Consider the following 72089-nt stretch of genomic DNA (forward strand, 5'->3'; position numbering starts at 1 on the left):
AACACACATAGGATACGTGTCTCATGTTACGTATGCACATTCCACAGTATACCTACTACCATATATGGTAAGGAAGAAGCCGAGAATGTTGTTTATTACATGCTGTAAACTGCGTTTGGTGTAACCCACGTGATCTTATTGTTAAAGTCCGAATAAAAACACTGCGCAGGAAGCCGTCCCTTAGGACTGATCACTTCCGCTCAGCCGAGAGCTGAGTTTCAGGAACAGGTATCCTCCTTGCGCAAGTAAAGAAAAGAGTTGTGTGTTTGTTCTCTGAGTTTATTAAAATGATCTGAACCTATCAGTGTCTGTCTCCTGAATCCAAATTGGGAGCTGGTTCCACAGAAGAGGGGCCTGAAAGCTGAAGGCTCTGCCTCCCATTTTACTCTTAAGTATCCTAGGAACCACAAGTAAGCCAGCAGTCTGAGAGCGAAGTGCTCTATTGGGGCGATACTATGAGGTCTTTAAGATAAGATGGGGCCTGATTATTCAGGACCTTGTATGTGAGGAGAAGGATTTTAAATTCTATTCTAGGTTTAACAGGGAGCCAATGAAAAGAAGGCAATATGGGAGAAATATGCTCTCTCTTTCTAGTTCCCCTCAGTACTCTTGCTGCAGCATTTTGGATCAGCTGAAGGCTTTTCAGAGAGCTTTTAGGACAGCCTGATAATAATGAATTACAATAATCCAGCCTCGAAGTAATAAATGCATGAATTAGCTTTTCAGCATCACTCTGAGACAGGATGTTTCTAATTTTAGAAATATTACGCAAAAGCAAAAAAGCGGTCCTACATATTTGTTTAATATTTGCATTAAAGGACATATCCTGGTAAAAATGACTCCAAGATTTCTCAGTGTTACTGTAGGCCAAGGTAATATCATCCAGAATAAGTATCTGGTTAGACACTATGTTTCTAAGATTTGTGGGGATAAGTGCAAGAACTTCAATTTTATCTGAATTTATAAGCAGGAAATTAGAGGTCATCCAGGCCTTAATATCTTTTATCTTTTATATCGTTTTATTCCTGCAGTTTAACTAATTGATGTGTGTAATCTGGCTTCATGGATAGATAAAGCTGTATTTCAGTATGATACACATTGTAAAGCTATTTCATGTCCATAACATTGAGGAGGGTGGGACAAGTATCAATGCATGCCATATCCAATCTAGAGGGCATAGGGTTTTTAGGAAATATGTGATATAAGAAACACACTGAGGATGGTGACACAGGCTAACATGTATTTTTTTCAGAGAGATATAGTAACATGATAAATACCATATCTACCCAGCTAGTGATAGCAAACATAATTTGGAGTTGGTTACCAACTAAACATTTTGTAATTGCTCATGGAAACATACCTTTGGCTTTTTTCTTCCTCTAATCTTCTCTTTTTCCTCCTCTCTGCCCCAGAGGGACAGGTCCTTTCTGTGACATTTCTGTTTTGTAGCTTCATCCACAAATGACCATAACTGACTGACCATCAGGTCACAACTGCTGATGCAGATGCCTGCCCAAACTACCTGAATGCAGGCTGATGCAGGAAGTCAGTATAGCCTACTCATATGCGGCTACATAGGGGGCCCTATGTAGTCGCGTATGTTGCCTGTTCCTCGGGCTGACTCTGACCAACACTGTGGTATAACAACAAGGTGCAGACATTTTTGTGTTTGGTGGCTGATGACAGAATACAGAGGGAATAGACAGAGCGAACATCTGTGTTTGTGTTGCATACAAATGATGTCAAGCAACCTTGCTATAATGACCCCCACCCACACTGAGGTGGTACTCAACTGTAATGAAAAATTACCAAAACCAAGTAGAGTGTAGTAGAGTTGAGTCAAGCAGGTATTAGTGGAAAGGAGACGTATGTTATCCATAGATAACTATATGTTATCTATATGTGAGATTATAATCATCATCAATGAGCTCCCAAAGACCCCCAAAATGAGAACACCCCTCAGCTTTAAATTTGACACTGCGTTAGCTTAGATTCCCACCAACACACTGATCATGTCTGGAATACATTTGATTATCCCTTCTCAAGAAACAGGAAGCACAGGCAGATATACACATACACAGAAATTCATTTATTCAATATTGCTGAAGTGGACAGATAATGAATTTTAGTAATATCTACCTTTGGTGATGCTCATTTAGCTGTCACACTGGATATGCACTAGGATTTTCAACACACCAATGTTTATGCTAAAAAAAAGGGAAAGGAAACCAGTGTCTTTTGCCTGTATTTAAAAAACAAAACAAAAAAAATGATGCGATTCTGTTTGCAGGTATTTAGTTTGCACTCATCTTTTTACAGTCTAACATAGGATGGATAATAAGAGGATATCTCACGCTGCCTCCCTGGAAGATTTATTGAAAACAATGAGTAGCATATTTCTGTAGGGTGTTGGGCAGGATCCAAGTCTTGGTTTTAGGATATCAATAGAAAATGAGGGTCAGGCCTACGCCATTCTTGCCTCAAGTCTCAGTGAGATTGCCGGCAGATGAAAGCTGATTAATAGAAAACTACTGCCAACAACCATGATTCAGATCACCCAGCTTCTGTGCTGTTTCTTGGTTTAATTGTCTTGCATTGCAGATGCCCAGTAGCAACCCTCCCTCTGAATTCGAATGAAACTGAAATAATTCAGAATGCTATCGTATGCCAACTCTGTTCTGAGATTACGTAATTCTAAAATGAAATCAGAGCGTGTCATGAATGATACAGAATAGGCAGCGCATGTAAAATATCTCATTAACATTTGTCTTTTTTCCTGGTTATTTTAACACAAAATGCCACTTTTTTTTTTTTTTTGTTCAGGCAGGTGGAAGGGATACTCAGACTTCAAATATTTAAAGCTTTTCATGCATGTCCTTGATTTATTTATGCTATCTCAATGCTGAAATATGTACCTATTTTGTAGGTTTGTCTATTGAGGATATTGCAGTGGTGTCAAACTCAAAGCTCTGCTGTTGAAATGAAACACTGTGGTGCTTAGAGGAATGAGAGGGTAAAACAATGTAAAGCATCTAATCGCTGTCGTTTTCAGAGACTCTTGTGTAAACTACCTAAGGCAGGGGCTAAGCATGGTTAGCCTTTAGAATAAATAATCCTCCACCCCGACAGTCCTTTTGCATTAGCACTTAAAAACCAGATTAGATATTCACACTGTTTATCACACTAAGGAGCTTTTTTTCACAGCACCAATTTACATCTCATAAATCAAACAGGAAAGCATGCTTTTTATTTTTATTTATTTTTATACTGTGGCATTCATATCTGCCATTACCCCTAATGACTGATGCAATGACACACAGAGGTTGCCAAGTAACGACACTCACCACCACCATTATTCCTATCACTGTCTCCACACTTTAGTGCCTATGTGTGAATGATATGTCTATGATAATAATAAAAGGGTAGATACCCCTGCAATTCCAAAACACATTTTACAGACATGCGGCCCTAAAAGCATCTCGTGGGCATCCATGGTAAACACACCCAGCAATAAACAAGCCATGCATAAATTGCTTAGCCTTTGGGCCATTTTCATCACTGCTTTGTGTGAAGCATTTGGTTTACTACTAGTTCAATGCAGCTTGAACCGACACATGTAAATCCAAGGTTTACTCTGTTTTTGCACTGTTTACTGTAGCTTGAGAAAGGGTGCCTTGCATACTATAACTGGATAAAAGGTTTTGCTTAGAAGCACGTCTGTGGGGACCATGTGTTGCAAGTATTACAGAAAAAACTGCCTGAGTTTGAGGAAACCAATGGGGAGTATTGGCACTGTCACTGCACTGGCCATACACAACAATATACTGCACATCCTGTGTCATGGTGGTTTTATATTGCTACTTAATGTGAATATTTTTGTGGTAGCATTTGTTTAAATACTACTGCTGGGGTCTGTGATTGTACCTGAGTATGTTAGTTGAGCTGTTTTCTGTGTATTTATGTAGAGCACAGTTACAATAGTTGATTCAATTTTAAATGAACCAACTGTGCAAAAATATTTTACCAGTCTCTTTATGCAAAAGGATGTTTATGCACATTTGTTATCTGTACTGTTTGCGTGTCTGTGTTTGTGTGTTCATGCATGTATGAAGATATATGTATATGGAGCAACAACACAGTTCTGAGGAAAAAACTGTCCATCAATGGACAGTGCCATTCGGTTATTGTGACTACTAATTCAGTGTTTGCTGGCTCAGGCATATACTTTTGTTGGCTCTTAGTGTTGCAAAACAGCAGTGTCCAGTAAGGCTGTTCTGATATTTCTGTGACTTAAATGACTCTAATCTTTTGGTCACTGTCCTGATTCTAAATTCTAATTCTGTATTCTTTGAGAACTTGTGTTTTATCAATATTGTATAATTGAATTGAATTCGGTAGCACAGTGGTGTGGTGGTTAGCACTGTTGCCTCACAGCATGAAGGTCTTAGGTTCAAATCCACCGAGGACAGGACCTTTGAGTTTGCATGTTCTCCCCATGTTTGCATGGAGTTTCTCCGGGTACTCCGGTTTCCTCCCACAGTCCAAAGACATGCAGTTACTGGGGTTATGTTAATTGGTGATTCTAAATTGCCCATAGGTGTGAATATGAGTGTGCATGGTTGTCTGTCTCTCTGTGTTAGCCCTGCGACACCCTGGCGACCTGTCCAGGGTGTACCCTGCCTTTCGCTCTATGCCAGCTGGGATGGGCTCCAGCCCCACCCACCCACCTGCGACCCTGAGCAGGATAAGTGGAAGAGGACAGATGGATTGTTATTAGAGCAATCGTACAAGGTAGAGACTAGAAAGATATTGGTTTAGTTAAAGAGTTGTTGGGAAATTCTTTGTCCTCAACTTGATTAAATAACATTTCATTCCAGCTTTTTGACACCTCCACACACTGTGAGTGTGAGGAGGAAAAAGACGAAAGAAACTACTGACTGTAACTGACAGCAGTTTGACGCAGCTGTTCCTCAGAAAATAATTCATGAACCAGAGTGGTACTATATACTCTGAAGTAGGACTGCAACTATCGATTATTTTAGTAATCGAGTATTCTATCAATTATTCATCGATTAATCAGATAAGAAATACGTTTGTCTTCCATAGATTTACTGCAGTTTTTCGCTGTGTGAAACAAACAGCGGTGGATATTTTTTTCCGAGACACCTTTCATAGCAAGACTTTCTGACTGCGGGATGTCCCAGACAGCAGCTCTGTTGCATGACTTTAATTCAACAAGTTGAAATAAGAAGCTGCAGAATTCACCTTTGTAGGGAATTCTGATTTAGGTAAAAAGGTACTATATGTGTTTGACACTCAGTAGCAATACTTCAAGGATTTTTTGTGAGTCTCCTGTAAAATATGAATCCTTTTCATTTTGTTAGAGGTAGTTTTCACTATGTAGCAAGGGTACTTGGTAGCATAATGATGGAATACCAATAACCCCCCCCCCCCCCCCCCCCCCACCCAAAAAAAAAAAAAAATCCCGTCTCTGTCTGATTTTATTCATTTTATTTAAAAAATAAACTGTTTAAAGATGCAGTGCTAAAAACCTGATAAGGTGCCAGGACCCTGATTATATTATATATCCTTGCTTTGCAAAGAAATTTGACGTCACAATACCAGACATTTAGCAGTTGGTACAAGTACCTGCACAGTTACACATTCTCAATAACACGAAGCTAAGTTCACAGCATCAACTGTAGTTGTCTCAAAAAAATGTTAACTTGTATTTCAGGATAACACTGCAAACTACTTCCTACCTGCCTTTGTTATGGAGTACAGTGCAGAGGTACTGGGGCAGCTGCACTTGATGCTGCTTTCTGCGAGTGCTGCTGCTGCTGCTCTTGCTTCAGTAAATAAGGATAGACAAAACAATTACAGGTGTATGCTGCCCTGTCAGTTTCAGAGGAATTGCAGCCTCAGTATATACGCTGCTTACAGTACGTACAGCACCCAAAAAACATTTGCGCTTTCAGATTTTCAGTAGCTAAAGGTCTCATAACTATCAGTTCTGGTGGCATCCCTAGGCTCCTGTACTGTATGCCAACATCAGCAAAGGAAGATTACAGTAACTGTTTGTTATTAAGAACACACATTTACAGATATTTCTTCATTTTGGTAGTTAAAGTAGTTAAATCTCATATGTCATTATGTTCTATTAAACTCGTTAAAAAATTTGAATTTTCTCACATTGCATTTTAAGCCATCATTACCTCTGATCATCTTTATTAGTGTTGCTATGCAACAGTGGCACAGTCAATTCTCATTCTGTGACATAATTTGCCACATTTATCATTGTTTCTGATTGCCTAGAAACAAGCAGAAGAAATTTAGCATCCAAGTTTGAAGTAAATCACATGAAGAGGTGTCGAGCTGGGCAAAGACCAGATGGGCTTATGTGGATTCATTCATTCAAATATTATATTATATTATATTATATTATATTATATTATATTATATTATATTATATTATATTATATTATATTATATTATATTATAATAAAACTGTCACTTAAATATAGCAAGGCAGTAGTGTGTTATCATTTATCAATTGAAACACCAGCGAGAGCATGCATTGTAATAAATTACTGGTAATGCACTAGATGGTAAACAGTGATTTAGAGTATCAGGTGTATAGGTACACATGTAGCTCAGCTACTGCAGAAAGACATGAGGTACTAAGTAAGGCAACTTGTTTTATTTCAGCCACATCTACTTACTGGGAAAGTTTCTTCACCAGGGCTGTGGTGGTTGAACTGCAGTGCAATCTATGTAAGATGCAGAGGAAATTATTTTTAGTGGTGTTTCTGATGCTCTGTGGCGTTAATGGTGGGCCTGCCTGGCTATTGAACCTACCCTTTACTACAAGACGCTCACAGCGCCTTGTGAGTGAATCTAGATAACAGCTGAGTGCTACGTGATTCGCAATGCACAACGCTTACACGTACTTGGAGAGCTGTAAAAGTGGGTCACTCAGCCCACTGAGAGTCAGCCTGTACCATTCACTGATGTGGAAATAAGTCTTCTCCACTGGGCCCAGCAAGGCTGCACTACCAAACACTGCCACAGTCAGCACCCAGCTTTGAAAGCTACTGCACAAATGTCCACAAAGAATGGCTTATTTTCATGTCTTTGTTTTTATGGCAGGACTACAGTCATTGTTGAGCTAATCTTTAACACATACTAAGGGGATAATGTGTTTTGGTGGGAAGTAGCAGAAATGAATGCTACTCCAAACTGTGTAGAGCTAAATGTGTGCTGTTTGTGATTCTCCTTAGCTCAGTGCTGCACATGTTAAAAACCAGCTACAATATGTAATTGTAGTTTTAATACAGAATCTGAATCAAAATATGTGCATCAGAATGTGACTTTTCTAATGTGATTATTTAGGAATGAAGTTTTTTATTACAAGATGCACATCTTGCGCATAAATTGCATTTTTCTTTCAAATCTAACAGCTTTGTGACTTTTGTCTTTGCTCTTTCAACAAACTTTTTTTACTTTTACTTGTAGATTTGCATTTAAGTCACATTCTTTTCACAGAGTCGACATGAAATTGGCTTTCACTGTTGTTGGAAAGAAGACGGTAGACATGCATTACGTTTTATTGTTAGCAATCAAAAACATTGTAAGAATGAGTCTCTCAAATTTAAGAAATATGTATTTTTATATAACCCCACCAGACCTGGTGTAATCTATGCAGAGATTTGAACTCCAGCAGCTTTGACATCAGGTCAGAGTTGGATATAATGTAAGGGCGAGTAAAATCCTTGTCAGATTACTGATGGCCAGAAGCCAGCGCTGCTCTCAGCAAACTCTCACTGGCAGGCAGCAGGCTTTAATCCACATGCACCGCCCAAAGCTGGAAGTTCTCCTCGCAATGTTTGGCTCTCACCTATAGCTTGGCCATTGTAAATCCAGTGTGACAGGCTTACGTAAGGAATTTTCTTACAAGGCTGTGGAAGTGCATGGTTTGGATGGAAAAGTAAGCATAAGGCCGGTGAAAGAAAAAATAATCAAATATCAAAAATAACTGAACCATAAATCCGTACTGTCACTTTCTACTGTCTCATTTTGACAGAATGTCTTATCACTTGTCTTAGAAGGGAGCCGAGGATGTGCCATTTCCAAACTTGAAACGAGAGTATAACATCTTACCTCTGCTTGTAGTGTAGAAAATTGTTATACACTGCTTTTTAAAGCTGCTCCACCTCTGGGTTCCAACTGTGGCCAGCCAACAGTGGAGAGTGGCACACAAAACCCAAGTGAGAGAAGAACCTGGGGTCAACAGTCTATTCTTATTACTGATAGCTTACCTGGTCTTCTTTGGCTTAAAATACCCAGTGAACTTGCCTTTTACAGCTACTTTATAGGGTCTATTAACGCTTACTGCAAAGCATACAGGACTGAATATAATTTCAGATATATGTAGTCAAAATAAACCACATAACTTTCCCTACCTTCCTCTCCTCCTCTCAAATCTCCTCTAAAATTCGCCCCTCCCTGATGCATTCATTAATCTTCCACTTCATCCTCCTTCATTCTCTTTCTCCTCAGCCTCTGTTTAGTTTAAGGAATATTTGATTGACAGGTGATAACCTGCAGGGGGGCTGACATTGAGAAAATGTCCTATCTGTAAGTACTTTTAATTCTTACGTGCAGTTTCAGAGCATAGCTACATGGATGCAGGGAAAGAATAGAAACAAATTGATCATGATCAGTGTTTGGTGATTACGCGAATGTGTTACTGCAATCAAAAAGAAAAAAACACCAAACATGTCTTTTTCCCCCCCTGCACACTTGGTGCTGCAATCACTTATTTCAGTTTGCGTGCAGGGAGGAGGGCAATGGTTTGAGGACTGAAGATGTGGAATTGTATTTTTATTGGATAAGACAGAAACGGGTATTCGCTGGTGCTAACACAACATTGGCTATTTGCAAGAACTTGCACAGAGAGCATGCTAACTTATGAAAATCTCAAAGTGGTGTTAAAATTGAGTGCATGCAAACCTTGTCAAAGCAGCCAGAGCCTGATCTTCAGCAGTTATCAAAAGTAGTGATGAGCAGTCACTATAGCGTTTTAACCTCCATTTCTATCTGTACCTGTTTCTACAGTGGAATCATTGTGGGCTGGTTTACAGTTTTTCTGTCGGCTTTGTGTTTATGCTTAAACACTAGAAGAAACCTCTTGTGTGTGACCTCATTATATGAGGAATTGGTGTCTTTGTGTGGGACTGTAATCTAAGGTTAGTATAGTTATGCATCGCAGACCATATTATGGAATAACACAATACCTTTTTTCTTATAAAAAAGTATTTTGTATTATGGTCAAAGTGCCTGAAGCTGTTTTATTTTGTATTTCCTGTGGCCAACCATTGAGTCTCAGCTTCTGCAAACAAAAGGATTACTTTGCAAATGCTTGCCAACCCAGGATGCCTTCTGTTGTACACTTTGAACTGACAGAGCCCACACAATTTAGAGGTGAACTGAGCAGGACTGGTGCTGAAATATACTGTAGTAGTCTTAGATCTCGTAGTAGTACAGTAGCAGGGGCAGGAGGAGGCAGAATGAATGAGCTGATTCAAGAACTTCACACAGTTATTTCCCCACAAGCAGTGAGCTTTACCTCGTTAGTAAAGCCCTCACCTGACTCTCTGCTCTCCACTTGCCTGACTCGCTGATGAAATATGAGGCATGATGAAGTAGCCCAGAGACCACGCCACTGCTGGAGGACAGAAACACAATATACACACTAACAATACACATTACGTATTTAGCCAGCCGTGTTGATAAGTACAGCAAAGACAATGCATCTCTGCATGTTTATAGGCTTGGCAGTGTGAGCTATTGTGTGTTCATATGTGGGTTTATGTTTATTTGAACCCTCCCAGACCTCTGCAGAGGAGCCTCGCCCTCTGATTAACAGTGATGAGTGCATGAAGATACTGTAGTGAGACCAGACCCTCTGTCGCTAAGTGAAGGCTTTTAACTAACTCTTCAGGGGATTCTGCCATGTGATGTTTCCTGTCTTAAATCTCATGCCCTCCTCTCACACTATTTTCTCTATCACCTCCATCGTTGCCTTTTTATCTTTGAGCTCTCCTGTGCACACACGTACTCTAAGTATTATCCATTCACACGGATAGAATTTCCTCTTCTATTTCTCTCCTTCTCTATGAGTATGGGTAAAATCAAACTGCAGGAACACATAATAATGTATACATTAGCATACATAAATAGCCAAACCAGGTATGAGGTCACAGCAGCATATGGGCTCAGGCAGCAGGCTCTGGTGATGGGAGTGGCACGTGCTTTACAGTTTTTCAGGAACTACCGGGAATGACCACACTGCCCCCCAGTGGCTAAAACTTGCAGTTTCAAGTCAGAATAATACAAATTCATGAGGCTCTGGTTCTGTGAAAAGCTTATCAAACTTCTGATTTATAGACCCCAAAACAGTTCAGATTACACATTGTGCATTTGATACTAAGCTAAAGCCAAAAGATGGCTTGATAGGTTGGCATGAAGACAAATAATGGGTGGGCAAGCAAGTCTGTCAATCCACAGGTAAATATAAAATTTAAATAGGAGCTATGTCCTATCAGCTAAGCAAATTAGCTCCTAGCAATAGCTTCAAAAGTACTGCTTTTGGATATCTTTTGCTGTTATACATATAGTACCTTGTATAAAAAGGCAGATATGTATTTTGACTAACATAAAGACTCTGTTTTTTAAAAAAATATATTTTTAAATGCTTATTATTAACTCTGAACTGTTTAAACAGATACTGTAATACTGTTAGTTAGCTACTCATAATCATCTGCTGAGCTCATTTTTACATCTCTTAAATATTAGAAGATAGGATTAATTTAAACCTCGGAGTGTAAACTGGAGCAGCACATACCCTGCATACCCTGTGATAACACGAAGGTCAGAATGTGAAAAGAAAAAAAAAAAAAGACCCGCACAGCGAGCTCCCTGATAGCTTAAAAGTCATTTTGGAGAATGTAAATGTCAGAAATAGAAATCACACAGAGTGAACTTGACTGATAAATCTTGGGGAGACAAAAGTTACAGAAAATAAAATTCTAATGGAAACAATGTTTGGCTTTGACACAGAATCACACTGAGCTTTGTTTCTATCTTTTTTTATATGTTTATTTACAGAAAAGAAGTGTTCACAGTTGCTGCGAGATTCAACATTTTCATACATGGTAACACAGCGGAAATATTTCTACAAACCACAAGTAATACCTATCCTGTGACTGATCCCTTCAAAACAGCAATGCGTCTATCACAAATCATGGCCAGTGTCACCATGACTAACACTGAGTAATCCACCTGTTGTTTTACACACTATGAAAATTGCACTTCTAGAAATGTAAAGATGACAGACCAGAGTTGCTCATGGCCAAAGACAAAGTGCTAATCTATTAAGTGCTCCTACAGTTTGCTTCTACTTAAGCATATGTGATTAATGAAGTTTTGCTCGGCACACAATGATTCCAAAGGTGTCTGAGTAGATGCAGAGCATTGCTGGTGGCACATGACTATAGCCTGTGCATACACATTCTAAGAGGCAGAACTGAGCAGGTATACACAAAACTAGAGAAAAATGTACCACAAAAAAAAGAAAAAGTACAACAGTGTGACATCACTGGACAAAGCAGCTCACCACAAAGCACCAGAATGTACAAAGAAAAGCCAGAGATAGAAATGCACTGAGCAATTTGTACAAAACAAGATATCATCTGTGCATAAGAGTTTCCTTGATTTAATTTCCAAAAGGACAAAATGAGGCATCGTTTGACAGCACGACATGTATCTGAGATGGATATGCAGGCATGATCCTTTTATGCAAAGATGGTGCACCTGAGTAGAGAAGAGACTATTATTTCTATAGAAGCATGTCTGCACTGAGAGGTACAACCTGCCTTGGGAGAGAATCTCTTTAGCCCTTCTCCCTAAAGAAAAAAGAAAAGAATAAACAGTTACTTCTAGGTTACAATTTAACAAAACTGGACATTTTTTTTTCTCCCATGATTTTTCTTTAAATATTTATGAACGCTTGGTAATTTGAATGGTTTAATCCCTCCTCTAATTCGTTTACCTCTTCAGTGCTAGACTAGACCATCCAAGTCACTGTAATGAGTAAAAACTCACACTGAGGTAACATGAAACATCAGTCCCATCCTCTGTGGAAAAACGTGGCTCACAAAACAACAGGATTCTTATCTTTATATGTTCTACTTCTTACAAAATGTGCAGTATCAAGAGACTGATCAGAATCAAATGAAGTTACAAACATGAGGTATAGTGTTTTAATAAAACCTTACAAAAGAGGATGAAATCAACATAATCAAAGTAATTATCTTCTCTACAAAAATGAGAGAATGAGCAGTTTTCCTCTAAAAATGTGATTGTTCTAGCCAACAAAAAGGTGTACAATAGGAAGTTATATGTATTTAAAAGAGTAGTTAAGTGTTAATAGAGATCTGAAAAGGAGAGCATACATCCTTTATGATGGAGGCAGGTTTTATGCTAATCCCCATTTCATATCATCTGTCAGCTCCACACACCATAATAATCCACTACTGCATCAAGACTTAACACATGAGTGTAACAACCTGATTGAAGTGAAATAGTTGTGAGGAAAAAAAAAAAAGCATGAAACTATGTCCGACTAAGAGTTTACATTCGATTTTGGCAGCTACACATGAAACTGAATTCCTTCATCATGGATGTGATAGTGTCTTTCTTTGACCAACTCCCAGGCGCAAACTAACTCATTTTCAATTGTTTTAAATGTCCATGGTGCAGTGGTGCAGAGAATTTACTGTTACTATGATCTTACTTTATATGCAGTGACAATAGCCTGCTGCTATGTTCAAAGCAGAAAATGTTAGGTGTGAGACGTCATTAAATCTACACTCCAAAGATTTGAAAAGATTTTTATTCTTTTTTGTCACTGTAACTGTCCATTGTGACTTTCTAACACTATCCTGATTCACTGATTTCCATACAAACACATGTCCAGATGAAGCCTATCCGAACAGCACATAACACATTTAGCACTTCTTTTCTTAAGGTAGCATGGCTAATCATGGCCGACCTGGACTGAGAGAGGTATGTTAAAGATATCAAACTGGAATGCTTTTGAGAATGTTTCTTTCAGTACTCAGGACATACATGCCTTTTAAGGATGAGGAGAAACAGTAGGCTATAAGTATGTAGAGAACAGTAAAGACCCTTTTTTTTTTTTTTAAATTGGTGCTTTGCTTTAACTTTTATAAATGGCAAATGAACCTTAAATCACAAGTCAGAAAGCTATGGCTGCAATGTTCACTAAACATTTAAATTATTATACCATAGCAGGTGTTACTTTATTAGCAAAAGGAAACCTGCTTTGAAATCACTAATTGCCATTTTGGATTGATGAGCACAGTAGTGCAGCAGCAGTTTTTTGTTTTTAACCCATGTGAGCATGCAGTTGATTTGCCCTTTATGGACCACTTAAACTCAAACTTTATGATGGCATTTTGAAGGTGTAAAATAATAATTACTGAAACTGGCAGTAGATTGTATCTGAATATCTGAATCCAGATGCAACAAACCTTAATCTCTTAAATCAGTGTTTCACACAGGTTTCCACACATTCATTTCTGTCTGTAAATGACTGCTAATGCAGTAAGGGGGGAAAAAATGCCAGTCTTATTTTGATGTTGAGTAGATAGAAGCAAGGCAAAAAAACAAAACAAAAATGCTCTGTGGTAGTAATCATGAATTTTGTTCTGAAATTGGGGGAAAGCTTTTTAGCGGGAACAGTTACGTTGGTATTGAACACACTGAGCATTTTTCATTAATTCACAAACAACCTTTTGCATTTCTGCTGCTAAAGTTTGTGATATTTTTGCAGCTGCTTGGACATAGGTAGAAACATGGGCAGGATAGAGACGGGGTTTGTCCATTTGCTCCATTTTCACTGCTAGAAAACAACCTGAGAGAAGATGAGACATCATAAACAGGGCTCGACTCAATGCTATGATTATATTTTGACATATCTGTCATTATTACTTATCACAAGCTCTGTAAAGCTGTTATTGAATTGAACCTACTGAAAAATACACACACACAAAAAAAATAATCAGTGCTCAGCCTTTTTTTCCCCATAACATGCGAATTGACAAATTATAGTGTTGTCGGCTTTAAAAAAAAAAAAAAAAAAAAAAAATTGTCTTTTTGATGTGAAGCACCTGATAGAACCAGTTTGAGTTGAGTTACAAAAGACATGCAAAGACTTGCGCCACCTGTAGTTAATGAGTGTCACATGTTCTTGTCTTCATGCAGGCCAGAACATTATGACCTGAAGCTGGCAAGCAAAATAAATAACTCGATAACCTGCTTCAAGTGTCTTCACAGTTTACCTTACTTAAAGACTTTTTTGGGGGTTTATTTAATAGAAAAAGAAAAGTTGTACTCATATATACATTGATTAGTGTGTAATTACATCTTCCAACAAAATTATGCATTCTCTTAAACTTAGAATTAATCTCTTAAAACTACACAAGCATGGGTGCCAATTTGTGGAAGCCACTATGTTGCCCTGCCATGTTGAGTGCATTGGCCGAAATGGACATTGCTGTTCCACCTAATGGCATTTTATGTATGTGGATGGAGACTGGCAACATACTGTACATTGAACACCAAAGGCGAGAACAGAACTTGTAGGTGTTTGCGTGCCGAAGATAAAATGTCATCCTCTTCCTCCTCATCTCCTGAACCGGAGTCTAACGCATGAAAATGTGCATAAACATACTTATTACCAATATTGTTACAATTATTTAGACGTGTGGCCCTCCCGTCTCCGTACAATTGACAGTGAGCCGGATAAACAACAACAGCCGGTTATAAGCTGAAGTTATGTGATCTAATGTTAGGCTCGAGTGCTCTAAAATTCAAACTTTCCCTCAGATAAACAGTTTGATTACATTCTCACATCTTATGAGAGTTTACATGCTAAGTGTCATAAGTCCAACAATGTTTGATCCACTTTAAAGAAAGCTTCACTAACACCAGCTAACAGCAGCTGTTAACAGACGCAAACAGCAGCACTTAGCAAAAGAATTGTTCAGGATATCCTCAACAACTGACCTCAGTATCACTTCTTTCAAAGTTTTACAGCTGAGACACCAGCTGAGGTAAACTGTGGACAGCCTACATTCACTACATTCATCTGTAGTGAGGATTATGCACTTGAATTGGGAGGGGTACGAAAACTCAGCTTGACTGCAATCTACAATTTACAGACACACAGCGGTGATATTTTACGCAGTGTAACTTTAAGGTGAATGAAATCAAAAGAATTGTGTTCCAACATTTTGTCTATCAGAACCCAACAAAAACTGTAGTTGCCTGCAAGTGGCACGATAAGGATAAGTACATTACAGAAGCTGTTAGAACTTACAGTTGGTCCTACTTTGACTGGAATTATAACTCTGAAACTGAGCGTCACCGGGTGGACTAGTTTCAGGTGCATCACATCAAAGCCACAGGCATGTTTTGTTTTTTTTCTCCAATAGAGCGATGTTGCAGGAAAGAGTAATGCTGCACTGACAATCTATTAGAAATCTGAGAGGAAGCTGCAACGCGCTAAAGAGACCATTTCCAGTTTGACATAATACAAGAACGTACAGTCACTGCAGGACAATTATTCCTCCAAAAACTAAATGCTGTAAAATCAGACAAGTTAAGAATAAGATCTTAAAAGGTGCTAGTTACATAAAACTAATAAAATCACACTGGAAACTGTCCTGAAAATAAATGAGGTAGTGCTGTTGATAAAAAGTAGGGATGCACCAGTCTCTCTACACCACTTGAATCGATGCTGAATCACTGCTTGTCATATGAAAGTTGTAATTATCAAAAACTCTTTGACTGAATATGTAAGTAATGGATTCAGCAGTTTGGAGGCACTAGTTAAAAAAAATAATAAAAAACTAACAAAAAAACTGGATCACATACAGTACTTAACAGATTTATTAGACCACATATAATGAAAAACAAGAAAATACAAGTATTTTAGAAATCTGTCAAGTATGTGTTTTAACAGTAAAAATTATTAGTTATTTATTAGCCAAATAAACTGAATTCACGTTTTTTCTACCCAAATTTGATCCGGCACACTGCACCTCACTCAGAAGTCAAAAATTAATCAAGCATAACATTCAACCACTAAAACTAATTTTTCTATTCAGGAATGCAAGTAAATAACTGTAATTTGGCATCTTAATGAAATAATAATGTGATTTACTATTTTTCTCACCTAATTTGAAAATTCATGGATAACATTCATTATATTTTAGTATTAAAAATATCATTTCAATTAAAGACCTTGCACATGCTGGTGGATTAACTATTACAGAAACATAAAAGATGATTTTGGTAATTACCGATACTGTTAATTTAGGGCACCTGTGCAACAAACTATACTATTGGTGGTGGTCTAATAAATTTGTTAAGCACTGTATATTTTTTTCCTTCTTCTAGCTGATCTTGTTGAATTCTGTCATTGCTCTGGTAGCAGAGTGAAGAATTTTGGAATTTTTTTTTATAACTAGGCAGAATCAAGTGAAATATACTTTGAATTATTACAAGTATCATATTAAAAATAAGTTTACTGAGGGGGAAAAAAAAAAAAATTGGCTCCAACCAATGGCACAGCATCTTGACAATAGTAGTGACAATGGTGCATCCCTATTTAGGAGCCAAAAAAGGAGAGTGGTCTACAGATGAACAGTTGTAACTTCTCCTCTCGTTCTCCCATCAACACAAACCAATACCAAAATAAACATTTAAGTACTATAATTTCATAAATGAGATATCTACCATTATTAAAACAGAAAGGAAACTTGTTTGACTTTTCAATTGTCCCTGGATTACAAAATCATACCACTGGGATATATGGCATTTTGGAAAAGAATACTTCACATGTTCCACATCTGTATACTCCATGTTTTTACATTTTTCCATTCCAGTTGACTTTTTTTTTTGTACTTGGACTGAATACAATATTTAGAAATATACAGAGGTTATAAATGCACCTAGAATAATTAGGCACCTGAGACCCCCACACTCCAGTCAGTAAATGTGTGTTTATACATGCCGGTTTGAATTTTATGTGTGGTATCAAGGAATTAGCTAGGTTTTTAGCTTTCTCTGTTGGTGTGTGTATATGTGTATGTGTGTGTGTGTGTGTGTGTGTGTGTATGTATGTGTCTGTGGACCCTGAGACAGCAGGAGGCTGGAGAGAGGCACAGGTGTTCTGCACTTGCAGAGTGTGAAGATACTCTTTAAGGCTTATTCCTAAGTGCCACACTGAAGTAGCATCCACGCAACCAAACCCAGGGAGACCCTGCACTTCCAATCTACCCATCGATGATGATAACCTGTCCAAGCGCTCACTCACTCATGAGACAGAATGCATACCCATATACAGTACTCTACCACTAAAAATATACTGTATATGCTTACTCTGTATACACAAGTATGAAACAGTGGATTCAAAGTACCTAAAAAACTTTGCGAGGAAGAGAAAGAAATCTAATAATGAGGTGCATAAAAATAATCCTTGGGTTTTTTTCCTGGGTACATAAAAGAAAATCCATCTGATGTCCTGTGTGGCTGATGCCCTGCATGCAGAGGCTATGGGCACAGATAACTGTGTGCTGCTGAGGTAGAGTGGACCAGTCCGGTGCTGACAAAGGGGGAAGGGGACAGGCCAGGAGAGATGGCCTTCCCAGGTGCAGATGAACAGTGTCTTGAGTCCCCATTTTCCAGATGCTCTGACCTCAGCACAATCTTAGGAGAATGGAAGCCATTGGTTAGCCCCATTTCCTGATGTGGTGCTGGGTCTGCAGTCAGCTGGTGTTCTGTATCTTCCATCTCCCCATTGTAAGTAGCCACCAACTTTACTGAGGGAAGACTCGAGGGGCTTTGGGCTAGTGACAGTTTCTCCAGAGGTTGCTCCTCTCCTGGCATACTTGGCTGGCTCAAAGGGGAATACTTTTCCTCTGATAACGAGGGTCCCCTGGTTGTGTTAGAATCCTTGCTTTCACAGCCATCCTCTTCTTTCTCCCTCCCTGTGTCCAAAAGTTCAGAGTGAACAATGACTTCTGCCTCAACGCGGTTACTGCACAGCGATGCACTCAGATGATCTTCTAAGTCCTGCAATGAAACAATATCACTGTTACTTGAGATTTTTTATTATTAGCTTATTCACCTGAGCAATTGAAGTGTCCAGCTGTTCCTCACTTGTATCTTAATGCCTGTGCTAGTGTAGGATGTTTCTTCTATTAGCACGTCCATGCTAACTAGCTTAGTTAGCTAAAGACCATCTACTTAACTAACTACATCTAATGAATAAATTATTGATGCTAGGACTAACTACTGCTGCAATTTAGTGCTTATTTTCTGTAGTTCAGCAATAAGTGAATATGTTGCCTTTTAACTGGTTATACATGCAGTGACATGCAACTTGGCCCTTAGACTTTAAAACAGTGTTATATACTGTATATAGCCATCCAGTGTACATTTAGGACCATGTTTATAAGTTATAAGCTGGATGCATTAAAAAGCCAATTCTCATAATTACATTTAGTGTAATCAGTCTGCTACAGATGATAACATCTGCCAGTGAAAATAGTCATTTCAGACAGCAGAATCAATGATCACAATCTCCCAAATGAGATGATGCCTTTGTTTACCTCATTCTGAAATCAAATATTCATTGTTTCAAAGGTTTCACTGGTTCATATGCAACTGTTACTGTTTTAAACTGAAAGTGGCAAAGGTTTAGCAACATGTCACTGTGGGGGGGGTTTTACCAAACTGTCAATTAGATATGCAATTTGAAACAATGATGCTGTTTGAGAGAATGGTTGATACCTAATAGAGACAACGCAAGTTCTTATTTTGTTCATTAGTTTACCATGCCATTCTCAGTAATTAGCATGTTGAGAGCTCCATTAACGAGTGTTGGAGAATCTTCTGTTATGGTGTCTCTGTATCTTGTGATTCTGTTGGCCCAGTTATGGCTCACAGAGCCATTCCATGCAGCCTGCAAAATGAACACAGTTGAAGTATCAAAATTAGAACTACTGTCCCTCAACAATACGTGAAAAAAAACAAACACAGAAACCATTTCCAAGGCCCATCTGGAAATTAACTTTCCCCTTAAAGGTTTAGACCTTGGGATCAGGTGCAGGGGTATCTTCCCCTTCCCCTGGATTAGCACTTGCCATCAGACTCTGCTCTTCTGGGGCCTCTGTTGGCGGCTGAACAGACTCTTGGCTTCCTGGCGGCATCAGTGTCTCCAGTTCATAGCTGTCGCTGCACTCTGGCATGTTGGAGGGAATGGGGCAGCTTCCTCTCTTATACTGAGGTGTCCCAGCTGTGGAGTCCAGACCCCCAGATATCTCCCTATTTGAAACAGTGATGAGAAGGATAGAAGAGCAGATATTACACCAAACATCAGACGTAGACACATTCTGTTTTATCAGGGCTTTTGTTCATAAGCAGTGGTTTTAAGAAGTAAAACAAGTAAGATAGACAAGTACATAGGCACCGTATCATACCTGGATTTGCTGTTACGAAAGCTGAAACACATGCAGAGGAGGATGCATATCAGTCCTAGGCACACACCGACTATGATGCCTATCACTGCATGGATGTTCAGCTCTGTTAAAAATTTAGTTAGCATGGAAAAAGAGAGAAAAAAAATCTAGATGTATAAACAATAACTAGGGCAGAGTTACACATTGCCTTGTTTCCATTCCAGATTGCCACACTGATTCTGATAATTGATCTGTTACTTGAGATGACTCTTATGACTTGTATAAAAAAAAGCCTATCTTAAAAATACTAATAACTGTAAAACTTATCTAGAATTGGCACAGGTATGTTGTAAAAGGACCGCTAGAATGCACTGATTTCTTAATGCAAGTCAAGGTTATAGTAGAAAGGTAATACATAATATTTAAAAGCAGACCTTCATTAAAATTGATTTATGCTAGATTAGAAGGACAGGAAACAGAACAGGAGCTCTCTTACCAACTCATTAGCTACCTCAGTGTCACTTGCGTTGCTAGCTGGAAACACTATTAAAGCCCATGTGGACAAAATAAGCCTGCTACTCTACCTCTTTATTAAGAGAGTTGGAAAGGAAAAAAAAACAACGAAAGACAGTATTTTACTGCTTCTTGCACTGGGAAAAAAATAGTTATTTCTAAATAGCATGTCCTCAGTATTACTCCTACGGTGCTTTAATACTTAATAGTTCTTGGGGAAGTTAATGACTGTGTTTAAAGAAAAACAGGCCATTTAATAATTACAGAAACTAAAATGCTGACTGATGGAATTAAAAAGTATGTAGTGAGACTGCAAGCCTAAACACAAAGTGGCATGAGAGTAAAGAAAGTACTTTTCACAGCAAATTCTATTATGTACACAAAGCAGTAATTCAGAATCGCCTCTGGGGTCACTGATGAGGTCACCCTTTGATATCTACACTTTAGTATTATGTTTAAAATGCAGCAGAGGAGAAGAGAAATAAACTTATTGAAAGCTACACATTCTCTGCAAGCTGAGACTTACTCAGTTTACTTACTTCAATTAGTGTGTGGCTATTGTTAAAAGTGTATGAGAAATAAATGATTAGAAAACAGGACAAAGGACACAGGTATGCAACAAAAAACAAGGAAATGCCTCTGTAAAGTGGTGTGTTGACATTTTCTGATTAAGCATTTTAAATCCTTGCTCACTTCTAGCATTGACAGTTCAGTTACTTTTTTTAAAAAACATATTTCCATAAGTTCCCACAGAGCTGTATAAAACCCACATGACAACCTACCATGGAAGCTGGTAAAAGCTACCAAATCTTTCCCACCTTTACAAAACAAATTTGTTTCATTAGCAAATCTTTTGCATTAACAGTGCAATGAAAATAATGCATATTACTGGTGTGTAAAACTGCAGTTCTGTCCTATATAATCTATATAGGCTCTGCGTGACACATACCATATTTTTGAAGGGGAGTGTGAACTTCCTTTATAGGTGAGTAAGGCCCTGGTCCCACATCAGTAGATGCCCCAACCTTAAAAAAGTATCGAGTTCCACTGGACAATCCTTGGACCTCTACACTAGTAATGCTCCCTGCGATGGAGAAAAACATCTTAAAATAATAATAATAATAATGCATATTATTGAGACAGTAAATATTGCTGTAAATAATAAAAATTAAATATAATATTTTTTTATGTTGTGTCATGCAAAGAAGCACCCACCATCCTGGGAAAGGTTCTTCCATAAATGCTCAGGTTCACTGAGGTTGCCACTGTACAAAATCTTGTAGCTGATGATGATACCATTAGGCTCCAGTGGAGGGTGCCAGCTCACAAGCACAGAGGAGGAGTCCAGCACAGTCAGCTGCAGCTCCTCGGGAGGTGTGGAGGGCCCTGAAGGGGAAGGGAGGGTCGGGTCAGTAATTAGAGCCTAGAAATGAGGCCGCACAGCTGGAGAATGTATATTGTCTTTGTGGGGGGTCTGACATTTCTGTGACAACCATCTGTGTGCTCATGTCCCCACCACCTGGGTACAGAAGAGAGGAGACCTGCAGGGCAATAGGAGAGTGGACTAGGGCCCAGGTGATCACACACAATGGTGGAGAGCATGATGGGGTAACTGGTGGCAATAATCTTATTAAAAGTGGCCCACTTGGCACCTACCACTCTCATCTGGGTGACAAGTTTCTGGCCTGGAGAAGACCACTGACATAATCTTGCTATAATGTTCATAGCATATGTCTGTATATATGCCTGCGTGTACCCTATCTCCTCCTTAACAGGTCGGACAATCTGAGTGAAACTTTGCACCAGTATCATCACACACAAAGCAATTATTATCATCTGTATGTTTTTTTTTTTTTTTTATTTATTATAAATCCCAATTCTTTCAATTTTGTATAATGTTCATTTCATCACCCCCCTGCAAATGCAATGTTACGTTCACAGTTTCATGAAAGTGGGAGCTGGGTGAGACACTGCCTGCACATATGCCTGGTGGTATTGCTGGGGTGGTGTGTTGTTCCCTCCTAGACAGGCAGTGTTTTAAAGCCTCATCATCTCTGTTTTTCTTCTCACATCTTCTGCATGGAAGGTGACAGCTGCACCAAAGCTGACAGGGGCGTCGAGGATCTCCTCCTTTTCCTTAGTCAGGTTGGTGAGTCCGAGCTAGCGTGCTCACTCCTGGAGAACCATGCGACCCATGGCTCTCCAAGTAGCCTATCTTACTACTTTGTGGAGGTGGAGGACATGGTCAGTTATGACACAGATTTCTTCCCACACAGTGGTATCTAGTTTAGTTGTTATGTCCTCTTCTAGCTCAGTTTGGTAAGCCATTAGGATGGAAGAAGGTGGTGTTGAGGGCTCTTGTTGACAGCGCTGCTGCCTTGCAGCACTTATCCATAAGGTTGGATTGGAAGCAGTCAGCCTTGGAGGGAATGGACAGGGCCAACAAAGACAGAGGAGTGTTCAGATAAAGATAGCTTGCTACCATGGGCTCCACTTGTGGCATCTGGTGGAGACTGAGGGAGCTTCCAACCATGGAGAGATTTACACTGATTGTTTTTCATCAGATGACAGGACTTACAAGTCATCTCCATTCTTGTTAGCATCTCCTAGGGTCACCCCAGCTGGGGAGAAGCACTTCCATCCTCCATCTGCCTCCAGCAAAGGGAAAGCAGTAGTAATGAGCTGAGGATCTGCCTCTGCCCAGCTCAGGCTTGGTGTTGCAGCCAAATCCTCAGGCATCTCCATTTCTCCTTGTGTCACAGCAGCCTCACACAACAACCTGCCCGAGAGGTTAACCTGGTGAGCTAACCTGCAGTGGAGAAGTTTGCATGGAAAAGCTGTGCAGTGGATAGAGTCTGGGGTGGATGTCAAGGCAGCCTGAACATGAACTAAGCCCAGGCATGCAACACACATGGCATGTGTTTCTCAGGTAGAAATCTTGTTCAAAGTTTTTCAGCTTCATTCAGGTTGTTACCCGTAGCCATGGTTAGCTAAGGGGCTATGAGACTGACATCCAACTAAAGTGGGGAGAAGAATATTGCTATTACTCAGCTAGCGTGGGGTGAAAATTAGTGCTACCTCTCTAGAGGTATTGCTACCCAATATGAGAAACCACTAGCACTTGCTACTTCCCAGAGTAAAAGCATTGCTACTAAACACCACCACTAGCTACAGGATAGTATTACTACTGCTTGTGAGCTAGTGAATAACTGAAATGTTGGGAACTAAGTGCCTGGTGAACGAGTTGTGCACTTGAATCTGTGGACCATTTAGCTTAGCACACAATAGCACAGTTATCACCAGGCTTCTGTGAGAAGCAAGGAGAGGTTTTTGAATTACATCTGACACAATATCAGGGAGGCCCTAGCCCCTAGTGCCATGGGCATTGCTCAGCCAGTCTATAAGGGCTGGCATAATGGCATTTGAGCTTCTGATGAGGTCATAAAGGTGTTCCCCATAGTGAGACATGAAACAAATGCCATGAAAGAGAACTACACTTTTATTTTATTTTTTTTTGGCTCAGTGTAGTTCTTCATGAGATGTTATGGTTTAAGTGACTTACACAAAAAAACAAAGTGACTTACTCAAGCGGGCCATGGAGAATATGAAAGAAAGCAGTTTTTATTTTTCTGTTGCACATAGGTGAATGAAGATGTGATGGATGGAGGATTCCCTTGAAGTGCATACTTAATCTGTGTGTGTGTGTGTCAAAAACCATCTACTGCAGGTTTAATCGTGATTTTTTTTTTTTTTTTTTTTTTTTTAAAATCAACAGCATACAGAAAACCAGCTCTGAGGTTGAAAACTCACGATCAGCGAGAGTGGACTCCTCCACAGTGCCACTGAATGGTCCGAGCACATTCACTCCATTAGACTGCACTGCCAGCTCGTAGTGAGTGAAGGGCTTCAGTTCCCTAAGCAAAATCTCTTGTGCAGAGCTGAAATACACAAAGATGAGAGTTCTGAATGTGTAGTGTAGGTTCAGTGCTCACAGAAAAACACATATTTACTATCTTAAATGTAGTTTTTTTTTTTTTTTTAGGGTATTTAATTGTTCTGCTACAACATGTATTATCTTTATCATTTATTTACTACACTTGCTGGCCACTGTGTTGGTACACCTTTTCTAATCAGCCACTGACGTGGCAGTAACTCAATGGATTTATGTAAACATGGTGAATCTGCTGAAGGTCAAACCAAACATCAGAATGGAGAAGAAAGGTAATTTAGGTTACTTTGAATGTGGCATGGTTATTGTTGGGATGCTCTGAGTATTTTAGAAAATGCTGATTTACTGGGATTTTCCCACACAGTCTTCTGTAGAATTTACAGAGAATGGTCTGAAAAAGAGAAAATATCCAATGAGTGGCAGTTCACCATGTGAAAATGCCTTGCTGATGCCAGAGGTCAGACGAGAATGTCTAGTGTTTCAAGCTGATAATAAGGGAATAGTAATGTTTGGTTACTAGCATAACCCCAGTTCTCTGAAAACTGAGTGAACTATGGGAAGTGCCCTCTGGCTTGGCCAATCACAGAAATTCCACTACCACCATGTATGTCCAAGACAGACCAAACCCTTCAAGGACATGGGGTCCCCTGATACACCCGTGCAAGTAGAGCAGTGCGGAGAAATACCTTACTTGGTTTTCTGAGAATTGGGGTTACAGTAGTAACCAAACATTCTCTTTCAAACCTCACTTATTATCTCAAGTTATAGCCCACTCCTTGTTCTAGACAAGTCGACACCTCACACCATAGAGGACATAGTCACATTGAGGGAGTAAAACCTAACAAATGTGTGTGGGGATGCCCAACAGCTGCACAGATGTCCCCCACAGAAATACCTCTAAAAAGGGCCCCTACGCGAGCGATTCCAGTGTGACAAATGCTGACAGGACATAGGCTTCCCTCTATGAGAGAGACCCCAGGCCACAAGGAGCTGTCTGCTTTTCCTAAACCTCTTAGTCCTGTCTAGACCAATGCACAATGCTTGGATAGGACAAAGCGAATTAAGCCACTTCTGGGCCTCATCAGCAAATGGCGGGGGGTGAAAAGCTAATAGTTCCAGTGTGGGGCAACTATAGGTAGACTCCCTAACCTCAGGCACAAAGGGCAGGGTTAGGGTGCAGAACCACCTTACTATAGTTGCAGGGAAAACTGCAGATAGGTAATGTGCATAGATAAAGCATGCAACTCTCTGAGCCTTTTTGCTGATGCCAGTAATAGGACAGTTGTGAGTAAAAGTGCCTTTCAGTCAACACACTCTAAAGGCTCAAAAGGTCGCTCTGGGTGCACCTTTAAAACTGTGTGTAAATCCCAAGAATGAACAACAGGCTTAACAGTATGCCTCAGCCTTTCTCCTTACCAACTGGTGCACTGCGAAAGCCAACATGACAGGCCGAAACTTTAATAGTGGCAAATGCTCTTCCCTTATCTAGGAAGTTGTGAAGACATTTGGAACAGAGCGCTGATAAGGAATTTTATTCCTAACTGCACATTATCTCTCAAATACATACCATGTGGAAAGAGCTCTTGCACTTTGAATCTTCTCAATCACTCTCAGAGGGATCAGACTTTTTTTTTTTTTTTTTTAAATTCAGTCTTTCATATGCCAGGCCCAGAGAGCTAACTGTTCTGGATGCAGATGAAAAATATCCACCCATTTGCCTGTGACACCAGGTCCCTGTGCAAGGGCAGTGGCCACGGCTGGTTTTGGAGTAGACAAGCTAGCTCCACCATCTATGGTTTGCTAATATAAGAAGATGAGAAATCCCTTTATTAGTCCCATAATGGGGAAATTCAGCTGGGCCAGTAAGTAGTGATTAAAATCAGTGATAGTCATGGCTCCCTCATCCTGCTCAGTACCTATGGTATGAGGCTGAGGGAAGGAAATGCATACAGCAGCACCTTTGACCATGGGTTTGCTAGTGCATCTTTGCTTAATGGTGCAACCCCTTCTCTCAATGAAAAGAAGAGAGGACATTTTGCATTTTCACAAATTGCCAACAGATCTATGGATGCCTGACCAAACCTGTCCCACAGCTGGTGGATTATTTCAGGACTGAGTCTCTACTCCCTGTAGAGGAGATTCTCCTGGAGAGCAAATCCGCCACAGTGTTCAACACACCGGGAACGTGCATCGCGTGCAATGACAGGAGGTGTTTGCTGCTCCACATAATCAGGCTGTGAGCCAGCCTGTGTAACATCACAGAGTGGGTGCCTCCCTGATCCTACTGCTGCTGCATTGTTGTCTTTCCTGACCAAGACATGACAATTTTTCAGGAGCGGAAAAGGAAAACGCTGCTCCAGGATTCTGCAGGGCATTATAAGGCAGTGCTCCCAGGAGTTGGGGTCTGCCAGCACGCTTGTGTGTGCTTGACACTCATGCAGGCGATGCAGAGGGGCTAGGGGTCTTTCCCCAAGATGGTCAACCCACAAGCAGCTGGCGAAGTGCAGGACGCAATGTCCTTAACCTTGCCACCACCAGCGTTCCCCTGAGAGGATCCAGTCATAACACATCGAACCTTGAAGCAGATGTCACTCCTGTCAGCTAAGAACAGAAAACTGAGACTACAGTTTGAATAGGCTCACCAAAATTTGACAATGGAAAATTTGAAAAATGTTGCCTGGTGTGATGAGTCTTGATTTCTACTGCAACACTGAGATGGAAGGGTCGTAATTTGGTGTAAACAACAAGAAAGCGTGGATGCATCCTGCTGTGTACTGACCGTTCAGGCTGCTGGTGGTGTAATGGTGTGGGGGAGTATTTCTTGGCACACTTTGGGTCCCTTAGTACCAATTACGCAGCTTTTAAATGTCACAGTCCACCTGAGTATTGTTGCCGACCCTGTCCCTCCCTTTATAACCACAGTGTACCTATCTTCCAATGACTGCTTCCATCAGGATAACATGCCATGTCACAAAGCTCAAATCACCTCAAAGTGGTTTCTTGAGCATGAGATTGAGTTCATTGTACTCAAATGACCGCCACAGTCACCATATATCACTAGAGTACTATTGAGATGTGGTGGAATGGGAGATTCACATCATGGATGTGCAGCCAGCAGATGTGCAGCAGCTGGGTAATGCTATCATGTAAATATGGACCAAACTATCTGCGGAATGTTTCCAGCAACTTGTTGAATCTATGCCACAAAGAATTAATGCTGTTCTGAAGGCAAAAGGAGAGAACTAGACAGGTATAATTATTGAAGTGGCCAGTGAGTGTATATTAGGCTTGAAATTATTAAGGAATATAGTATTTTTTTAAATATGACATTCAGTGATATACTCTGAAGACTGTCAATGAAAATACATTGTTTGCTACTGAATAGAAAACTATTTCTATTAAGAAATGGGGCCATGCTGCTCTTACAGATGAAATGAGCATAATAGGTGTTTAAAAGCAATTTTCTAGTGGAGAGGTTTAATTAGTTCAAATACCAAGAAAAAAGGAAGCAAGAAACACAGGAATCTGTATTCATAGTTACTAATTTCATTCTAAGAATATTACGCCTCTTGGGGTTCTATGCTAATTCTAAAGATGTTCATTTGATTAGAGTTTAGACCACTTTTAAATGGATTTAGTGAAAGTGATGCCATCAGATTTGAAATCATTCAGGTAAACAGTAATCCCTCGCTACTTTGCGGTTCGCTTTTCGCGGACTTGCTGTTTCGCGGGTTTTCAATCAATATTAGTGTAAAATATTTATTGCGGTATTTTCGCTGCGGTACTCATTCTTCACATGCGTAGTATATGTTGTACAGTAATGTGTATATATATATATGGTGTACAAGTGTGTGGGGAGGGTTTATAAAAATTTAAAATAGTGTATAACTGCTAAAATTATGTATAAGTATTAAAATAAATATAGCGTCCCTACTTCGCGGATTTTCACTTATCGCGGGTGGTCCTGGAAAGTAACACCCGCGATAAGTGAGGGATTACTGTAGTATCTCGGCTCACATTCAAGGCCTTAAAAATCAGGCACCATCTTATCTTAAAGACCTCATAGTACCATATTGCCCCCAAAGAGCATTTTGCTCTCAGACTGCTGGCTTACTTAAAAGTAGAATGGGTAGCAGAGCCTTCATTTTTCAGGCCCCTTTTTTTGTGGAACGTTAATTCCTATAAAAATCATCTCTTAAGTCAAATCATTCAAGCCGGATTTTTGCCTACCTTGGATGAAAAATCCGGTCCTTTTGTAGTACATTTCCAATTAAATGTGATTGCATAAGTCAGATAAGTTTAGCGTTAAAGCCCTCCTCAGCTCTCATCACGCCCACTTCCAATATGTACAATCTATGCAAACTCCATACATCGGCTAGTTCATACACAGCTACACACACTGTCGCTTGAGTGTCTATACAGTCACGTGATGTCCGGATTGACTGCACTGGGCGAATCAGTTCATTTCACCTCCTGGCAAGGGCAGGAGGCAAGCATAAGCTACAAACTCGCACTTAGAGCAGAAATACGAGATCATAACATTTTCAAAATCAAATCCAGGGATAAAGCAGAAAGCCATTGCCATGAAATTCAATATTAGACCCCAAGCCGTCTGATATTTTTAAAAAATCTGATTTTATCTGACTTACACATAAGACGAATTTTTTACAGGTCGAATGAAATTTCCTGGGCCATGTCAATCCGACTTAGGTGATGTTTACTGTAGTTAGTTTTAATCTTTGGCTTTCTTTCACAGCATGTCCTTTGTCCTCTCTCCCTCCCTTCACCACCAACTAGTTGTGGCAGGTGACTGCCCTCCCCGAGCTTGGTTCTGCCAGAGGTTTCTTCCTGTTGAAAGGGTATTTTTTCCTTCCCACTGTAACAGTGCTTCCTCATAGGGGGTTTGTTGGGGTTTCTATTGTAAAGTCTTTACCTTTAAATATAAAGCACTTTGAGGCAACTGTTTGTTGTGATTTGGTGCTATATAAAAATCAAATTGAATATTCTAAACATCATAGATTTCAGACGTGTAGCCTCGTATCCTGACCTGGTGTAATAGGAGACCAGGGATGCATTGGTGGTTCCTGAAGGACTGCAGCGCACTGTGTAGTTGATGATGCGTACATTGTTGAACCGTGGTTTCTCCCATCGCAGCCAGATGGAAGTGGAGCTGTTGGCTGTGGCTTGGATAATGCTTGGGGGCAATGGAGGTGGTGGCCCGGGTGTTGTTGGTGCTTTAACATAGAAGCACACTTTACTTTCTTTGAAGTTTCTCTTTTCAAAACATAAATGTGTTTTATTAATTCATTTATTTATTAATGTACAGATTCAAAAAGAGAGCTTACGTGCATGAGGCTTTTCTGTCTTTCCCTTCCACACTGCAGCTGCTCCATCTATCTGCTTATTGAATGCCCAAACCCTCACCTCATACTGTCGGTCAGGACCTGACACAAACATATATGAAAAGAAGGAGACACAATGACATTCCTGCTCTTATAGATCTCTTTAGATGTTGTATACTAACAACAAATGACATTTACTACCTGCAACCAAAAGCTTTGATGTGAATGATGCATTTCAAAGACATTAAATCTGTTATTTTTAAAAAATTTTCCCTGCCCAGGACAGAGGTAAAAAAAAATAGGATTTGCCTGCTCTGAATAAAACATATTAAAAACTTTGTTATATGGTCAGTGTCCAAAAAAAAATACACACACACACACACACACGCACACACACACACACACACACACACACACACACACGAAATAAACAGTAGATGAAGGCAAGGTTATAAAAAAATTAATATTGCGCACTGTTACTGCATACGGGAAGGCCTCTTCCAACAACTTACTCATCCCAGTGAGGAGATGATATTTAGCCTTCTTACGAAGCCTGATGGTATGTGTCTGTGTTCTCCTTTCCCCATTGGCCGTCTCATCAGCCTCAACTTCCCGACAGGACAGCTTATAGCCAGAGACCAATGTGTGATTGGGTGAGGGCTGCCATGTCACATTGAGTGTGTTCACATTGGTTCTAACTTTCAGCTCAGTAGGAGCAAAGATCACTGAAAAGACAGTGAAAGAAAAAAAAAAATACCAGTGAATTCCACATGATAGTATTTAAATGAACCACCAGACTTTCACTTCAGCTGTATATTGTAGATAGAATCCCTTTGCAGAATACTGCTGCTACCTGATACATCATATTCCATGAGTATAGCAGCAGATTTAAAAGCACAGCTCATGTCCAAAACTAGAAGAAAGCAGAACCGCTGAAGGGTGGATGCGTGAATCTAATGTTTTTTTTTTCTTTCAACACTGCATTTGAGACATTCCTGGAGTGGGTCAGTAATGTTGTGTGTTATGGACTGTGATTTTAAAGGGACAATTCACTAAAGTATCAAATGTGTACATTTTTCAGGCTGCTAGTGTTATCTTGTTGTGGAGGACCACACCAACAATTTTGGAGATATTGTTTTTAGAGATGTCTGTCCTCTCTGTAATATAAGGCACCTCGAGAAATTCAGCAGCCTTGTCTCTTTCCAAAAATTATGACCAAGTATCTCAGAAACAATCAATCCAAAAAAAACACACAAACAAAAAAGAATCCACAAACATTGTTGTGAGCAATTTCATATGGGAACTGTTTTGTAGTGAAAACCTGTCAACACTGTTACGCTTGCATCTTCCTGTGATAGTAATCACAAATAGATAGTAATCATCTATCTGTGATTAATAGATAGTAACAATATCACCACTGCATACTGACATCCTATTATACCATCACAAATATCTGAGAGGTTTGTATTTGTGACAGTATGATAGGATGCAAATATTCAGTGGCATCCTCCTCTTCCAAGCTTTGGTATTAGCTAACTCAGTGGTAGGAGAGCCAGCAGTATCAATTAGGTATAACTTATATTATTTTTGATGAATGACGGTGTTCACAGTAGTTAACATGAAAAAATTACGTCAGTTTGCCCTGGCCCTGCCCTGAAATCAACCTGTGTATTGATAGGCAGCAGGTGCTCTCTGTTTAATGGGCAACTTGCATCAAAACAGTCTAGAAAGATAAACAGTTCTGGCAACAGAAAAAAAAGTGCATATTTGATTTCAAGATGAACCGTGCCTTCAAGAAGAAACATGTTTATTCTCCTGCTTCAGTGAAACTTCAGTCTATTTTACCCATACATATAGATAATATATCACATTTCTCTTTAAATTTAAGAGACAGTTAGCTGAAATATTATCTAATATTTTTCTTACCCATGCTGTCATTGCTATCATTTGGAGGCGTTTTGTGCTGAACCCACTCAGAAGGAACCCCAATGCCAACAGTTGTTCCAGCAGCTATCCTCAGCCGGTAGGTCTGGCTGGGCTGCAGACCTCTCAGTGTAAACTGTGTCTCATTCCCCCCGACCTCCACAGAAAACACAGAGTCCGCTGTGGGAACAAAAAATACAAACATGTATATGATTTTATAGAGCATGACTGATATGGAGTTTCAAGAGCAATATTTGGTCTCCCTGAATTGGATAAGCAGAAGAAGATGGATGGATGGATTAACGGACCGATATTTGGTGATCTGATGCACTGGCTGATTTATTTTTTTTATTATTTATTTTTCCTTTCTTTGAGACACATTAAACATAAACAGATTTTGCTAACATTTCTTATGTGTAGTTCTGTGTGTGTCCTTACTAAGATAATATGACAATGCAATTTAAGAATAATAATGCTTTATTTTCACAGCAAGTTTACACTCTGCCTGACTCTGCTCGGATCAGATCATGTTTTTATGGTTCCAAATACTGTTGCCAATAGGGAAGTTGCAGAGTGCCCTCTGGTGGACAGACTATAACATCATCACTCATGGCTGAAGGGTGTTTTTCCTGTCTTTTTACTTTTTAAAAAAATTTTCATTTCTCAGTTGTTATAAATGCTGATACAAACATGCCTGCAAATGCTTCCTTACTCATTATATTCTTTGAGCTGTTGGTCCAAGAAAACGTTTATCTGAGCTCCCCTCATGTTCCCTTGGATGTTGTGCTCAATCCCTTTAAAAATGTTTTGCATTACTCCTGTTAAGGACTTAGTTGTGGCATTGGACAGTTTTGATGATTGATGATTTACACAATTAAATAACTGACATTAATAATATGCTTTATTTATTCTTAAGTACTCTCCAATCTATTATTAATCATTTGCAAATTCTTCCAAAGAATGAGAAACGTTTCATTGGTGCTCCAAAGTTCTTCGCTTATTGTTTTGGGAACTTCATCTATCATTTGAGAACTGAGTCAATACAATTGAGAGAAACTTAAAAAATATTCTATAAAAAGTCATGGAAAAGGTAAACAATAAAACAACTTCAATGAAAGTGCCACTGGGCAACAAGTGTAATGAGTAGGCTGCCAGTATTTCCATTTTTCTCATCAAGGTTATGCCAGGACACTAGTGCCAAATTAGAGTCAGTTTGTCACAAAAATGTTTTTCTCTCATTGCTGTTCCTGGCCACCTGAGGTTACTTACCCTGATCTAAAGTGCTGTACTCAATGCGGTATTGGGTAACAACTCCACGGCTCTGTTCTGAGGACAACGGATGCCACTTCACCTTGATGTCTGTGCGGGAAGTACTGGCTATATACAGCTGAGGAGGTGTACTTGGCACTAAAAGAAGGCATAAAAGAACAGACTGAATTTTCTGATGCATATTTGAGCTGCATGGTTACTGGACAGCAAAAAAACATGTGCCATATTTTGTCCAACTTTGAGCATCATAAAATCTGTATTTTCTTAAAGAATTATTCAGGAGTACTTCATTTATGTGGTGAATCTAAAAAAGGAATTGAAAAACTGAATTGGATTTTAAATAATAGTGAAAGCATAATGCTTGGTTGAGTTTCCACTCAGATACTACTACTACTACTACTACGTTTTAAATGATACCACTAATAGTGATGACTCATGAGCTCTTAAATTTCCTGAGGAGTTGTAAGGTTGGCCAGCTTGAAATACTTGTTCTCTGAGTCACTAAAGCATCTCAGGCTGGTTCTTACTTTACCTGTGGAACTCTATTTTATGTGTATATCAGTGTGATTACTCACCGTCCTCCAGCATCTCTACAGTGACAGGCAGGGATGGGCTGCTGGCACCCATGGGAGAGTAAGCCACCACAAAGAATGTGTAAGCAGTGTGGGGCAGAAGCTCTCTGAAGAGATATTCAGTGGTGTCATTGTTCATCGCAAATTCATACTCCCCGTTATCAGAGCCTGAAAGATGATAATGTTTAAATCAAATATTCAGATCAAACTTTTTTTTTTCTGAAAATGTAGACATGTTTGCCATATGGCCTCACACGCGCAGACTTATAAAAGAGCCACACCTGCGGCACTGTGGCAGTGCACAGAGTAGCCAATGATTTGATCTGAGTTGTACTCAGGTTTCTCCCAGGTGAGCAGGGCAGTTGTGCTGGAGTATGGTGTAGCAGAAAGGTGGCGAGGAGGGCTGGGCAGACCTTCTCTAACAATGACCGTCAGCCTGGCAGTGGCACAGGATGTGCCAAGCCAGTTCTCTGCTATGCATTGGTAGTAGCCGCCATCCTCCTGAGCTAGCTGGTTAATGAGCAGGACTCCGGGGCTTTGGGTCTTCACTCGTCTCAATGACTTTATAGGCTGGCCATTCTTCAACCAGTGCAACACTGGAGATGGCTCTCCAGTGCTGTTACACAAAAACCTGGCTGTGTTTCCCCGGGAGAGGGACACTGTCTCTGGGGGCTGAAGAATCACTGGAGGGGCTGGAGAATTAGAAGCAAAAGTTTGGGGTCATTCCATGTCAGTTCATCAAGTGTCTCCCACCTGAACATCTCAGATTTGCCTGAAAAAATTGAAAAATACACTTCTTAATAGGAGCTATGGAAAATTTCTGGCCCCTACTGTCAATAATTTTCTCCAAAAAAAAGTAATAAACTATGAGGGATTTTAATACAGTCCCACGAAAAAGATGTTAAGAAAACATCTTTAGACACCTTTTCTGAGAAAACTAATGACTGAAATGTTGCATAATTCCTATTAAGAAGTGTATCTTTCAACTTTTTGAATTCAGTTTTTTAGAACATAACATGACTCTTACCAGGTACTTGCAGCTCAGCAGCAGCAATTACAAACTCTCTGGTCTTGGGCTTGTTGGCTCGGCAGACATAAACACCAGCATGGTGACGCCTTGTGTCTCTAATCACCAGGTTTGTTGCAAGGACAACCACATCAGTAGAAATGGGCTTTCCATCTGATCAAAGGAGAAAGCAATAGAGAATAAAGGAGATCATGTTGATGGGGAAAAAAAGGACACTGGCCTTGAAAAAAGTGGAGCTCATTTCTCAGGTTTTCAGTTGCCTGAGAAACAGCACAAAAAACAAAACAAAACAAAAAAAAAAACAGATGTTGCTTTGAACATGAAGGGATTTGACCTGTAATCACACAAACTGACCAACAGGTGGCTCTGTGACTTTTCAGTCTGAGTTCACTGAGCTCTCCGCATTGGCACACTCCTAGGCTGTGTGTGTGAAATCATTCCCTATTCACTATATAGACCCCTATTTACTTTGTCCGCCATTTTGTAGAGTGAGGATTTATGGCCACCAGTTAAAACGACATGAGGTGAAAAAGAAATGGACACTAATCAAGTTCCAGCTGCCGCTTTGCAAATGATGACTGCAATTCTAGAGTTCAGTTTGACCACTAAAGAATGTATATATAGTTTTCTAAAGGATTCTTTGTATATTGAAATGTTGCTGAGTCACAACATGTAGACGGATCTTTCATGTGTGTGCAAGTTGTGGAGGTGTGAATGAATTGATGTGACAAATCACCTTATGTAAAGCATGACTCAGTGCAGGATAAAGAAGTCGAAGAGAGACAGCTAATATCAGTAGGACAACAACTTTACAGCTACAGGTACTGCAAATCTGATCCTCACTTGCTGATGTTTGTTCTTTGTGTGTGAGAGGCAGATAAACAGCGAGTGAGGCGCCAATAATGAAAGCGTGACAGATGCAGCAGAGTAGAAAAACAAATAGGCTGAGAGGCAGAGAGAAAAGAGTAAGATAATTTGCCAGTATTACCTTGTCTGCTCCAGGACACCAGTGGCTTGGGCTGGCCTTGAGCCATACACTCCATCACGGCAGGATGCCCAAGTATGACTGTGGCATTTTGAGGTGGTGCCACAATCACAACTCTGTTCAGGGGTTCAGTGGAGCCTGTGTAAACAAAAGAAATGTATACTTTGGCAATGTGGACCAGTAAATATAAAGTAAGTCAGTGCTGAACCCTGATCCTGGTCTTGGACTGCACGGTAGCTGCCAAGATTTACACTTTTGTCAGCAATTCAAATACACACTTAATAAATCAAGTGAAAATGAATGCAGAAAAGAAACATCCTGTGGTCCAGCTGTCACAGCAGTTTATCAAATTTGCATCTAGTATATGTTAAAGTGTCATTATCAGATATTTTTGAAAAACTGGGCTCTGTATCTTAAATCCTAACCTGCCTTCAAGCTAAACTGCAGAGGTCTGAGGCTGTATTCAGAGAAATTCATGGCAACTCGACAGCACCCGAGAATATTATTAGAGCAATCACTGCAGCTTGCTTTGTAGCCAGACTCTTGACGTGTATAAGGCCTGGAAGTGACAAGTACATGACAATTAAGCGTTTGATGTAAAGCTTTTGCTAGGAAACCTTAACGCACAAATATTATTTATAGGTAGCAGCGCACATTTGACGAGAGCCGTCACTAACAGACTGCAGACATACTGAAAAATCCAGAAATGAAGCCTAAACAAAAGGCTTGGCTGAGGGGAGAGGGTTAAATTCAGAACAGAGGTGATGCTTCTATAAACCCAATTCCAAAACTGTTGGGACACAGATCTCATAAATCCACATTTCATTCACAGTAGAACATGGAAAACATACCAAATGCTTAAACTGAGACATTTTACCACGTTATGAGAAATGGCTAATTTTAAATGAAAGTAATTTCATTTGCAACAGGTCAGTAACATGATTGGATGTTAAAAAGAACATCTTAGAGAGGCAGTTTCTCCAGGCTCAAAAAACTACATCTACAAATTGTGGAATAATTTCAGAATAATGTTCCTCAGTGTAAAATTCTGAAGACTTTGAATATCTCATCATCTACAGTACATATCATCATCATCATCATCATCAAAATATTATGGTAATCTGGAGAAATCTGTGTACAAGGGACAAGGCCACAAATCAATATTGAATGCCCATGATCTTTGGGCCCTCAGGTGGTACTGCATTAAAAAGAGATATGATTATGTCTTGGAAATCACTGCATGGGCTCAGGAACACTTCCAGACATCATTGTCTGTGAACAGAGTTCACTCTGCCATCCACAGTTGTAGGTTAAAGCAGGTAAATCAGGCAAAGAAGAAGTCATATGTGAACATGATCCAGAAAGGCAGCAATTTTTCTCTGGGCCAAAGCTCATTAAAAATGGACTTAGACAAAGTGGGAAACTCTTCTATGATTAAAAAAATCAAAATTTTAAAGACAAAGAACACACAGAAGAAAATATCCATCCATCCATCTTCTTCTGCTTATCTGGGACTGAGTCGAGGGGGCAGTAGCTTAAAAAGAGAAGCCCAGACCTCCTCCTCCCCAGCCACCTCCTCCAGCTCATCCAGGGGGACCCCAAGGTGTTCGTTCCCTGGCGAGCCGAGAGATATAATCTCTCCAGCGTGTCCTGGGTCTGCCCCAGGGTCTCCTCCTGGTAGGACATGCCCGAAACAACTAACCCAAGAGGTGCCCAGAAGGCATCCTAGTGAGATGCCTGAACCACCTCAACTGACTCCTTTCGGTATGGAGGCTCTACTTTGAGCCCCTCCCGAATGGCTGCACTCTTCACCCTATCTCTAAGGGTGAGGCCAGCCACCCTTCGGCGGAAGCTCATTTCTGCCGTTTGTATTCGCAAACTCATTCTTCATTCATATTTTGTAAAAGAAAAAACTAAATAAATAATTCAGGTATAAAATGGCCAAATTCATAGACCTAAGGAATGCATATAAATCTTACCTGATAAAGGCTATTACTCAAAGTGTATTGTTAATGGTTTGAAGGGACACTCATTTCTTTAATGTATTTGTCCACAAGGTACATCTGGTGTGAGTGGGCCTTTTTACCTAGTCATCAGCTGCTCATAATGATAAGGATTTCAGGAAACAGGCCTGAAAATCTGCAACTTATCATAAATTAATTAATTAAGACTTCATAGAGAGTTATGCTTAAGGTTTAAGTGGTTTAGTCTGTTCTTTTAAGGACTGCACTGCATGGTGCACCTTCATATAGGACTTGTGTGGGTGCAGATAAAAGTAAGACTGTAAACGCAATAGAGGAAACTAGAAACTTGGTTTAAAGCTGCTAAATGTTTCCTGCAGCCTTTAAATTTAAGTATGTGAGCTGATGACCTCAACATCAAGCTGTCAATGCTCAGCTTTGGGTGTTCTATTCATAAAAATGAAAGCAAATGAAGTGATGGCATTAGATCTGACATGTGTTTTCATGTAATGAATTGCAATAAGGACTCAAGTTGTCCCCTCCTATGACAGCAGGCCACTGGAAGAAAATAGCCAACTTGTCATTTTAAGTATGAAATGAAATATTCATTTCTATGACTAATTTTCAACATTATCCTTGCATATCCAGTAAGGAGTGAAAGGATGCTACTTTACTATTGTATATTTTGTATATGAATGCCAGTAAAAGCACGAGTAAGGACACAGTTATTAAACTAAGAGTAAAACTGAGGTAAGATTTTAACATGATTGAAATTTAAAACAAGAAGAGAATTTTTGTCTCGAAATGTTGCTGAAACAACTTTGTCAGAAAGGTTTAGAACAAATGAGTCGAGTCCAATTTATTTGATTTGGCCTTATCTGTCTCTCTCTCTTTCTTTTTGTCTAGTTTTAAAAAGGCACATAAGCTGTGACTCAAAGAGGACACAAAGCTTTCCACAGAGCAGCCAATTAAAGTTGACAGATCTCTGCCTAGCTAGTGAGAGAGGCAGATAGAGGCTCTCTAATGGTGAATTTGTACCTCACAATTTTATTCACTGATTCACTGCACCGTAGTCTAAGGTTTTAACACCATTGTTAACTTCAGGTTTGGATCATAATCTCTACTTAGAGAATTTATTGATCTGTTTATGTAAATTGATGAACATCTTGAGGATTTTGTTTCCTCTTTTCTTCTTGACAGCTGCAGTAACATTAACCATTTAGGTAAGGCTCAGTTAACTTTGTTACAGTTTAATGTGGATTATACAAAATTATCAGTTTTCCCGTCAGCAGTGATTTAAGGCTGGAAGAGTTCAATCAAAATTTCATAACTGGAAGTTTGTTAGAATTGTATTCTTGGCCAAATTATTCAATAATTTGCTATACTTTTATCAAACAGGGAGAATGAGCCATAATCAGCAACTGACATAATGAACAAAACACAGTGCCAGACATTTATGGGAGACTAAGACTAATGCCAGGAGCCATAAAGAAAAAGATTATAGTCTGCCAAGAAGAATAAAAGATTCTTTTGAACTGTGCTGCATCAAAAAATGTATTCTGAAGGCCAGGCAAGGCAAATGCATAGCAATATTACACACAACATAAGCTTAAAGTGCTTGACATTATACAAACAAGAACAGTGGTAAGCGAATGCTAATGCTTGGCTGTTTCGGATTCATAACTGGGAGGGAGAGTTGGCTTATAAATAAGGAAGAGTAGCGATTGAAGTTAAACTTCAATCTACAGTATTTCTTGATTTTTTTAAAAAGTTACAAATCAGAAATTCATCTGCAGCATTTTGTAAAAATTTGCCCAATTTGCCGAAATGAATACTTGTAGCAACTTTCAAAAGAATCAGCCAATCAATAAGGAAGAGGTAGTCACTTAAGTTAAACATGAATGTACTGCTAATATTAAAAATTTCAAAAATTTGTAAAAAAAATATTGAAAATAAAAAAATTGCTGAAACATTTTGCAGAGCTTTGCACATTGAATACTTATACCAAGGTTCAAAAGAGTAGGAGGAGTAGGGATTAACATTATTGTACAACATTTCTCAAAAAATTTGAAAACATAATAAACATAAATTAAAGTAAAATTTTGAAAATCTGTCTACCCTATTTTGTAGAGCTTTGCACAAGGAGTATTTATGCCAAGTTTCAGAAGATTTCAAATATAAATGACGTAGCGAGATGTAGCGAATTTAGCAAAAAGTTGATATACGATGGACGGACGAATGCCGGATGGCTCTGTATCGGATCAGCTCTGCTGACTGACGTCTTTGACAGTAGTCATTAACCTCGTCTCATGGTTTAACTTTATGTCCAACTTGTAAAGAATTTAATATACAAATACCTCACATGTCTCTTAGCCATATCATTAGTGCAACTTTGCCAGAGTAATTCTTTGTAGTCAAATTGAGGGGTATAGTTTCATCACAAAACAACAGAGGTGAAAATTTGTTCTACTCTTTCTGGTTACATTGTTACGCAAAAACAATTGATGTGATTCCTGGTTCAGTAGTCACCAGAATCATATAATACAAATGTGAATCTGCCTTTATTTGCACATTTACATGTACTATAAATAGGACTAGGAGCTGCTTGAACCACTCAATAACAAAGCACAGTATGAGCTACTAGGCATGTGTTTCTAGGGTGGGACTGGTTGTCAGTCATCAGTGTCAAACTGGAGAAGTTCAGAGGTGTGCACGATCAGCTGTGTAAAATGACAGAAACATTTTTATTCAGACTGGGAGGAAGAGCTTTTTACTCAAATGTAAAGTCCTATGTTATAAGCAATATGAGCGACAATGAATACTGAAGAAGGGCAAATTAAAACAGTGTGTCAGTCACTTTCTGACTAGACTGCACCAGTGAGTTCTCTTTATAGTAGTGATTTTTTTCTCCAGACCTCCTTGACTAAAGTTGTATAATTCAACAGCAGGCATTGTTTGGGAGTCTAAAGAGAGGGTTATTCTGAAAGTCACTTGGAGTCAAAGTTACTTACACATGGCTAAGCAGAGGTCAGTTTTTGGCATTCACTTCAGTTCAATTTTATTTATATAGTGCCAAATTAGTTCTTGGCTTGAATCAAATAATTCCTTAACCTTTCAACACATGAGTAATATGCACTTCTCAACAAATACCAGTAGCTTTTGAATAGAACGTTCCTGACAGATCCCATTGACCTACTCAGTGAGTTCAAGTTAGAGTGGCAGGGTGAGGATAAATATGTAATCAGCATGATCAGCTCGGTAAACAAATCTAAAAGCAAACTACAATTGATGTTAAGTGGGCTGCAGTGCTGTGACCTGTGGAACTTTTCTCACATGCAGGAGGAGCTTTAATATCAGGGAGAAGAACAAGATGTGCAGAGTGAGTTCAGAACATTTTGTCTGAATCTGAGAAGTGCTTAACTGGCTATGCATTCAGTCTAGTTGGTTTGTGTGTTTTCAGTTTGGTGCTGGTACATAACCACCAAAGCAGTATCACTCTTCTAACTGGGTAATTTTGCCGAGAATGAGGTACTCATACTGCAAAATAACACTCAGGTCACCTGGCACAAACGAAGAGTTCTAATACCTACTTCAAGCACAAAAGTATCTCAACCTTATAAAATGTGCCATGGATTTGACAGCACTTTGGATCAACCTGCGTGAATCTGGTTTTCTCCCCCCAAAAATTGTCAGCTCAATTCAACAATGACAGCTGACCACCTTGTAGCCTGCCTCAGGTTGAAATCAGCTCCTTCTGCCCAGACTACAAGGAAGTAGCTGCCTTCTCTCGATACCAGTCATTCAACTGAGATAAAGAAATATATTTCATTTCCACTCTTCCAACTTAGAACTTTTTATTGTACAGATAGACCCATAATTTGTTGAACAAAGACACAATTTTTGTAGATTTGTTTCTGTACAGCACAACAGTGGATTTTAAAAACAGTTAAGATGTGATTCAAGTGCAGACTTCCAGCTTTAATTCAAGGAGTTTTACAAAAAACTTGCCTTAATATTGTTTTTATTTTTATTTTTATAAGCTGCCCCCATTTTCATAGGCTCAAAACTAATCACATCATTTTATTTTAAATATAAAGATTGTTTTTAATACTTGAATGACAACCACTTGCAGTCAATGACTCCCTTAAGTCTAGAATCTGTGGAAATCACCAAACGCTGTTTCTTCCCATGAGATGCTCTGTTAGGCCCTTATTACAGTCACTTTCAACTGCTGCTTATTTGTGGTCCTTTCTGCAGTTCAGTGTGGTATTTAACATCTGAAAAGCATGCTATATTGGGTTGATCAAGTGAGTGCTTGGCTTTTGAAGAATATCTCATTTATTTGCCTTGAGAAACTCTTGGATTGCTTTTGCAGTATGTTTTGGGCCATTATCCCCCATCAAGTGCTGTTCTATCAGTTTTGCAGTATTTGACTGAATCTGAGCTGAGAGTATAGCCCTGTACGCTTCAGAATTCATCCTGGTACTTCTATTAGCAGTCACATCATCAATAAACACTAACGACCCAGTTCCACTGGCAGCCACGCTATAACATTGCCTCCCCCATGTTTGATAGATAAAGTGGTATGCTTCGGATCATTGACTGTTCCTTTCCTTCTCCATATTTTCCCTTCCCGTCATTCTGGTACAGTTTAATCTTGGTTTCATCTGTCCAAAGATAATTTTCTAGACCTGTGCAGGTTATTTTAGATATTTTCTGGGAAAGTCTAATCTGGTTTTTATGTAATCAGTGCTTTGTACCTTGTTATAAACTCTCTGTATTTCCAGTCATGAAGGCATCTTTTGATTGTAGACCAGGGGTCGGCAACCCACGGCTCCAGAGCTGCATGCAGCTCTTTCAGGCTTATGCTGCGGCTCTGTGCGGCTTGTGGAAGTAAATTATAAGTATCCAATTGAAGTGCATTTTATTTTTGTCAGTTCGTTTTGTGTTGGATTTCTAAATTGGAACATTATTGTGATCTTCCATCCATCCATTTTCTTCCGCTTATCCGGGGCCGGGTCGCGGGGGCAGAAGCCTAAGCAGAGAAGCCCAAGCTTCCCTCTCCCCAGCCAGCTCATCCGGAGGGACCCCAAGGCGTTCCCAGGCCAGCCGAGATACATAATCTCTCCAGCGTGTCCTGGGTCTACCACGGGGCCTCTTCCCGGTGGGACATGCCCGGAACACCTCACCCAGGAGGCGGCCAGGAGGCATCCTAATCAGATGCCCGAGCCACCTCAACTGGCTCCTTTCGATGTGGAGGAGCAGCGGCTCTACTCTGAGCCCCTCCCGGATGGCCGCACTCCTCACCTTATCTCTAAGGGAGAGGCCAGCCACCCTTCGAAGGAAACTCATTTCTGCCGCTTGTATTCGCGATCTTATTCTTTCGGTCACTACCCAAAGCTCGTGACCATAGGTGAGGGTAGGAACGTAGATCGACCGGTAAATCGAGAGCTTCGCTTTTACGCTAAGCTCCCTCTTCACCACGACGGACCGGTGCAGCGTCCGCATCACTGCAGAAGCAGCCCCGATCCGCCTGTCGATCTCCCGTTCCCTTCGCCCATCACTCGTGAACAAGACCCCGAGATACTTAAACTCCTCCACTTGAGGCAAGAACTCGTTCCTGAGCTGGAGATGGCACTCCACCCTTTTCCGGCTGAGGACCATGGCCTCAGACTTAGAGGTGCTGATTCTCATGCCAGCCGCTTCACACTCGGCTGCGAACCGTTCCACTGCGAGCTGGAGGCCCCCCCCTGATGAAGCCAACAGAACCGCATCATCTGCAAAAAGCAGAGATGAGACTCTGAGGCCACCAAGGAAGAAGCCTTCCGCCACCTGGCTACGCCTAGAAATTCTGTCCATAAAAATTATGAACAGAATCGGTGACAAAGGGCAGCCCTGACGGAGTCCAACACCCACAGGAAACAAATCCGACTTATTACCGGCTATACGGACCAAGCTCTCAGTGTGGTTGTACAAGGACTGAATGGCCCGCAACAATGGGCCAGACACCCCATACTCCCGCAGAACCTCCCAAAGAACACCCCGAGGAACACGGTCGAATGCCTTCTCCAAGTCCACAAAGCACATGTAGACTGGTTGGGCAAACTCCCACGCACACTCGAATATCCTTGAGGATAAAGAGCTGGTCCAGCGTTCCACGACCAGGACGAAAACCGCATTGTTCCTCCTGAATCCGAGGTTCGACTAACGGACGCACCCTCCTTTCCAGCACCCTGGCATAGACCTTACCGGGGAGGCTGAGGAGTGTGATCCCCCGAAAGTTGGAGCACACCCTCCGGTCTCCCTTCTTAAAGATGGGGACCACCACCCCGGTCTGCCAATCCAATGGCACTGCCCCAGATCTCCACGTGATGTTGCAGAGGCGTGTCAACCAAGACAGCCCTACAACATCCAGAGCCTTCAGGAACTCAGGGCGAATCTCGTCCACCCCAGGGGCTCTGCCACCAAGGAGTTGTTTAACTACCTCAGTGACCTCACCCCCAGTGATGGTCAAGTCATCCCCCTCATCCCCAGACTCTGCTTCCACTACAGAAGGCGTGTCAGTGGGATTCAGAAGGTCCTCGAAGTATTCCTTCCACCGTCCGACTATAGCCTCAGTTGAAGTCAGCAGCACCCCCCCCCGCACTATAAACAGTGTGAGTGAAGCACTGCTTTCCCCTCCTGAGTCGCCTGACGGTTTGCCAGAATCGCTTCGATGCCGTCCGAAAGTCTTTTTCCATAGCCTCACCAAACTCCTCCCACACCCGAGTTTTTGCTTTGGCCACTACCTGAGCTGCATTCCGCTTGGCCTGTCGATACCTGTCAGCTGCCGGAGGAGTCCCACAGGCTAACCAAGCCCGATAGGACTCTTTCTTCAGCTTGATGGCTCCCTTCACCTCCGGTGACCACCATCTGGTTCGGGGGTTACCACCACGACAGGCACCAACCACCTTGCAGCCACAGCTCTGAGCAGCAGCCTCAACAATGGAGGTGCGGAACATGGTCCATTCGGACTCAATGTCCTCAGCCTCCCTCGGAATGCTGTCGAAGTTCTGCCGGAGGTGGGAGTTGAAGATCTCCCGGACTGGGGCTTCTGCCAGGCGTTCCCAGCACACCCTCACAATACGTTTAGGTGTGCCAGGTCTGTCCAGCATCTTCCCCCGCCACCTGATCCAACTCACCACCAGGTGGTGATCAGTTGACAGCTCAGCTCCTCTCTTCACCCGAGTGTCCAGAACATACGGCCGCAGATCTGATGATACGATTACAAAATCGATCATCGACCTGCGACCTAGGGTGTCCTGGTGCCATGTGCACTTATGGACATCCTTGTGTTCGAACACGGTGTTTGTTATGGACAAACTGTGGTTTGCACAGAAGTCCAATAACAAAACACCATTCGGGTTCAGATCGGGCAGGCCGTTCCTCCCAATCACGCCCCTCCAGGTCTCACTGTCATTGCCCACGTGAGCGTTGAAGTCTCCCAGCAAGACTATGGAGTCACCAGATGGAGCACTCTCCAGCACCCCACCCAGCAGCTCCAAAAAGGGTGGGTACCCTGAACTGTCATTCGGCGCATAAGCGCAAACAACAGTCAGGACCCGTTCCCCAGCCCGAAGGCGCAGGGAAACTACCCTCTCGTCCACCGGTGAAAACTCCGACGTACAGGCAGCAAGCCGGGGGGATACAAGAATACCCACCCCAGCTCGCCGCCTCTCACCGAGGGCAACTCCAGACTGGAACAGAGTCCAGCCCTTCTCCAGGAGACTGGTTCCAGAGCCCAGGCCATGCGTTGAGGTGAGCCCAACTATGTCTAGCTGGTATCTCTCAACCTCACGCACTAGCTCAGGCTCCTTCCCCACCAGAGAGGTGACATTCCATGTCCCAACAGCCAGTTTCGATAGCCGGGGATCGGTCCGCCAGGGCCTCCGCCCTCGGCCACCGCCCGACACACATTGCACCCGACCCCTACGACACCTCCTGCGGGTGGTGGGCCTGCAGGAGGGCGGGCCCATGTAACCTCTTCGGGCTGCGCCCGGCCAAGCACCACGGGCTAATGCCTGGCCACCAGACGCTCTCCCTCGAGCTCCCTCCCCAGGCCTGGCTCCAGGGTGGGGCCCCGGTAACCCTATCCCGGGCAGGGTAAACTGTTCCCTTGTTTTTTCACTCATAAGGGTCTTCTGAACCGCTCTTTGTCTGGACCCTCACCCAGGACCAGTTTGCCATGGGAGACCCTGCCAGGGGGACAAGCCCCCAGACAACATAGCTCCTGGGATCACTGGGACACACAAACCCCTCCACCACGATAAGGTGGCGATTCACGGAGAAATTGTGATCTTGAAATATTAAAATAAAATCATTTTTATTTATTTATTTTCGCTTCTCAATGTATGCGTCACTTGCGGTAGCTGCTACCAGCTTCCGGTAGTATTTGCAGCTCTCTGTGTTTTCTTTTCCGTGGAAAACAGGTTCAAATGGCTCTTCGAGTGTTAAAGGTTGCCGACCCCTGTTGTAGACCCTTGTTGCATTAGATGTTGTGAAGTTGTTTTTCTTAACCATGGAAATAATTCTGCTATCATGGACTTTGGTAGTCTTCTCTTCAGAGTGTTTGGTGTTGCTGAACTGGCCCATTGCATTCCTTCTTTGAATCTAACAAGGCACCAATATCACATGCCTTGACATCTTTTTAGGCTTTAGATTTAACAGTTACAGTGAAAAGCTGTGTATGTGTATAGTATCAGCTGTTCCTATGTGACCACCATCCTGAAATAATCACAGCAAAAAGTATCTTCAACACCAACAGATCCACTGTACTTTCTTATAATGCATCCCAGTGTATCATTAAAGCTGCTGCCACAGAAATGTCCATCACTTGGATATTTGACCTTCATTCTGCAGATTGATGTTGCTGCAGTTTGACACTAGAAGGCTGTTTGCTAATTTATCTGCTGAAGGTGGAAAGTTTCTCTGTGATCACCTTGAGACATCAACATGGCGTACCATCATGATTTTGGGACTTCACATCAATTATAAAAAAGCCAATCATGACCCAATATGCATATCCATTTTACACAAGCATAATGTGAAGACCTTAAATATGTGCAGTTGATAAACCTTTGAGCAGAAAAAAATATTTGCAGCAAGTATTACAGCAAACAGTTGCTAAAATTCCAGCTAAAGTTACTAAAAATACAAAAGTTTTCCAGAAATAATAATAAAATGCTATAAAAACACTCACTATATTTACAAATGCACATGTGACAAGAAAACTCCTCAAATGAAAAAGTGTCATTTTGTTAGCAGTGGATATATCCAATAAATTTTAATCAAAAACTCAAACTGGTGGAAGGGACGGGAGTTATCGGGGGTGCCTGGCTGTCTATTCAACACTACAAAGGACTGCAACAGGTCTTACCTGAGGTGACAGAGAGCCTGGCTTCATGACTGATGTCCTTCCCAGCAGAATTGGAGGCAACACAGCGGTATACACCCTCATCATGCTTGGTCACCTCCAGAATCTGAAGCACCCCGTTAGGAAGGGAAATGAACCTGTTGCACACAGGACAAAAAAAAGAGAGAGATGACAGAGGAAGAAGGATTCAGAAGGAGAATGAGTGAAAATGAAAAAATGGCTGCATAAATGGCTCAGTGCCCTGTAGCATGAAACATCTAGCTGATCAGCTTTGTGGGGTTCCTGGCTCCTGAGTCCCCATAAGGCACCATCTTCATTCAGGAGAGAGTACCTTTGTGTATAACCACTGTAAAGATAAACTGGATAAAAATGACTGCGATAGGGAATTCTGAATGCAAGCTGTTCATAGTATCACAGAATGCCCCAATTTTTTATATATTTTTTTAGGGGTGGGACTTTAACGCGTTAATTTCGATTAATTAATTACGGGGAAATTAACGCGTTAAAAATTTTAACGTATTTTAATCGCACTTTGCACCGTGGAACGTTTCTCAGTGCGTGAGTTCCCGGCATACAGATTATATCGACGCACAATGTCCAAATTAGGGGCCGCATCCTGCGAAGGACCCGGCCCACGTCTTTCGCAGCCCACGAACACCACAAAGGCCGGAAGTGAGCGGCTAACCTTCATATCAGCTGCCGTCACCTCTGCGTAGCTCATGTCGCCTAGCAACCGTGAGTGCGAAGCACAGCTGTGTAAAAGCAGCTGATTAAACGGAGAACGAACTTTTTCTCCTTTTTGTGGTTTAATTTTAAGTCTTTTATTGAAAATAAGCTGTTAAAACAAGCATGACGCATTTCAACATCAAGGAATACAGCTGAGAGAATGATTAATTTCCAACTATAACAAGTGAGACATTAATGTTGAATAAAACTATCCAGTTATGATGCTGAACTTTAATTTCAGGTGTTTGCTTATCACAGGAGCACTTCCACCCTTCATTGGTTGTGTAGTAGACTGGTGGGAAAATAAACAAGATTTTGAAGTTTAAGCTTATGCATATTGATTCATTCATCAACTAAACTTAAATTAATATTTCTCATGTCAAATATTGAAATGCGATTAAAATGCGATTAATTTTGATTAATTAATTACAAAGCTTGTAATTAAATCGAGTCCCACCCCTAATTTTTTTTTATTTCATAAGGGTCAATAGGTTGGGGGTTTGAATCCCAGCCAGGGCATGCATACAGTAAAGGTCCCCCTAAGGTATTACCCAAGACTACCTTAGAACATGAGCAAAAGATATATAACTGAAGCCATGCCAGCTCATACGTTGCCCAGATTAACAAGATACACATCAGGTGCTGAGGAACCAGAACATAATGATGAGAAATAGGGTGCTGGAACAAGGTTAAGGCATAAGGGATGAGAACAGGGAACTGTTGGAATGCTACTATGCATGTAACCCCAGTGAAAGATGTTACATGAAGAGGATCTGGGGCCTATGGATTCTTTGACAGCTACCATTGAAACAACTAGTAGCTCAGTGTTCCATCAACTGCAAGAAGCAACTGCTACTGCAACTAGAGACTGATGAGGTACAACACGATTGCTACAGCAAGGGGGAGCCAGGACGTCACGTCAGGGGGGAGATGTCATCATCTCCACACTCTGAGATTGGGTGCCAAGCCGCAAGCACAATTGGTACATTGAATGCCAGAAACCTGACCTGAAGGGGAAGATCATGGCTAAGCTGGAAACCTGGACCCTCCATGGCTGAAGTACCTTCTGAACGTATACTAGAAGATGTGACTGCAGCATTACAGACAATCCCTACTGCAACCATGACTGAAACCAACCAGCTGATCTATACCACAGCAACAGTGATCTTTGAGATGCTTGGCTATAAGATGAACAGCCACAAGGAGGCTACAGGCCAAGATCAAGGCAGCATATATATATATATATATATATATATATATATATATATATATATATATATATATATATATATATATATATATATAATTGATTTTTGTGGAAGGACATTAATGGTGCCTGAGATGGAAGAGCCATATCCCAGCACCTTATGAGACCTTATGAGGAGCAAGCTGGTTGTGGGTCATACAAGGCTACAGCAACCATTAACACTTTGATGTAATAAGGCTGGAAACAAATTCCAGGGCCAGGAGAAATGTCGATATTGTTAAATGACCCAGTAAATGAGAATGTGAGAGAATTAACAGGGATCAAGACCAGTCGAGGATGTGACTCCAACCTTATATTCTGAAATGTATTTTCTTTGAGTTGTTTGTTTTGCTTTTCAAAGAGATTCTTTAGCATCCTTGTAAGTATTAACATCCAGGTATCTTACTTTAGAAATGGCTCAGTCTTTCTTGCTGTAAAAATATGCAACTCTATATACCAAAGGGCTATATGGATAAATGATGAATTGAATGCAATTAAGCTGCACTGTGATAGTTTACATGTACATTTATCTTTATCGCAAATGTTTTCCAAAGTCAGTTAGTTTGTAGATATGGCACATTTAAATTCAAAGCTGTGTACAGATAGATGCGGGGCATGAGAAAGTCCTTGGGCCATTTTAATGAACAAAAACATATGTAATGTAAGTAGTGAGTGTAAACCCTGCTGTTCTGCTCCCTCAACTTTTTTAAATGCTCAAAGTTTCTAAACGGAGAATACAACTGATCCTTTATGAGTGTTTACCGTTCTACATTTTCACGAAAAATCTGAAGTAGCTATATTCAGTGTCAAACAAGTTTTGCTTTGAATAAATCTAGACATAACACTTTGATAAACATCATCATTTTAGTGTGCTGTGCACCTCAGTTTGTGGTAATTTCCATGCATGAACTGCAAAACGACAAGGATTGATTTGTTGTTTTTGCATGCAAGCTCACTTGCTTACTAAAACTAAAATAGAAAACTAAAACTAAATGTTGAAAAACTTTTTAAGCACTTGAAATAAAACAAACTAAGCCTTAGAAAAGAAAAAACTAACTGAAACAATATTTCATACTTACTAAACAAACTAAAAGAAGAAAAATGAAGTCAAAAACTTCAACATCCAGTTTGACTCCAAACACTCTCTTGTACAGAGTTGTGGTGAGTTTGCATTAGATTTTACTAAAATATCATCAATATGAAATCATGTGCAAAATGCAGATTATGAGAATATTTAACATACAATAAAAAGGCAAAGTATTACAGCAGAATACAAAATGTAGTTACCTTGTTCCCTCTGGAATTGCTACTTCATCTTTTTCCCAGGTAATAAGGGGGGTGGGTACTCCTTCAATCTGGCACTCAAAGCGGGCAGCTCCTCCAGTGGGCACTTTTTGGGGCGATGGCTCCAGACGGAATTTAGACAGACCTGCGGGTACAGAAACGATAGAATCCAGAGGGTCATTTATCAAAGCGTCTCCTCATATGTTAACATCTGGCCATGGTCCACAATTTATCCACAGCTCCCTGTCTACTACAGCCCACTGAGACTGAATTTGAATGCATACCAAAGTACGCATTCAAATTCATTCAAATACCATGGGCTGCAAAAGGGGATCAGCACACTAATCGATAACTCAAACCATAATACAAACAGAGCTAACCCTGACAGTTATCCCATTAACAGTTTTTTTTTTTTTATGTCACTTTATTTTAAAAACAGTGAGTCCAGAACTATACATGAATATTACTTCTGCAGTCTGAATTTAAAACTCCCAGTTTTTGGATTGCAGCCGTTGTAGGGCTTTAAGTGGTACTGTTTTAATTTTTGTAATTTGATTAAAAACTTGTTGAGGCCATTTAAATACCCTTGAATGTCCTGATTAGGAGAAATTTAGGGACTTAATCAGGCTTGGCTTTATTTGTCTGTCCAGGTCGACTCTTGGCAGGACTCCAGTTTTCACAGCCTTTACACATTCACAGACAAGGGAACGCTTTCTTCTGAAGGTAAAGCTGAGCACCAGGGGGCAGCAGTGAGTACCGTCTGAGGGCCTCTAACCTCTGACCCCAACAGGGTGTTGGAAGAGAGAACAAAACAGACTGGCTGTCCCAGCCTCTTCGTTTGTAACGCTGACTTAGAAGTAGGGAGAGGGGTGGATCAAAGGAAAGTGCAGAGCAAGAAAACAGAAGGCAACTCTAAGGGGGAAAAACTAAGAAATAAGAAAGCAAAAAGGACACTCAAAAATGCCCAAAACACAGTGTGTCTAATTACATTAGCCATGTTATAGGCTGTAAGACACTTTCTGCTAATAACATCATATGGGTTTCTTTAAATGTTAAATAAGCTGAGGCATCCAATCAGCCAGTCTTTCTGGTTTATGTAAAGTACTTTCTCCTTGTAGAAATAATCATATAGGCAGTTCAGACCAGATCTGCAGCCTCAAAACATGTAAACATCATCCAGGAGTGTTATAAACATAAATGTGTGGACGTGTGATATTGAAGCCATTTCTAAAGTTTTCCCAAATATTCTGAAAATGGGTATCCAACATTTTATCCCTGCAGCTTTTTAACTGAAAACAGTATTTCTGTTACTTTTAACCTGAACAGCCAAATGTTCAAGACCATCTAATAATTATTAGGAAATTAAATTCAAAACCAAAAACTAGACAGGCATAGTTTTGTGTTCAGTGGATTCATTCAGTTATCTGGGAATAACGAATGTCTTTGCACAAACCTGAGCTTAAGCCATTTAGTAGACTGGATGGGTGAAAATATTTGGAACCTGCCCAATTTAGAAAAATTGGACAGAAGTCAGTAAGCTCAAACCTTTCAAGGACACAGCGTTTACAGACAGACCCATATTGCCATAGACACAGCTATACCACCGGCATAGCTTTCAGTCTGCAAAGTGAGGACTGAGTGGAGAGCCTGAAAAACCAACAGGAGAAACCATTTTCAGGTACTGCATGCATGTTTTCAAGCTTGCAGCCAATCACATGGCAAGCTCAAGATTTCTAAACTCACACCATCCCAATTTTTTTTTTTTTCTTTTCAAGAGTTTCCCCAAACCACTGTAAGCTGAGGAGACACTGGACAGACTATCCAAAATCACCCTAAGCCCTATCGCTCCAACTGTTAGTCATGTCAACAAACCGGCCATCTGTGTTTTCCCAATGTGCTGAGGGAACAAAGTTTCTCAATGAGTACACACAGACTAACAGAGCTGCTTGGTCATCGTAGCCAAAAGGATTTGATTCATTTCAGAAAATCTCTCACTGACTGTTGGGTAGCAAGTCATGCAGGAGCCATTGATGATTAACCTCTGCCATTGCAGCATGATCCTTCCATGTAAACACAACTTGTAACACTTCCAAACTGCCTGATAGGTTTCCATGCTCAATGAGCGTGCACTGGTGTGTGCACGTTTGTAAATTTAAGTGCCAGTGTACTGGCACTACTTGTTCTCTAGTGCCTGCACAGACAATTTTTGATTACATTTCTGAAGCACTGTGTGCGTACATGTTCACAGGTGTATGTGTGCACAGGAGGGTGTCTGCATGTGAATAGCGAACAACAGCTGATATGTGAGAGTGTACGCTAGCCATTAGACAATGCAAAGGGGGGCGACGGGTGTTCAGAGAAGACATTTTCCTCATGCTGTGATTGAACAATAGCGACTTGCTGGGACCTCCATTCTATCAGAGCATAATCATATTAGTCTTTTTTTCCTAGTGCTCCACGAGTATCCCGACACCCGTGTTGAAATTCCATGGCAGGTCCATCACAATCTCAGATGCTGCAGAGCTAACACTGAACTGAAAGGGCTTGTCATGATACACTGGGTAATTTTTCATTGTAACACTCCAAGTATGCCAAGCCACAGGGTTGAAATATGACCAATTGTTTCCTAGCAACAAAGTCTTTCTATGTAAGAAATATTTTCAGGCAACTCATTGGGCATTTTAACCCCCAAATTTTTATCCCTCAATGTGTTTGTCCAAAAAAAATAAATAAATAAAAAATCAGGTTTCTTTGCTTTCTCTCTCTCATTTATCTTATCTCTGTGCTTCACTCTTTCTTTGTCACGGCTGCCCTTGATTTTACCCCAACTCTGTCTTTTCGTTCCCCTATCTCTGCCCCACTCTTTGGCTCCACAGCTATCCGATTGCACCTTTTTCCTCCTCCCCTTGTGAAAGCGGATAATTCAACCTGTGACTTGTTTTCTACCCAACTTTTAAACGGAACCTCTCTGATAAATAGAAGAATCTTTGTATTTGTATGTGTGAGTGTTGTTTTCCTGCTGCAACAACAGTCCATCTGATCCACTTCAGACTTGGTGTATTGCTGGGGACAACAGTAAGTTTTGTGTCAAGTTTGAAGTCGACTTCTCTTTGACCTTGCAATATCGTCTAAAGTTTAAATTGCATAGTTTGTTAAAAGAAAAACTCAAAGGACTGTGTTATCTATTTTTTGCTGATGCTAACATGCCTTTGAAAGCAGCTACTGCAGTAGTATTAACAAAAGCAGGCCGTTTACAGTATTTCTGCAATATCTGTCAGTAAACAGAAGGCTTTCGAGTTTTTCTTGTAATGTTAGATGGCTCTGAACTAGCATTTCTCATCGAGGTTTGAAAAGCTATTCTTCACATTCTCTTTCACATCTTTTACTGGCATGTTGTGTCTGCATTAATACTGTGCTACCTTAAAATAAGACACAAAAAAATCATGTAATTAAAGTCAAGAAAAATAATAAATCCCAAAAATGTATATTTCTAATCTCAGGTTCTAGCCAGAAAAAAAAAAAAATCACAGCCCGACAATCGGAGGACTGGGAGGTTCGTGTTGGACAACCGCTTTCCACTACTAATAGCCCTGCCCGCTCACTAACTGTGATGATGGCGATGAGTTCCGATAGCAAACCAGTGAAATTTTCAGCCCGGTGCAGCACCAGGCAATCGACTGCTGGCTAGAACCCTGAATATCCACTGCTGAAGCTTGGAATAACTAAAACATGTAAATTACAGAATCGTGTCTCAGAGGAGAGCGTTCTCTTTTCCTTGTTAAGATGTCAACTGTTTGTTTGAAACGGTTTGCAAAAGCTTGTAAGAATTAAGAAATATTGACATTCCCCTCAGCAGTCTCATAATGAGAAAGGTTAATTGCGCTAATTAACACAAAAAGCTGTTTTTTAACCACATCATAATTTACCTGTGAATGCATTTGAAAAATGTGATGTGCACTCAGCATGCTACCTCTGTCATTTTGAGGAGAAGAGTGAGTTAGACTGGTTTGTATTTCAAGAGAGGGAAAATCTCTTTCACTACATCTGCCTTAACAACACACATCATATATTACGACAGATTGACTGGAGCAGGTGGTTTTCTTAATGTGTTTTTACAGATGTGATCTCTGCTACATTCAGTTTTTCAGTCTCATTCCTGCTCGTGAAGACGCCATAGGAGCTAAGAATGTCCGCCCAGTGTGAGTGCTGAGGCATTTCGGCTTCATCCTCCTTCCCAGTGGTCACATCTATCTCATACCCCCTTGCTAGTAATTTAATTCAGACACCACACACCTATACACACATGTGTGCAAACTGAAGGTCATTCTTAATGGTCTCAGAAGCCTTTCCTTTCACCATCATCACAAACTCTCTTCAGCCTTGTCTGCCTTCCCACCATTCAGCCAACATACCCCCTCCCTTCCCTTTAGTCCTCATTGTCTGTCAAACAAGAGATCCTCATAAATAGGCATGTGACAGCTGACAAAAGAAGGGGCATCCATAGAGGATACTGTCTCATTTTACACAAAGCTAATGGCTAAATAAAGACTACCACTTAGGAGTGCGAGAGGAAGAGGCCTCTTTGGAGGGCCGATTAAAAACTACAGCCTGTACTCGCATTCTTCATACCCCTGTATTTCTCTTTTTTTTAAATTTCCATCCATTCTTCCTCATTCACTCTGTGCCAGCATATACCTGATCCCAGGACACTTGTTAGCTTCTAGCTGAAGCAGAAGAGAAGCAAGTTAATGTCCATCCATGCAAAAAAAATTCCCTTGACAAAACAGAGAATTGCTGTCAGTAGGCATGTAAGCCCATGCACACTATAGCACACTGGATTCTTTAAGTAGATGCACGAATCAAACCAATATTTTTTTTTTGAAAATACTGCATCATTAAACATGTTGGGTACTGTGAGAAGATACAGCAGCTGGACACCCATAACTACATATGCATCACCAATTTTCAGGTATTATAATTTTTAATTCCGTACATGCTTTTGTGAGACTAAGCTGTGAGAGCATTATGATGAATGTGAAGATACAACCAGCTATGCTGGTTTAGAACAAAGACTGGAAACAGAGATACCACTAAAATTCACTAATTAATGCTTGGGTAGGCAGTATATTTTGTCATAAATGAGCAAAAATTTCACAATAGCCTTTTTTAGCATGTTATAATGTGTCATTAAAGCAGTTTAAGAGGAAACTAGACTTCTGTGTCTTCTCTTGTCTCTGGTTTCAGTCTAGTATGTGACTGAGATTATGGTCAATCAAGGGAGAGCTGCAGCTGTGTTTTAATTAATTAATTAATTTATTTATTATTAAAGCCATCCTACAGAGTTTACACATGTATAGATCAATATTCACTCACAATGTACCAAAAGATAATTCTGAGTCTTCAGCTACCCTAACCTGCACTTGACCACAGCACTCAGAAGTAACCAGGGACACCTACTTGCTTGGAGCACATTCACAGTCCGGCTCATCAGTGCTCCATGGGTGCTACCAGTCACACAGCTGTAAGCTCCCGCCACACCACGGGCCGGCTGGCTGTCCTTAGACACTGGCAACAGGAGGAGGGATCCATTGGCCAAGTGCTGCAGGTAGTCGCTCCCCTCTAGATACAGCGGTTGTCCGTCCTTTAGCCAGGAGACATTGAAGGGTGTGTCACTGGCCCCCAGATTGCACTCCAGCAAGAGGGGCAAACCTGGCTCCAACACTACATGGCTGGGCCAAGCACTACAGCTCAGCTCCACAGAAACCAGCTTTTCTATGCAGAAGAAAGGAAGAAAAGGTTGTTAATTTTTCTCTGTACCTGCAGCAAATTAGTTAACCTAAGTTTGTTTTTATCCTAAAAAGTACATTATGTCCCTTTTTAGCGACAAACTTTTGCAGATTGCTCTGTGAAGATTATCACAGATCAGCTATAAAATAACAATAATAACTCTACTCACATCTGATTAGTTTTACTTTCCACACAAACAAAGTAATAGCACTGTCAAACACCATAACTTCAAAAGAGTCAACAGCTCTGGCAGCACAAATGGAGTGGGGTAGTGCATTCCAGAAGTGGGGTGTTTTGGGGACAGAGAGAAGCCCAGAGGAGGAGGGGGAGAAGCTCTGCAAATGAAATGGGTGCATGGGGCATGAAGGGATTTGTATGTCAGCAGCAGGACATTAAAGTCAGTGAGAGAGGGGAAGTCCTGGAGAGAGAGGTCAGAGTGAGCAGCTGAATGCTGGATAAACTGCAGTCATAGGAATGTTAAATGATACCGATTTTTCCAAGCAAAAGATTTTGTCAGAGTATAATGGTTTAATGAGAAACACTACATATGTATCAGAGAAAGTTTCAGATAATGGCCAAAGTAAATAAATACTCTTGTAGAACATTCTTCCTCCTCCATTGTGCATCAGTGTGGTTTACTTTACTGCCTATCTTTATTGCCCCCACCCCACCCTCATTATAGTGGAAGGAGGAGAGGGGGAGGGTGGAGACACAATAACCTGTCCTGTGGCATAATTGTATGAATGCCAAGACAGAAAAAAAAATGGGTATCTAAGCAGAAAAAATAATTTATACAAAATTTAAGACGGGAGATCTGTAGGTGACATTTTCAAAGAAGATCAGAGTTTTGAGAAATAACAGCATATAATTATCATTCATGGGGAGGATGAGAGCTTTAGAGACGTACAGACAAAACCTAAAAAATAAAGAGTCAGTAATGGTGGCAGTACATTGCGTCCAATTGACTTGAAACATATCTGCTTGTACTTCAATTAAAAGTACAGTACAAAGCAAAGGGCTAGAGTCAGAAGCTTCCTGTATAAGCAAGATGCAATGTACAGTCTATCTTCAGTATAATAGTACTGCACAGCATTCAGTGGTATTAGTATCTAAAACTGTCCCATTTCATAATATTTTGTTCTTTTTTGAAATTGCTTGTTCTCATTGTCCCCGTATCAGCAAAGAATTTTAGGTCTTTTTATGCTCAGTAAAGAATTTTAGCTCAGGTAGGTATGCACTCTGTCAAAATAGAGAGAATACACATTCACAAACCAACCACAACATTAAAGCCAAGAAAAAGTGAACAGCATTCATCATCTTGCTACACAGTGCCTGTCAGGTAGTGGGCTGTATTAGGAATGGTCAGCTATTGCAAGCAGGAAAAATGGACAAGCGAAAGGATCTGAGAGACTTTGATAAGGGCCAAATTGTGATGACTAGATAACTAGGTTAACTGTCGATTTAGGTGGGTTTTTTTGGGTTTTTTTTTTTTACAGAAGTACCTTTGCCTTGGTGTAGGCAGGTTGGAACCAAAGCGTGACTGACGAGTAGACTGAAACAGATGACTTCATATTGTTTTAAAGACTTTTTTTTCCCACTTAAGGTACATATTCCCTTTGCACTGGGGGATACACTTATGGTGTGAGTACCCCCTTAAAAAAGAGAAATTGATGAAGGGATCTAATTGCCAGAGATACCTTCCATCCAGCTTAAACTCCCTATCATGCACACTGCGTAAATTAAAGGCATTTAATTACTGTTATGCATACTTGCAATTTGAGTCTCTTCTGAGAAGAGACTCAAATTGACTCAAATATAGCATTCAAATCAGAAGAGTCTTCTGATTTGAATGCTACAAATAAATATGTAACTTTAAATTTTCATTGTCATTATATGATCTAATGTATATCTGTGCACTTAATGTAATTTTACATAATGTAAACATCCTTTCTGCAGATATTGTTACATAGCTTTGTGAATTCCGCTTAAAAGACACACACACACACACACACACAGAGGCAGGTTTCTTTCAGCTTGTCTTTCTCTGCTGTTGGATTAATTAAGTTAATGGGAGATGGAATTTTTTCCTTGATTAAATGAGGCCTGACCCCCCACAGTCACTTCCTGATGAAGAGGCTGTGTAGTGCTGAGAAAGGTTGCTGCACAGCACTCTGGCACACATACATCTGCCATGGAGACAACATTAACATACATGTGCAACCATGCACCCAAACCACATACTGTACAGGCACCACACGCAAACCAACTCTAATCTCGTAGAAACAGAAACACTCACATATGTGCGAGTCAGCATGCACAGTCACAGATCACATCTCCTATTTTGACTAATTAGGCCTCATTAAGTCATTAAAATGTTAGCAGCCATTTCCCAGCTCACTGCCAGTGGTTTCACTTGGTGGAAGGTGGGAATGACTGTTTTGGATATGGAACCTATTACCACTCAAAAAAGTGGAGTACAGGTATGATTAAAAATGTGCAAAAAGAAAGCATTAGCATGCCCTACCATCCTTTAAAGAAGTAGGCACAGCAAGGATATCCCATATTTCAGATAATGGAAAACTCAGTATGCACTAGATATGTGCCCATGCTTTGCACATGCACACAAACACAAGTTCGCTTACATGTACTTTCTTCAACACACACACACACACACACACACACACACACACACACACACACACACACACACACACACGCACTCCTGCACAGTAACTGTCTGTGTCTCATGAGGACACAATGTGGTGAAGGGGGTGGGGGTCTGTGAAGTGGCTATTCTGCCATTTTACTGTACAAGTGGGAACTGTTGGAAAGGACAGGGTGCACTCTGGTATAAAGTAGCGGCTGTGTAGTCTCGCTGAGCTGTAGAGAATGGATTGTGATGGCACCAAGCCAAGCGGTTCATAGCTAAATGGAGAAAGGACAACAGTTTACAAAAGTGAGAGGGAATGAAACTGAGATCGATAGACAAATGAGACAAACACAGTGCAAAGAAATAGTAATGCAAACTATCAGCCATAAATAATATAGTGCTCCTTTGACACCTCTTCTGAATTTCTTATGGCTTTCTAATTGCAACAGCAGGATACTGCAGTTTGGATAATGTGACATGTTAGATGTGTCCTTACTACTGCCTCATAGCTGGATAAACAGAGAAACAGATAGATTAAAGGCTGATTGTAACGGTGTTCAGAATAAAATGAACAAAGAAGAAAGACAGAAGAGAAGAAAGACACACACTGACAAAGACTATCACTGAGTGAGAGAAAAAGAAATAAAAGGCAGTGTAAATGGAGACTGTTACAGTAAGAGGGCAGTCCACAACACTTATCCCACTGGTCCATTTCTGCTAATGGATCACCTATTCATAAAATGTTTGGGAGAACAGAAGGAGAAAGCAGTAGAGCAGCAGGAGGAGGACAGTGACCCAACACAGCGAATATTTCACTCAGCCCAGCTCACTGTCAACAGAGACTGGACACCCAATGACCCTGAGGCCACAGCTCAGGTTTCCACAGCCTCTAAATTCAAGCTACACAATACCCAAGGCCTTTCAGGAACTCAGAGATACCAACAAAGAAACAAAGAAACGTGCTTCATGTAAGGAATGCCAATACCCCAACATCTGTTGTATTTTGCTCCTGTTTTTATGGAATATTTGCTGTGTTTCTGCTGTGACCTAGATACATTTAAGAGCATTAACTTATGTATTCCTATCAGATCATGTCTTTGTAGAGTGTTTAAGAAGGAATTTTATAGGTTTAATAGTGTATATTATCAAGACAGTAAAATAAAGATAAAGCTTTAGTCATAAAGATAGCCAAATAATTTGCTGTCCTTTTTTTTCCCTTCATTATTGATTGTTCAGCCGTGTGTGTGTATATATATATATATATATATATATATATATATATATATATATATATATATATATATATATATATATATGAATATGAATATATGAGAGAGAGATACACATATACACTGCTCAAAAAAATAAAGGGAACACTTAAACAACACAATATAACTCCAAGTAAATCAAACTTCTGTGAAATCAAACTGTCCACTTAGGAAGCAACACTGATTGACAATCAATTTCACATGCTGTTGTGCAAATGGAATAGACAACAGGTGGAAATTATTGGCAATTAGCAAGACACACGCAATAAAGGAGTGGTTCTGCAGGTGGGGACCACAGACCACTTCTCAGTACCTATGCTTTCTGGCTGATGTTTTGGTCACTTTTGAATGTTGGTGGTGCTTTCACACTCGTGGTAGCATGAGACAGACTCTACAACCCACACAAGTGGCTCAGGTAGTGCAGCTCATCCAGGATGGCACATCAGTGCAAGCTGTGGAGAAAAGATTTGCTGTGTCTGTCAGCGTAGCGTCCAGAGGCTGGAGGCGCTAGCAGGAGACAGGCCAGTACACCAGGAGACATGGAGGAGGCCGCAGGAGGGCAACAACCCAGCAGCAGGACCGCTACCTCCGCCTTTGTGCAAGGAGGAACAGGAGGAGCACTGCCAGAGCCCTGCAACATGGCCTCCAGCAGGCCTCAAATGTGCATGTGTCTGCACAAATGGTTAGAAACTGACTCCGTGAAGATGGTATGAGGGCCCGACGTCCACAGATGGGGGTTGTGTTCACAGTCCAACACCGTGCAGGACGCTTGTCATTTACCAGAGAACACCAGGATTGGCAAATTCACCACTGGCACCCTGTGCTCTTCACAGATGAAAGCTGGTTCACACTGAGCACATGTGACAGACATGACAGAGTCTGGAGACGCTGTGGAGAGCGATCTGCTGCCTGCAACATCCTTCAGCATGACCGGTTTGGCAGTGGGTCAGTAATGGTGTGGGGTGGCATTTCTTTGGAGGGCCGCACAGCCCTCCATGTGCTCGCCAGAGGTAGCATGACTGCCATTAGGTACCGAGATGAGATCCTCAGACCCCTTGTGAGACCATATGCTGGTGCGGTTGGCCCTGGGTTCTTCCTAATGCAGGACAATGCTAGACCTCATGTGGCTGGAGTGTGTGTCAGCAGTTCCTGCAAGATGAAGGCACTGAAGCTATGGCCCGTTCCCCAGACCTGAATCTGATTGAACACATCTGGGACATCATGTCTCGCTCCATCCACCAACATCACGTTGGACCACAGACTGTCCAGGAGTTGGCGGATGCTTTAGTCCAGGTCTGGGAGGAGATCCCTCAGGAGACCATCCGCCACCTCATCAGGAGCATGCCCAGGCATTGTAGGGAGGTCATACAAGCACGTGGAGGCCACACACAATACTGAGCCTCATTTTGACTTGTTTTAAGGACATTACATCAAAGTTGGATCAGCCTGTAGTGTGTTTTTCCACTTTAATTTTGTGTGTGACTCCAAATCCAGGCCTCCATTGGTTAATAAATTTGATTTCCATTGTCAGCACATTCAACTTTGTACAGAACAAGTATTCAATGAGAATATTTCATTCATTCAGATCTAGGATGTGTTATTTGAGTGTTCCCTTTATTTTTTTGAGCAGTGTATATTAGAGATGGCACAATACCACTTTTTTATGTCTGATACCAATATTTTACATTTGGATATCTGCCAATACTGATATAAATCCAATCTTTTTTTTCTAACTGTTTTTAAATGCCTGGATCAATTTTACATAAGTCTTGAAAGCAAATAATGACTAGTCAAAACTAAATTAGAGATATCTAGAACTGTAATTTTGACTAGTCAAAATGCCTTTTAAGATATCTCCAAATGAATTACAGATATCTTGAATTAGACTGCTTTTCTATTCAAGATATCTTAAATTAACATTCTGACTAGTCAAAACGACATTTGAGATATCTTGAGTTACGGAGCATTTTGGCCGAATGTTTATATAAGGCAGTTTGTTAAAACGGCCTGCCATAAAATCAGAGATTCTGGGCAGATTTCTGAACCAGTCTTTAAGTACACGATTCTCTGCATATCCCATACTGAAGAGCTCTTTCTATATTGTTGCATTTTATTACAATTTTGTTCACGACAGCCAGTGCCATTGCAGCCACCTGAAATTCTACACAGGCAATTGCTTGGACAGCTCAGTACAGCACAAGGGGACTTACATGCAATTGCTTAATTCAGATATCTAAAACGTAATTTTGACTAGTCACAATTACGTCTGAGATATCTTAAATTGTAATTAGGGATGTGTGACCCGTCAAATGACGAATCCGGTGACATCATTTGAGATATCTTGAATTGTTACTCTTACTAGTCAGAATGTAATTGCGGATATCTTAAATTACCATTCTGGATAGTCAAAATGTAGTTTTGTCTAGTCAGCATGGGAAATCTCCAATACGGACTTAAAATGCTGTGCAAATTTATTTGTTCCTGAGATTCAAGTCGTGTATTCATATAAGCTGTTTGTATCAGTGAAGCGTGTTATTTCAAAACCAATCACATACATATAGAATATCGATGATGCATTTAAGACATTTCCAGTACCCACGGGACTATGTTGTTCAGCCACTGTGTTGAGCTGTCAGTCATGATTCCACACCCCCATCATTTGAGGCTCCGCCCCCATGCCAAAATGGGGCCAAAAGTTTGAAATCGAAAAAAAATTTTGAAACTGCGAAAAAAAAACAAAAAAAAAACTTGAATCTGAAAAGTAGTTTTGATTTTTTTTTTTTTTTTTAGTTTCACATCTTTTTTTTTTCAGTTGAAAAACTTATTTTTCATTTTCAAACAATTTTTTTTCAGTTGCAAAACTTTTTTTTTTTTTATTTTTTCATTTTTTTTTTCGGGTTCAAAATAATTTTTCAGTTTCAAATTTTTTTTTTGAACAAACTTTATGGCCCCAATTAAGTGCCATACCTGATCCCCACTCCATTCCGGTAGGTGGCAGTAATGCAGCTCTAAGCTGGTTTAGTCAACAGCAAACCCACAGGAAGAAGACGACGGAGAATATGGCTGTCCAAAATCAGGGGCTGCGTCCTTCGAAGGCCGCATTTGTAGGCCGATTACGTCACAACGAGGCGACGAAGGCTGTCCAAATTCGAAGACTCCTCCAAATGCGGTCGACGAATGCGTCCTTTTCTTGAATTTGAAGGATGGGTTCGGCGTATCCTTCGTGGCCTACCATATCCCCTGATTCATTGCACATCAAAACTCAAACACAAAAATGGCGGAAGATAGTGGCCAAATAGTTTGAAAAATGACTGTTTCTGTGACACAAAATAATTTTTTAAGATGTTTTCAGGCGAGAATGTAAATGTGTAAGCCTCAAATATCAGCTCGTTTTATCAAGCTATTGCTTAATTGTAAAAACTGCTCTGCTGTTTTCAGAGCTGTCCATTGCCACTGCTCTACCAGCAGCTCGCCTCGCCTAGCTGTCTGCTGACTATCGATGCTCGCTTAAGCTGGAGAGAACGTCCGACTGCCGGTGTTGTGCCAAAAAGTGATCGTCTGCCATAAAGTGATTTCCGATGTTTCTATGTGCTTTTATGTCTAATGTATTTGATTATATTGGTGAATAGGGTGTAGTCAGTATGATTTATGAAGGGCTTACATATAAAATTAAGAAATGACCTGTTTTTCAAGTACGTTTATGACTCATCATTATACACTGTAATAAATCCAGTCCTCTTTGGTCACTTAAAATATCTTTATAGAGTGTAATGTTATATTTGTTGGGTTTTCTGCTGCCCTCTTGGCCAGATTTCTCTTTAATAAGACATTTTTAAGATAAATTACAGTTTTTACCCTGATAAATAAAGACTATATAAAAGTCACTGCCAAAAACTGATTGCAGCTTCTATCTTGTAACAGAAATGTTGTTTCTCACTCAAAATGACGATATCATTCACGAGAGATATGTTTGACATATTTCCCACAGATTATAGATCAGCAAGTAATTTACAACAGTTTAAATACAGGAAATCATTTTCTGGCAATTACCGAAAATCACTTTTTGGCGGACGTTCACTTTTTGGCACAACACCCAGCACATCCTTCTCAAACCCCCACTGGCTTTTGCCGCTGAGTGGAAGTTAAGCACAGATATAACTCATTCAGATGATCTCTAACGGCTGATGTTTGGTTTATTTCAGTGTTTCATTTGTTCCTCAGCAAATCGGTTTGCCTGAAATTAAAGTTAAGCATCATAATAACTGGATAGTTTTATGCTACACATTAATGTCTCACTTAATATAGTTGGAAAATAATCATTTGGTCAGCTGTATTCCTTGATGTTGAAATGTGTTATGCTTGTTTTAACAGCTTATTTTGAATTAAAGATTTAAAATTAAACCACAAAAAGGAGAAAAACTTCGTTCTCCGTTTAACCAGCTGCTTTTTCACAGCTGTGCTTCGCGCTGTCACGGTTGCTAGGCGACATGAGCTACGCTGAGGTGGGGTCAGGCGACGCTGATATGAAGGCTAGACCGTCCAATTTCACAGCCATTCACTTCCGTCCTTTGCGGTCTTCGTGGGCTGCGAAGGACCCGGTCTGCGTAGGACGGGTCCTTCGAAGGATGCGGCCTGTATGTCTATGGAAACCCAGACGCTGCATTGAGCGCTGACTTGTACGTTAACGTCGCTGCAATATTGGAGGTGACAAAAGCGTCCAACATAACGAGAGAGGTGCTGCACTCTTGTGCTGTATGGAGTTTTGTTCGAACCATTTTACAGTCAAAATGGGATCACATGGGATCACCTTTCACAGGTAAGACTGACGAATTGTTTTTGATGTATTTGGCCACTTTAACATTTTGAAAAAATTATTTTTTATGTCTAACGGTTTCCCAGTGTACTTATTGCATATTTGAATGTGTGAATGAACGCATTAACTTAAATAACTTTGTAGAAAGGCGCTTTATGAAGTTCAGTCCATTCACTTGTATTAGTTCACAGCGCAGCTTTGCCTCCTCCAATATGGCGGACACACAGTTATGTCATATCAGGGCCAACCCAGTCAACGAGGCATCTAAGTATATCCACAGTATTCCTGACTCCGCCCCACTACCCATAATTCATAGCGGAAACCGGTTGTTTACTTCCGTTTGCGCTGTTGTTCACGGTTGCGGGCTTACACACTTGCAGTTCAGTTTAACATTTTAACACTGCAGTTTCTTTTACCTGGCCTAAATGGTACCATATCGGAGGTGGAGACATTGCAAGAATGTTTTAAAAAGCAGCGAGGTAACAGTGCCTCACCCATCACTTGTGTAAATGACATGAAATTATGGCCCAAAGTCAGCTACATCGACATTATCAGTTACCTTTTTTTTCCCGAAGGTGTTGATGGCGGGGAAATCGCGTAATTATAAGAGCACCAGATTACCTTCAAAGCAATAAAATCAATAAAGTAATGCTTAACAAAGCTGTAGAGCCGAGCCAGTGCATCGACCAAGCTAAGCGCTTAGCATGGGTCATGCTAAGGGAAAGTAGAGTGGTGGAGACAATCAGCTGTTCCCTGTATCGCTGATTAGGGAAATCATGTAGTGTTGCTGCAGCTATTCTGTGGAAGGTATATCACTGATCTGGATATCAGTGTTCAGATCACTGAAACAGAATCACTGGACTGGCCGAAAGCTGTGATCGGGGAGACACGCAGCTGTCATCTTGCTAACTGCTACGTGTTTACATGAAGGCAGGCATTGTTTAAGCTTTGTGTAGGCTGTATACTGTAGTGTCACACTATAAATAAAATAACGTAAAAAAATAAGAGGCTGTACATTAAAGGAAAACTTAAAACATAAGGAGAAAATACAGTAATAGGATGTGCAACTGGGTAGTATAATTTGGGGGAAAAAGAACAAATTTACAGAATTAAAATAATTTGAAAAAATGTACAGACTGATGTAGTGACAACCGACAACAGCACAAGTTGAATCCGAGCTCATGTTCCAACTAATAAAGCCGCCTGTTACAGCACAAAGTAACCAAATTTTGTCATTAACTCTGGCTGTAACTTTGGGTAACCGGAAGTATAAAACCGAACAGCGGAAGTAGCCTGTCATGGCAGCCTACGTGTGCTCTTCCAGAAACCCGTGGATATATGTCTATGGGCGAAACGCTATTTAATGGATCGAATTGCATTTTTTATTTCTTCCGATATCCGATCCAGTAATTTAGGGCAAGATCTGACCGATACTTAATGTCGGATCGGCGCACCCCTAATAAATAAATAAATAAAAAATAAAATATTGAGAATGCTCTCTGGCTCAATCCCTTTCAGTCATCTTTGGCTGATCTCTTCAGTCATGTCAATTCATTCTGACCACTGTTAGCAGTTAAGCTGCTTGTGTGAAACACCTCCAAACTGCTGCTGCTCTGCTTAGCTTAGTCGTCGTTCATGTAACTTTAGCTCTGCTGCTATCTGCTGTTTTTGCAAATTAAACACAGAACAACACCGAACTGTAACAAAGTCAATAGATTTTTAAGAATTCCATCATGTCATCAAAACATTCTAAATGAGGTTCCCCAAATTATGCAAACAATTTGATGACATCACAAAAGCTTTGGTGTTTAAAGCCTTTGATCTCATGAAACATTCTTCTTCAGAATGCTAAGGTACCTGTCAGCACCAAAGTCAGACAGCAGAAAAGAAGCACCATGGACAATTAAAAAACAAATTCACGGATTATTTGTCCATATGGACTTAAGTACATGTTGGAGTGCATCTCCAGAGTTGCACTCCTTTCACAATCTGCCAACATTACTGAGATTACAAAGCAGTATTTGTTGGAGCTGCTTGGTTTTGCAAAAACCTTCCCTGAAACCAACCCCAAGGATGTTTTGTTCTACTTCCATGAGCAGTGGGGTAAGCTAAGTTCAAATATGTCAAAACAGTGATGTACTGAGCTAATCCATTCAAGGCCTTTTTATTAGACATGTCAAGGAATGTTAGTTTTAAGTTTTCATCAGACTGACAGAGAAAACAAAAGTATTTTATATGCCCGCAAGTCTGGCATGAAAATCCACTTAAGATGGTGTGAATCTTTCAGTCACTGAATATTTTAAATATCATCTTTTGCTCTTTTATATATAACTTTCAGACCTATTCTCAGCTAAACAAGTGCCTTATTTCAATATCACATAATCAATTAGTAAAGCCCCTTACTCAACCATCAAACATAACAAAAATATTGTTAACCTGGACAGTTTTAAAGATAAGTCTAACTTGAAGGTCTTTGATTGTGAACAAAGGCAATATTGGTACATTGCTTAAAATAAAAGTTTGATTAATTTTGTCACTTATGATTTATAGTTTGGCAATATGCAAGTTGTACTAATATCAAATTTTCTCAAATGTTTTTTTTTAAAGAGCTGAGATTTTTCAGAAGCAAGAAGTGGATGGCAGAGACAAACAGTGTGCCTCCAGCACAAGTCCCATCTGAGGCAGAGATCGTGAGAGCTTTAAAAAAGATGCTCTCCCATTTGGCATCTTCTACTGAAGAAAACGTGGCAAGAAAAAGTCCAGAGAAGAAGAGTGTGTCAATAAAGGCAAAATCAGGGGGGAAAAAGCCTCCCTTGTCTCCAAGACCACCTCCCTGTGACAAAAGACAAACTGGGAGGGCCATACCAACACGTAGGGTGTCCACAGTGAGGGTTCAGCAACACAGTAATGTGACCAGTGATGAGGTCAAGAAAACACCAAAAAGAAAGAAGCCACCAACAAAAGAAGCTGGAGAAAGGCAGAAAGGAGGAGACTATTACTTGTTAACACTGGACAAAAGCAGACATAAACGGGTTCTGTGGACAGACAGAGAACGCATCAAACCCATACAACAAAAAACCTCTCAGCATACAGCCTTGAGTTTGCCAGTTTCTCCAGCACCAAATTTACCCGCTGAACCCAACGAATGCCAAGATCGTACACAGTTTGTCCATATCATAAGATATCAGTATTTGCACATAAGACATTCAGAAGTCGGGCCCAGCTGTTCCAGCTGTGAGCAACAAGAGTAGGCAGGGCTTATGCTAACTATAATCCAACTGAGTCTCATGGAAAAATGTGAAATGGTCATGACAAAAAACTAGTGGAAACTATTATATTTTAACCTAAATCTAACAAGACAGCTTTTAATGCCTTTCCCTTCACCCACTCCCACCCCCCGCCAGTTGTGGCAGATGGCTGCCCCTCACTGAGCCTGGTTCTGCCGGAGGTTTCTTCCTGTTAAAAGAGAGTTTTTCCTTCCCACTGTCGCCAAGTGCTTGCTCGTAGGGGATCGTTTGTTGGGGATTTCTGTCTAATACTGTAGAGTCTTTACCTTACAGCATAACACATCTTGAGGTGATTGTGGATGGGATTTGACATGAATTGAGTTGTAGATTAAATGTCATGACTGCTGCGTGAACTTAATGAGACTTAATGAGTACATTTAATTTAGATGAGGGTCACATTTAATTTGGACCCTATCTAAATCAAATGTACTAATAGTTAAATCAAATGTAGGTACATTTGATTTACTCTATTGTACATCTGATTTAGATTATATAATGTACAAAATGTATAAATTAACAAAAAAAAACTTTAATTTAAAAAAAAAAATTACCTTTCTGTATTTTCATTTTGATGATTGATTCACACATGCATTCAGACAATTTTGGCCAAGTCAGGTTGGGATGTCCATAGTTGCATTTTCTCATATGTAGAACACAGCAGGAAATGGACCACAACATTCAAACATTACCAGAAATTAGAGTGCAATTGCTGTAGGATTGTTGCTACTACAAATTGTCATTAAAGATCAATGACAAGATTCCATAATGATGACCGTTCAAAGGAAAGATTCTGATTACTGCTACTGTGCAAATGGGGGCAAAGCCTGTAACTGTGAAATGAAAGGAATGTTTTTTTGTTGTTGTTTTTTTGGGGGGGTAACTGTTGTCCCTCGGCATATGTGTGTGAGAAAGCGGCAGACAGGATCACAGGGTTCCCGCGGGGTAGTAAAAGGTAGTGTAACCGGTATATCAGCTTATTAAGGAATGAAAGCTGAAATCATATCTGTAACAACGGGATGGAATTTATTTAGGGTCGATGGCAATGTACCATCCTTGTCCAATACCTAAATCTTTTGTTTTGGACTGAAGCATGCATCACAAACAGTTGCAGAATGTCATCCCTTTACACACACATCTGCCATACATGTATGATTTGAAAGGAAACTTAACTCTAACCATAACATAAATTCACCACTACGCAGGTATGCCTGAAATAAAATTGTATACCACTTACAAATAACAAAAGAAAGAAAGAAAATACAGATCGTATCTTTAATTACAACACTCTCATTAACACAGCATGTGTCAAACTATGAGGCACATAGTATACCCCACGAACATAGAGTCTCTTTCTCAGTTTTGCAGTTCAAAGCACCAATGTTCATATAATCCACGATAAGGTCAAAAGCTGCTTGACAAACAGGAGACCATTTTGCCCCAATTGGGGGCGATTTTGCTCTTGGCCATTGTCTTGGACCACGATGCTTAGGGGCTAGTTCCCCTTTCAACAAATCATTAAGGGGCCGAACAATGCGGGAGTAATCTCTCACAAACCGCCTGTAATACCCGGTGAAGCCCAAGAATGACCTGAGCTCTTTGGCTGTTTGAGGGCATGGCCATTCTTTGACAGCAGCCACTTTGTCTGGGTCAGGCTCAATTCCCTGGGCAGATATTACATGCCCCAAGTATTTTACAGAGGATTGGAAGAACTTGCACTTAGAAGGGGACAACTTCAGTCCAAACTCAGGAATACGCCCGAGTACCTTCACTACTCGCTCTTCATGTTCCTCTAGGGAGTCAGAAAAAATTATGAGGTCATCAAGAAATGCAACAACCTCCTGAAGGTTAATGCCTTCCATCACCTTCTCCATGGTTCGTTGAAATGTGGCAGGGGAGTTGGTTAAGCCTTGAGGCATCCTCCGAAACTGCCATGTTCCAAACGGTGTCGTAAAGGCTGTCTTGGGTCGATCTGATGGCTCAACCTCAAGCTGATAATATCCACTCTTGAGGTCTAGGACAGTGAACCATTTTGAGCCTGAAAGTAGGGTGAATGTCTCCTCTATGCGAGGCAATGGGTAGGCATCTTTTCTGGTGAGATTATTTAATCTCCGATAATCCACAACCATACGCAGTTCCCCATTCTTCTTCCGAACGAGCACCACTGGAGAGGCATAAGGACTGTGTGATTCCTCTATAATGCCTGCAGCCAAGAGGTCGTGAAGGTGCCTTTTTAAGTCATCAAAATCTGCAGGTGAAACGCGCCTAGTACGCTCTTTGAATGGAACGTGAGGTTCTAACTCAATACGATGCGTAACCCCTGCTACACTGCCAACATCCAGATCGTGTTTTGAAAAAGCATTAGATGCCTCCTTAGCGATCCTTGCCTGTATGTGCTCTCTAAGTTGTGGAGATATTGGGCTATCTCCAAAATCCAAACCAAGAGACACCATAGATTGACTGTTGGTTTCCTGGTCAGAAACTGACAGCGAATGTGCCTGCGGTAAAACCCCTTCAGGCTGAGTGCCCAAATCCGAAAGCGCGATCGGAATGGCCCAATCAATGGGAGAGCACTCAGCAGTAACTGCTCTTGGGTACAATGTAAGGTCACGCTGAGAAATATTTTTAACTGCAACCTTAAACTTACAGTGGGACTCAGGTCTTACATCTACTATCTGATCATAGATGATGAGCCCCCCTGGTGTGATGGTTTCCTCTGAACTACTAACCAGGGCCTGAAATTTGTCAACACTGGGCTTAAGGTGGCAGATTGCTTTTAAAGCACGCACCTCGCCCTGTTTCAAGCGTACTGGCACTTTGCTACAGAGCGTTACACGAAGGGCTTTGACATCTTTCACATGAGCGTCTTTCTGAGTGCAGCATTTTGTATATGCCATGGCCCAGTTGGTGTCAATGGGCAGAGTCTGCAGAAATTCTGCTTCACCCTTCTTCCTACAGTCCTGGATCATAGCACGCAAAACATTTGTGCCCACCAGAAGAGAAAATTGGTTATTGTATGACTGGTCGGGACTGACTAATGCCAGTATATCGAAGCATTTTTCTGTGCCACAGATGTCTTTTGGAAACTGTACCTTAACCTCAATGTAGCCAACATATGGTACCTTCTGTCCAGCTGCACCTTCAATGTCTAGCACTTCTTTTATAGGGAACAGTTCCCTACGAGAAAGACAACGGTAGTAGAATGATTCTGAAATGATTGTCACTTGCGATCCTGTGTCAATTAAACACTGGCACTGTACTTGATCTAACCACGCTAAACTATCACAAGGCTCTCCAATGAGACCTTGTGGAAACTGAGAAGCCACCAAGGTATTTGGGGACTCATACATACACTGACTTGAGGGTGTGGAACTATTTTGACTACCAGCTCCTGCTTGTTCCACAGCAGGAGCTCCTACCAGTTTAAAGGCAAATCTGACTGTGGACTGTTCTGACGCTGATTTATGGAACATTGGCTTTGCCTAGCATTGTGCCTCTCACACAACTTCTTTTGCACCAATATAGCGTTAGTTGGGTTTGAACATTGCGGCAGCATATGTGAATCCTCTCCACAATTATAGCAAAACTTCCTAACTCTCCTATGGTCTCCCAAAGAGCTGACAGGAGTTGGAGGAGCTGCACCAATGGGTTTGGCTTTTTGTGTAGGCCTCTGCCTAGTTTTATCATTTCTGGGAAACTGAGACTTTCCAGAGGCAGAATTATTCATTAACTCGGCTTCTAGCTGCTGAATTCTCTCCTCCAGCTGCTCTCTGGTATGAGCATCTAGAACTGTGGGGGCATCACTAGGGAGTTTGCAGTCGCCCATGTTTACAACAGTTCTGGCATGCACATTACTTGAGTTCCCGCACATATGGCGTTTTCTGCGAACTTCTTTCAGATGAATTTCCTTCTCATAAGCTCTGATTTTGAAGAGCAGCTCTGAGAAAGTAAGGATGGCTTTATGTGGATACTCCAACAGGTCTTTTAGATGCAAAGCTGTAATTAGAGTGTCATCGCAGCAGCCTCTAAGGAACTGCTTTAACAACTGACTATCGAAATCAGCTTTGGCTATCCCACTACTATCAACAACTTCCCCCAGCAGAGTCTGCAGCCTGCGCAAGTAATCAGATGCTTTTTCTCCAGTATTCTGGTGAGTCTCTAAAAACTGAATGTACAATTCCTCACCTCCGGTGACATTACCATAAGCTTTGTCCAGCTCATTGAGATAGTCTTCTGGTGGAGCTTGAGACCCAATAGAAAGAGCCACATTTAAAGCAGGGTTAGCCAGGCTATCAAGAATCATGCGTCGCTGATGCCCTTCGGAGAGGGTAGGGTCATTTACTACTTGTTTAACTCTAAGTCTCCAAATATTGTATTCAACCTCGGCTGAGGATTTTGGAGATTTTCCTGAAAATGCATTAAGCGCAAGAGTAGATGGGGGGTGTAGTAATGGATCATGCTTCAC

At 40.7% G+C, this 72089-nt stretch overlaps 2 protein-coding genes across 2 annotated transcripts; one reads left to right on the forward strand and one right to left on the reverse strand.

Annotated features, from left to right (window-relative positions):
• Positions 1 to 11186: 11186 nt before the first annotated feature.
• On the reverse strand, positions 11187 to 55452 carry igdcc4 (immunoglobulin superfamily, DCC subclass, member 4). Its single transcript, XM_030722361.1, has 18 exons — positions 55280 to 55452; positions 49826 to 49967; positions 46570 to 46703; positions 35197 to 35331; positions 34209 to 34361; positions 33463 to 33873; positions 33185 to 33349; positions 32610 to 32747; positions 31344 to 31520; positions 29930 to 30142; positions 29421 to 29519; positions 29123 to 29309; positions 23937 to 24064; positions 21342 to 21512; positions 21076 to 21210; positions 19635 to 19737; positions 19299 to 19479; positions 11187 to 18225 (listed from the first exon to the last, which is right to left on the reverse strand). Exons 1-18 carry the CDS (start codon positions 55308 to 55310, stop codon positions 17704 to 17706), a joined length of 3225 nt encoding a protein of 1074 aa, XP_030578221.1. The 5' UTR covers positions 55311 to 55452; the 3' UTR covers positions 11187 to 17703.
• A 10809-nt stretch (positions 55453 to 66261) lies between these two features.
• LOC115774906 (uncharacterized) lies at positions 66262 to 68073 on the forward strand. The gene is made up of 2 exons (XM_030722377.1): positions 66262 to 66443; positions 66948 to 68073. Exons 1-2 carry the CDS (start codon positions 66290 to 66292, stop codon positions 67589 to 67591), a joined length of 798 nt encoding a protein of 265 aa, XP_030578237.1. The 5' UTR covers positions 66262 to 66289; the 3' UTR covers positions 67592 to 68073.
• The last annotated feature ends 4016 nt before the right edge of the window (positions 68074 to 72089 follow it).

The sequence above is a fragment of the Archocentrus centrarchus genome, chromosome 3 (assembly GCF_007364275.1).
Source record: "Archocentrus centrarchus isolate MPI-CPG fArcCen1 chromosome 3, fArcCen1, whole genome shotgun sequence".
Lineage (NCBI taxonomy): Eukaryota > Metazoa > Chordata > Actinopteri > Cichliformes > Cichlidae > Archocentrus > Archocentrus centrarchus.

Bases quoted from the DNA above. Each gene is read 5' to 3' on its own strand.
- LOC115774906 (XM_030722377.1), top strand. From the start codon at position 66,290: ATGTTGGAGTGCATCTCCAGAGTTGCACTCCTTTCACAATCTGCCAAC. The intron at 66,444-66,947 runs GTAAGCTAAGTT...TTTTTTTTAAAG, and splicing joins CTACTTCCATGAGCAGTGGG to AGCTGAGATTTTTCAGAAGC.
- igdcc4 (XM_030722361.1), bottom strand. From the start codon at position 55,310: ATGAGCCGGACTGTGAATGTGCTCCAAGCAA. The intron at 49,968-55,279 runs GTAGGTGTCCCT...CTGTACCCGCAG, and splicing joins TGTGAATGTGCTCCAAGCAA to GTCTGTCTAAATTCCGTCTG. The intron at 21,211-21,341 runs GTGGGTGCTTCT...TCTCCATCGCAG, and splicing joins GAAGAACCTTTCCCAGGATG to GGAGCATTACTAGTGTAGAG.